General features: G+C 40.7%; 1 long non-coding RNA gene across 1 annotated transcript; it reads left to right on the forward strand.

Moving 5' to 3' along the window:
- The first annotated feature begins 12,231 nt into the window (after positions 1-12,231).
- LOC121162460 lies at positions 12,232-30,064 on the forward strand. Its single transcript, XR_005884792.1, has 3 exons — positions 12,232-12,259; positions 19,734-19,737; positions 29,986-30,064. It is a non-coding gene; the product is annotated as an uncharacterized LOC121162460 (long non-coding RNA).
- The last annotated feature ends 42,025 nt before the right edge of the window (positions 30,065-72,089 follow it).

The raw sequence follows: 72,089 nt of genomic DNA on the forward strand, positions 1-72,089 counted from the left end.
CAATTGATCCAAGAAAGATGTGGTTGGCGTAAGTTTCTTGCAGGGAGAGGTTTATTTCCTCTCTCTCTGATTTTTCCATTTGCAGCTACTTCTGCTAGAAACTTAGATCCATTTAGTACAGTTTGGAGATTTTTATACCCTAGGCTGGCAAGTTTTTTCACGAATCAGCCTTAATGAAGAGTACAACTTGCATAGAACAATCAGAATACATGCTTCACTCCCTCCCTGTTTTTTACTTGTTTTCAAAATAATAAATGAATGAACATCCTCCAGCTGCGATCAATGAATGTATTCATTGACAGAGATCATTTTGAGCTCATAGATTACACGTGTTCTGACGCATACACACGTACATAAACAAACACATCCTTACACATATCCCACTCAGTTGCTGTCATTCTCTTTATTGATGTCCAAATATCTCCTGTTTGAACAGTGGGAACTTGCTAGGTAGGCACCCGAGTGCTTTCCTGTGATCTTGGAGTCCTTTTCCTGCTAGGGCTTATGATGTCCCTAGTCTCCTCAAGGTTTTCTGCCCTATATCTTTCAACAACCATTTCCGCAAGAAGCTTCACTTCTTTTCATTGGGGAAAAAAGAAGATTTGGGGCATCACAGTGCTTTAAGATGTTGGTTGCCTCTGTGACGGCCTTCTCAGTGAGAAATATATCTCCTTTCGTCTGTAGGGTACTCAAAACAACACGGAAGCAGCAACACTGTCTCTACCACTTGCGATGAGATTATAAAAAAAGGGAATGGAACTGACTTTATCAGTTGTCGTTGACCCCAGCGTGTTAAAGTACTAGAATACGGAATGACCTTTCAGAGTACGTAGGCATACCACTGTGTTTTGGAACGACGTAGGCATTTTCGTTTCTCTGTGTAAGACTGTGCCAGCAACCCTATAGCTATGTCTGCTTCATACACTCATTTACTTTTTAATTATCTTTGGCACCGAATCAAAAGAGAACTAGACTTTATACTCATGTAAAACATTGATATGATCTCAAAGGCAATTATTCAGAAAGAGCTAGATTCAAACAAAGTCACACTCTTCCAGTCTCCGCCTACTTCCTTTTCTATCTTACATGTAGATTCTTTTCCATGTAAAGTTTGTTATTGTGTAAACTACAAGAAGATAATTTAATATATTCATAGATCTACTTGTCTTAGCTGAATGATAGGAAGTAAGTATGTCACAACATTTCTTCAACTTGCTCTATTTTTGCTTAACAATATGTCCTCAAAATTACCTACCATAGTAATATATGTAGACGCGTACCCTTGTCCCTTTGTAGAATCATGCAGTTCATAATTATGCGTTTGTTTTGTAGGTTATGCGCTCAGACTCCAAATGAGCAACTGGGTTGTTTCTTGAGCTTTCCTGCTACAAAAATCTTGCCATGCACAACCTGTTACATTTTTCCTTTTTGTTGGCTAATTGTAGCTTTTTTCCCCCTAAGATCAATATTTTTGGGTGAAATTTTTCTCCATTTTCACTCCGTCCCAGCAACAGACTGCCTGCTTCCTCACAATTTGCTAAGAGAATATGTCTGCAAACTTTTGTCTTTTGACAGAAAAAGTATGCAGGGGAGCTTTGGGTTGTATTTCTTGGTTAGGGACCATCTGCACTGCTCTCTGAGGACTTTCTGCTAACTTTGCCCATTTTATTTTCTAACAAGTTATTAATTTTCGCTTGTGTTTAGGAGGTCCTTGTGAGTTAGGAATTTGACAACTATGTCACTGGCCATTTTACTTCACTTTACTTCTGTCAACTTATGCTGTGTGCCTATTTTTCACATTATGAAATTTATTTCCTTGCTACTTTGGGACTTCAGTACTGCTTAGAGAAGTTTCTCTTGCTTTCAGTGTGAAAAGGAACCCATTCCTTCTAATAAAGGGTTACAGTTATACATTTAAATATCATAACCATTTGGTTTTATCATGAAGCATAGTGCGAGAGAAGGATTTGATTTCATTTTGTCCCAATGCCTTTCCAGTTAGCCAAAGCAGCCTCATAAACAGTATATCTTTGAAGATACTCTTTTTCTAACTCTGTCCAACTCACCACCTCATGCCCTTCCTTTCCACAGTATTATTTACTATTCTTCTTTACCTGTTGTTCCAAATGACCAACTGACCAAAATATAATCAATTAGGTACAATTAGATTAAAGTGCAATGGGTTTTCTGCAGGCATTGTTGCATAGAGAGTGAAGCTACTTCTTGGCATCCTTGTGTTACATATTGAAGTGCTTGCATTGAGAACTTGTGTACCTGCCACTCAGTGGAAGATCCGAATTGAGTTATGGAACTCCTGGTGCTTAAAGATCTCATTTTGTCTCTCTCTTCCTCCCTGCACCTCTTTATAGATATATATATCTTCATGTTTTAGAAGCATAAAGAACTTCAATGACCTTAGAGACATGGTATGAGAGACATGGTGCAGTACAAACTGAATTGGAGTAAGAGCTAACTAGGAAGAGGGGAAAGAGAAACTGAATTTATTACAGAGCTTTGGCAATGAAAGAGAGAAGAGAAGCTGATAGCCAGGGGACAGTAAAGAGATTAAGTAGAGAGTTTTATTTTCTTTAATAAAACAGGGTTTATAACTTAGTTTTAGCAGAGAAAAATAAAATAAGAAGGATAATTATTGGTGGAAATACGTGTAAAAGATTTAATTTTCTACAGAAAGGAGATCATATTGAATAAACAAAAGTGGAATGTTATTTATTTATTATTTCATCATGATAATGCTACAATCAGCATGCTACTCAGTATACTAGCAGCTCTAGGAAGGATGTAGTGTTTTCCAGTTTTCCATTTGGGGAACCTTTTCAGACACGTAGTCGTTGTCCAAGCTGAGGTTCCAGCGTCTGGGCTCCTTCTCTACTCTGTCTCTAGAGATGCACAGGCATTCACCAGATGGAGAGAGCATGGAGGTATGTGTTCCAAAAAGACGAACCAACGGGTCAAGCCATCTCCACCAGGGCCCAAGCAAGCTGCCTGCTGTGGATCAAACAGGAGACTGTCGTAAAAGGGGCTAGAAAGGTAATGGGTATCAGGAATCCTAAGTAAGCTGTCCAGTGTTACCTTTTAGGTATTAAGTTGATAAATAGAGTGATAAGACCTATACTTAGGAAGATGGAACCCGTTATCTGTGATTACTTGATAATTTACTGTCTAGTAAGGGAAATGGCCATGTTTCTTGTCAATTACTGTTTATAGCTGTTTCTTGTATTCCCACTTATATATTTTTACTTTCTACTTGTTAAACCTACTTGGTGAAGCGGTAAGCCTTTACTTTGGTATATGTCTGGAGTATGTTATCTCAAAAGCAAAACAAACAAACAAACAAAAGGTGAGAGGATGGGGAGATGCAAGGGCGAAAGCGAGGGAGGAGAATGTAATTATTTAGTTGTTAAAATTGTATCTAATCTGTTGAATTTCCATTAAAATTAAAATCCAAAAATGTGAAAAGGAAAGATAAAAGTGTTGGAAAAGAGTACTCAGGAGGCAGGAGGACAGACGAGGCTACCACAGCAGTATAGAGGAGAGAATGGAAATGCCTTTTTTAGAAGAATCACTCCTGGTGTCTGATGAAACTAAGTGGCCAGTGCCTGGAAAAACAGGTCAAAAATGGCTTATATTTTGCAGTCATGCTAGTAGCTAGGACAGTATGGAATAGTGCTTTGCAATCTCGCCTAGATTTCTTTTTTTTTTTTTTTTTTTTATTTGTAGTTGGTATACTGCAGCCAAACAACTCATGAACTGAGTATGAAGGAAAACTTTCAAACCTCAAAAAAAAAGTCACCGATCCAGTCATTGGACCTGTTGTGGGTAAGTGATGCTGTGATACGGAAAAGGCTCAAAGCGAGACGACCATGTTTGATACAAAAGAAGAATTTCCATGAGGAATGTGAAGTGAGCAAAGCAAGATTTATTGTCAGAGACTGTCAACAACAGCAGTCAGTTTAAGTGGTGTGTCTTTTCTTGTCTTAAATATCTATCTATTGATTTATATATTTGTTTTTGGTAGGCAGAGAGAGAGAGAGACATATTCTGTTGGCTAGTTCCCAATGGCTGCAATGATTGGAGCTGGGCCAGTGGTAAGCCAGTAACCAGGACCTTCTTGTCTCCCAGATGGGTGTGGGGTCCCAAGGAGTTGGGCCATCTTCTGCTGTGTTTCCAGGTGCATTAGCAGGGGGTTGGATGAGAAGTGGAACAGCTGGGACTCAAACTGGTCCCCATAGGGGATGCTAGCACTGCAGACTGAATTGTAGTCTGTGGATCCACAGTTTTGGATCATGACGTTGTGTCTTTATCATAATTCATCTGAGCAGAAAAAGAGCTAACAGTTAACCAGAGGGTGGGAGCAAAACTCAACAGAAGGTCAGAATTGTATTCCTGTCAAGCTTGTTCAGGATAAAACATAAAACTATCAGAATGGTGTGATCTGCAACTTTCTATCCTCATGACAAAACTAGAGACTTAAATGTGTGGGCCGGAACCATTGCTTAACAGCACCTTTTGGGTAGAAGCAAGCATCTTTTAGAGACAGTTTTATGAAAACTCTGCCTTTTCTTATTCCTAAAGAGTTGTGACCTTTGCTACCATCTAGGTAACCCATAACAGTTCTACTCCAGATCTCTTCCAAAATTGCTTCTATCAATAATGAAAAGCATTGGCTTTAAAGGAAGGAGGATAAAGTGTATTAAAGAAGAAGAGGGCTGTTTCCAAATGGATTTCTGTGGATCCATTTGGTTTTTGTTTTTGTTTTATCTAACATTGACTAGTTATATTCCCAGGAGAGAAGCTAGGACTTCTCCTGCCTGGTGTGGGGAAGGTTACATGTGACAGTCATAGAAAGTATGAATATTGACAGTATTATTGAGCGATTTCAGAAGAGGTCTAGGATAGAATGGTTGTGTGACAGATGGGCTATAATAGGTCATCGGGGTCATGTGCCTTTTAGAACGAGTGAAGGGCTTGCATCTGCCCAGAAGGTGCTGTTGGCAGGACAACCGTGCCATCTCTTCTCTGAGTTTCTAACTTTGTCGGTGAGAAAAGACAATTCCAGATCACACCCTTCTAGTGGTTGTTTCCTTTTCCCTGCTAGCCTGAGCCAATGAGAGAAGATCATAGTTTTCCCCCCACACTCTCGTTGAGTGTTAGCTGCAGTCCTGCTCGGGCGACTAGTGCTTCAAAGACAACGTTTCCACCAGCTTTCCGGGTTTTCCTGTCTTGGAGCCTTCTTCCCGCTTGCTGCAATGGAAGGTTCTGTCTTTACTAAATCTCGCTTTGCTCTCTGACTTACTAGCCTGGAGCTTCTTCGATCACGTGGGACAAGAATCAACGTGGCTTTCTTCCTTTGCCTGAGTGTCTGGTAACAGTGAAGATCCTATTGAAATCTAGATTAAACTTGTAAGTCACGCTGTTTCAGTTGAGCTAATATTGAGGAGTGGTTAAATCCAGAAAATGCAAAATCTTTTCCAAGTGGAATTGCCATGCAAGTGAAATGACCTTGATACTTGAAATGCTAATTAAGTTAGAACTCCAGGGAGAGAAAGACAAGGTGTTCACTGTGAGTACATCTTAAAAGTCAAGAGATTGTGTGTTTGGTTAATACATTAACAGCTTCAGTTAACCAGAGAATGAATAATAACGATCCACTCACTACTTGTTGAGAAATCATATGACTACTGAAGTGTGCAAAGAGTGCGTCTGGCATTACAAATTCCACTGTTTTCTTTGGATGAAGAAGGGAAATGATTAGCTAAAGTTGGCAATTATCTTCAAATACTCCCCTGCCCCCTCTTGGAATAGGCCGCACCAATATTATCTTTGGGAATTTCCTTCTTGGGGGAGATGGGGTGAGGGTAATGGGAAGTGAAGAGACACGAGCCAACATAAACCTCATTCAAACCACTAACTTTGAAGCATTTTATAATATCTACATTTTTACGACTTGGATAAATTCAACTCTTCTATATTTCCTCTTTCACTTATTGAAAATTATAAAACTGAAAATAGGCTGGACATGGAAAATCTGTATATGCATTAAAAAGTTTCCAGGTTTTTGAACGTGTAGGTCAAATTTCTGTATAGCCAGTGTTGTAGGTACTGGCTGCATTCCCCAGAATCGTTGGGCCTCCTGGCATCCAAGATGGAGGGAGCTGAGTGCTGCGTCCCATCCTATCCATGATGACACTCGCGGTTCCCTTTCCTCCTCCATGCTTTCTTACATCTTTCCTCTGCATCCTTTGGTTTGCACTTTCCATTCCGTTTCTTTTCCATTGTAATTTCAATGGGATATCAATTCAAATATCCTGCATATGCATGTTTATTTTCAGGTTTGAAGAATGCTAAGAAAAAAAAAAAACCTCATAAGTGGTGAAATGTTCAGATTTGTTGCTAGGTGGTGCAAAATATTTAATTGATGCATTGATCAAACTTTGGTTACCTTAAGATTCATTGTTAAATTCCAATGAAAGAACCTCAACTGAATTTGAACTGTGGTAACGCAGCAAGGTGGAAAAATCCACCATGGGGAGAGGGTTCAGGGAGGGGTGGGGGGAATCCCAGTGCCCATAACACTGTGTCACATAATGCAATGCAATTAATAATAATAATAAAAAAGATTAATTGTTAGAGACGGACCCTTGATATTCCTTAGAAACACATTTTAGAAATTAGATAAACCAGGGGTGATAAATGCCACCAGCTCTTTGCACTGGAGTTGCTTTCAGAAACAAGTCGAGTCAATGCATTTGTTGTGAATGGAATTTGCTAGATGTCGAGCACCTTGGAAATTATTCAAAATAATATTAGCCCGATTTTCACATTCTAAGAAAGATGCAAATGGGGAAGACTACCTTTCTATATGATACTTTTCCTCTAGTTTCAACCTCAGTGTAGCCCACTTGTCAAATGTTTGGTATGTTATAATTTGAGACACTGTAAATTCTAGAATTCTGTGTAACTCAATTATGCTGGAAGTGTCTTATTGACATCATGTTTATTTATACTGAAAACAGCATGAGTACTTTATACTAACTTGAGAAGTTATCCTGAGGCTTATGTGAAAGGACGCTAAAGATGTGGCACAGTATATATATATATCAGTGATATATATATATCACTTCACCTTTGTTCTAACTAACTTCCTGCAAAATATACTGGCTTACAGCAATAATTAATTTGTCTGTTCTCAGGAATCTCTGGTTGGCCGAGTGGCTCTTTTCATTGAGTTGGCTTCTGATCTAGGTTGGGCTCACTCACGGGTCTGGTGTCTTATTCGATTTCAGCTGGTGGTAATGGGAGGATTTGGCTGCTGGTTTCTCCTCAACCAGCATTATTTCCAATGGAAAGAGAATGTTATTACCCAATGTCCAGGAACTTTTCAGATCTTCTGTACCCTATCTGCCATTGTTATCATCCTATTGGCTACAATAGGTGTATTATCAAGCTCAGAGCAGTGGTAAGAAGCAACTCCCTGGCTGCATGGATAAGTCTGTCATTACATAGGGGAAAAAGAGATATGTTTGGTAGGAATCAAAGAGATTCTGAGATAACATTGGAGATTTATAGGTTTCACTCTCTCCTTTATGAATAAACATGCACATCTCCTCTATATATAGATACACTGGTTTCTAAGTATACTTACACTGATCCCTAAGCATATATATATATATTCAGAGAAATTGTATTTCTACGCTAAGCTGATTTTCTCCCATTTATTGGAAACACTACTCAACATAGATTAGTGATACAGACTCCAGAGTTGAACCTCATTTCTAGTCTCATGACACTGGGACAGGTACTTAACTCCTGATGCCTCAGCACCTTTATCTGGAAAGCCAGGGATATTAATAGAATTCATTTGGTTTGTCTGGAAATGGATGCATGTCTGTGTATCTAGCATTTGCATCAGAACAGTGTCTGGCATGGAGCGAGCATCCGTGATTAGCCCTTCTCATAATTATTTACTAATGATTCTGAGTCATCTCATTGTAAATTGGGTTATTCATGGACTACCAAATGTGCACCAGCTATGCCTCTGTGTCTCTGTTTCATCTGCTTTCATAGAATTCAAATTCAAGCTTTAGTATTGGCTAATATCTTCGTGTCACTAATACTTTTAGAACTGGAAGGGACATCTTTTTTTCCTGAAAGATCAGCTGTGGGGTGACTCTCATTTAAGGTGTTCCTGAGTGATTCTGTGATTTTCTGAGAACACAGTGGTACTGAATCGACTGTCATGAACTAGAAAGTTGATTTGGAACTTGTAGCTGGGAGATCTTCCTAATGCATTCAGTGTTGATGTTGTGGGTGAGGTAGGGAAAGAACACATTTATTTAGTAACCCATTGAGTAAAGGCAGGAACTTTGTAACTATAAAAGGTCCTTTCCTTCTTAGGATATTGGTTCTGGGCTGTTTGAGAGACACAAAGTTGTTGAGAAACTGTTTTCAAGTTTGCTAGGATTTAATCCATCCCCTTATCTTGGTTAGGATCCTAAAATTCAGGACCTTTCTGGGTTGATCTATCTAATCCTTAAAAAAAAATACAGCATCGGTGTGCAGGTGATTTGGTACCCTCCTGTCCTGAAAATAGGAAGAAACTAAAGTTGTGCGATGAATGACCCTTGTTGTCAGTTTGTCTTTAATTTAAGGCCAATTCCGAAACAAATGAGTTCACAATGATGACAGCAGTGCACTGAGCGCTAGTAATGTGAGCAAATTTCAAGCTTCTGAGTAACATTTCAAAACGGTAAGTACGACACTAAAATAAAATAAGAGGAAATAATGACTGGTGAGTGCACACGGCCTCAATTCCGCATGTCACATTTAGGATTTTAAGGTGACCCCGTATGGCTGAAATGAAAGGAAAGAATTCAGCATCCGAGCAGTATCGTAAAACCACAAGCAGAAGCTCACCCGAAGAGATCAGCTCTTTTGAAAGAGAGCTTTCTGTTTGGTTTGAAATGTCGGAGTCCATGAAACCAAGGTGGGGAATTTGGATTCTTTCCCCTGCACCCTCCTCTTCACCCCGTCAGACTCCAGTGTTTCTCTAGGATTGATTTCATAGAGAGGTAAACTCCAGGGCAGAGGGGCTGCTTCAAAGCAAATGAGGCCCTTAATTTATCATAAAAGAGAAGACTGGTTGTTAAGGTTTTATTGGATTACAATAAAGGCTCCTAGCACTAGGAGTCTGTGGTTTGATTCCCGGCATCACAGGGGGAGCCTGAAACCATAACCACAGATTATAGCAATGAGCTTCCAAATTTCCATATCCTAAGCAAAGATGCTGCTTTCCTGGAGCTAATGTGGAATTACATGCTCTGTGATTTTAGGATATGTATTGGAAAATTTTCTGTTTGGATATCACTTCAGGAGGGCTGTGATTCTCCAATCACCTCTGTGGTTACAGCTTCAGCGTTCTCCAAAAAGACAAGAAAGGAAACCAACAAAAGAGCTTTGTTGTGACTCTTTCCTTTCTGTCCTCTTGAAAGTTAAATGCTTGGCTTAAGGTTTTTTGTTTTGATTAAGGTCAACGAAAGTTCTTATGAGGTCATTCTAGGTTGGAGCAGCGGCTTCGGAAGATCTTCTGGTTCTAACTCTGTTGCCATACTCCTTATTATGAAGTCGTGTTTTACTGACTCCAAAGGCTTTGAAATCTACCAGCATGCATAAATCTACTGTCATGCATAAATTCTCATACATATTCATATACGTCAGTGCAATTGTACATTCGCAAAAAGTTCGTGGACATTAGTTTAATGATGAGTTTGGTTGCCAAAGAAGTTTTAAAAGTCATGTATATAAGGGATCTTCAAACAGTTCATGGAAACTATATCATGAAAAAGCTATGCACGGATTTAAAAAAAATGTTTATTTTTATTGGAAAGGAAGATGACATTTATTGAGAGAAGGAGAGAAAGACTTTGCATCTGTCGGTTCACTCCCCAGATGGCTGCAATGGCTGGAGCTGAACCAATTCAAAGCCAGGAGTCAAGAGACAGAAGCTTCTTTTAGGTCTCCCATGCGGGTGCAGGGTTCCAAGGTTTTGGGTTAACCTCTGTGGCCGTCCCAAGCCATAAGCCAGAAGCTGGACGGGGAGTAGACAAGTGGGATATGAACTGGCACCCAAATAGGATCCCAAAAAATGCAAGGTGTGGATTTAGCCATTGAGCCATTTCACCAGGCCTTATGTATTAATTTCAAAAGGTTATGCACCAATGTAAGCTGATCTGCTAATTCTATTGTCCATGACCTTTAAAAAATATCTTTGAATTTATGAAACTAATTAAAAATGTGTGTGTGTATTTAGGATGAGAGGACAGACCATCTTGGGCCAAATGAAGCTATAAATAGATACATTTTATTTAACTTCTTGCAGAGTATATCCAGTTGAATGTATAAAGAAATGTAGTATCAATTTGAGTTTAATAGAACGGGAACAAAATCTATGGACGCTCCTGCATAAGTTCTTTATATAGCTTAAAGCCCTTTGCTATATTTGTCATTCGCAGCCTGATCCTATAGCTATCTCACCCTAAGAGGAAGGCAAGGCTTATTTTTCATAGGAGCAGAAAAGAGCGTTCATTTACTTGGGAGTGAGGAGCTTCTGGAGGGAGGAGCTTGTTTTCTTCTGGGTCTATCCACAGTTTCCTTTTGCTTCCTGTGCTTGTAAGTTGAGCAAAACATTTGGAGTTTCCTCTGTGTGGTTAGGATGCCTTTGCTTAGAAACACGTAAGTCATGGAAAATTCAGCCTTTATGGACAGCTCACTGAGCTGGAAATCCAGAGACAGGAGCTGGGAGTGGCACAGTCATGTCACCAGGAGTCTTGGCTGGGTAGATTTGTTGTTGTTGTTGTTGTTACCCAGTATGCGTTCTTTCCCTGTAACAGAGTTGGATGTCCTTACCCATGTTCACATGATTTGTCCTGTATCTGTGGACAGAGACTGTTCTACTTCCCCTACCTTCATCCCTCAACTGCAACCGTAACAGTGGGGAGATGTAGGCATGACACACTCACACAGAGCCGAGGGGCTGGTGGGAGCTGAGGCTGCCTTGGCATGTCTCTGGCGCCTGTCAGGAGCACAGCAGTTCTCAGTAGTGGCTGCTGCTTTGCCCACATGGGAACTGAGGAGCTGAGGATCCTTGTGCAGATGGCTGGGGGCCAGAAGTCCCACAACCCTTGTATGACAAAGGGAAATAAATATGTGTTGCTCTAAGCCACTAACACATTGGAGCTGTTTATTGCCACAGGAAAAGCTGACTAATTTTAGAACCCAGTGTCCTTCCATCTCTCCACTCCAGTCATTGCCAGTGAAGCTGCTTGCCCCAGCTCATTTTCCCTGTGGTCGGAGAATGGCAGCAGCAGGTGTGAGCATCTCCTCCAGATGTGACTGTAGCCGGAGGCAGAAAAGGAGGCCCTCTCTTTCCGTGTTTCTTTAAGAGTAGAGACGTAGTCTACAAAGACCCATGGCAGACATCTGCTGTGCCTTACTCATCACAAATGGGTCACATGCCTGGTGGGAAACTTCAGCGTTGGCAGAGAAGAGGGTACCACTGCCCTGGATCTGTGTCGGTCAGGTTTCGTCCCTTAGCCAGAATTTTGGAATCCCAGATGAGGGTGAGAAGAAGTGGCAACAGTTGGATAGCTAAGTCAAATCAGGCCTCCGTAAAGCAGGGCAAGGAGAGAAAGTGGAGATGCAGCTGTAAGTGCCTTGTTCTCCCTCCTGATTGGGTGACATTTTCTGCACATCCCCTTCCACTTTCTAGACCCCTTGCTTTCTCAGTATGTATTATCCCTGCCATATTATTTACTTCGTTTGTTTGTTGTCCTCCTGTTTTTGTCCTGTTTCCCTAAACGTGTGGGGTATGCAGTGAATAAAGACTTGGATTAGGTTCTTGGAATACATTTATTCAAAATTTTAAAAATATTTTTCAGTTGGCCAGAGAATCCATTCTCTTGTATGCCAAAGAAAACCGTGTTCTTAATTTTTAGGCAATTCTGAAGTCACACACACTCAATGGAGGATCTCTATCCAGTCTTATAGACTTCACAGGTACCAGGCTTTTAAAAAGAATAGATGTATTGTTATTATTATTTTATTGAAAAGGGAGATGTAATTTAGAGAGAAGGAGAGACAGAGAGAAAGTTCTTCCATCTCTTGGTTTACTCCCCAGGTGAACACAACAGCCACAGCTGAGCTGATTTGAGGCTGAGACAGGAGCTTCCTCTGGGTCTCCCATGTGGGTGCAGGATCTCAGGACTTTGGGCCATCCTCCACTGCTTTCCCGGGCCATATGTAGAGAGCTGAATGGAAAGTGGAGCAGCTGCGGTACATACCCAGCACTTACAAGATGAGCCCTTAAGTCACTGTACCAGGCCCAGGTGCCAAATGTTGAGATTTAGACAGAAGAAAGAACTATTTCTTGTTTTCCATACTTAAGGTATAGAATTGAGACTCTGAGGGGGAGGGAATACTTCCCAGTGAGAATGCTGTGAACTTCTGGATGGGACCAGCATTCTAAGTAACACAGCTCCTGGGGTTTCCTAAAATGCTGTACATGTCTCCCAACTTTCAGACTTAGTATGAAACCCAAAGCAGGAGTCTTTAAGATTTGTTTATTTTTTTTATTAGAAAAGCAGAGTTACAGACAGAACAAGCCACAGAAAAAAGATTTTCCATCTGCTAGTTCACTCTCCATATGGCTACAATGGCTGGAGCTGAATCAGTCTGAAGCCAGGAGCCAGGAGCTTCCTCCAGGTGTCTTTTGTGGCAGCAGGATCCTGAATCTTTGGGCTATCCTCTACTGCTCTCCTAAGCCACAAGAAGGGAGCTAGAAGGGAAGTGGAGCAGCCGGAACATGAGCTAGTGCCTAGAAGGGATCCTGATGTTTGCAAGGTAAGGATTTAGCTATTGAGCCATTACACTGGGCCCAGGGACAGGAGTTTTGAATAATGCCTTTTTCAGCCAACTTCATGAAATAAGGAAGAGCAAGGGCTTGAATTGAAATCACGTATTCCCTTCACGACACAGAAATCTTCCAGAATAGCAATTACAAGTCCATGTTCCGCTGAAGAGTTTTATTCCTGAAGAACAACAAACACAAGCTGTATGTCTTGAAAGTGCTTTGCAAAATACAGTTAATTCCCTTTATTCGCAGTTGTACTTGCTCAGATTAAACCCAATATTTGGAAAAAAGAACTTCACCTAGTGAGCATGTGCATTCACTTTTCTTGTCACTGTTCTCTAAAACCACACACCCTTACAACTATTTGCACAGCATTTACATTATGTTAGGCATCATGAGTAATTTAGAAATGACTTACTGTAAAAGATGATGTGCATAGAGCATAGGGAAGTGCTGGAACACTTTGAACAAAAAAAAAATGTATATCCATTGATCTGGGGATCAACAGAGGGTCCTAGAAACAAGTCAAAGCAGACCCCAAAGGATAGACAAACTAAGAATTGCATTGCACAGTCATGGAGGCTCAGGCATCCCGCAATCTGTTGTCTGCACTGTGGAGACTGATGAAAACCAATGGAGTCATCCAGTGTGTGAGTCCAAAGTCCCAAGGAACAGGAGAGCTAAAGCGATTCAACTCAGTCTAAGCACCAGGCAAGACGAGGTGAAGTACACCCAGCTCCAACCCTAATCTTCTGTCTGCCCCTTTCCATACCATTCTGTGTCTCTGCGCACTCACATGGTGGACAGCCACCTCCTTCACTGATTCCAACGATTCCAAAGTTCCCACATCTGAAATACCAGCAGGGACACACCCAGCAAGGATGCCTCCTTGGGGCCCCTGTGGCTAGCCAACTGGACTTAGGGAATTAGCCATGGCAGCAGGGGTAGACAGGAAGGGTATGCTCACTTTCAGTAATGTTGTACTAAAAGCAATAGGGATGCATCATTACGTTTTCCGTCATATTCATGTAAAAAGGATTTAGTTGTCATTATATCTTCATTTTTGTCTTATTTATTTGACCTCAAAAATTTAAAGAGATCTTTACTGAATCATTCGTCACTTCTAAAATAATTCTATACTGAGTAAATTGGAAGGAACTGTGAATAAAGCTTAAACGAAAGATCATGTAGTAGGTTATGCTGTGGTTCGCAACGGCACTCATGCCATGGTCATTGAGTATGCAATGTGACCCCTCAAATTGGGCTGGTTCTTTCGCTCCCATGACCTGCTCTTAGGGTATTCCCTCTGGTAGCAATGACCAACATGTCACAATGTTAAAAGATGCCTGAGCTTCCTGGGTAGAGCTCTTTCCCTTAAGGAATGGAAACATCAATGACCAGAACTTTTGAAATCTCAATCTTGCCTCTTGATACATTTTTAACTTGGGTGTATTTTAAATCATTTTTCTCTCAGAAGCTGTGGCTTTTTGTAATCTGTCTTACCATTTTTTTTAAACAATGTGAATATAGTACGTGACAATGATTATGTCCTGTCTGGAAAGAGTGACTTCTGAACGAAGGTCTGCCACACTTCAACACCAGAAATCTCACAAATGCATGCGTTGTTCTTAGATTCAGGCTAATGTGGAAATTGGAAGTCCACTTCCCCAGACCAAAGCCTGAGCTACTGTGTCAGGGCTTTAAGATCCTGACCATGTTCACATGTCTATCATCCTACTCCCTGTCGTCCATGTTCCAACTACAAAATGATATTTCTGTGACTTTCTCCCTTAAGCCCTGATGACGACCTATTGCTAACTCTTTACAAAATCTTTTTCTGCTATCCTATTCATCTATCAGCTTGGAAAACAAGTCTAATGCTTCAAGATACAACTTAACATTTGTTCCTTCTGACCTCTTCAGGCAGGGTTGAATGCTTGCTACTTACAGGTTAAATGAAGTCCTATTGTTCACATAACTTTTTATACTTTATGTCTGTTTACCTAATGATGTGCTTGCAGCTTATTTCCTAGCTTTTGTACTTGAAAGGTACAAATGGTTCATTTAAAAAATAAGGGCATATGGGCCTGGCACAATGGCCTTGAATGCTCTGGGATCCCTTATGGGTGCTGGATCTAATCCTGGTGGACCCGCTTCCCATCCAGCTCCCTGCTCGTGGTGTGGGAGAGCAGTCCAGGATGGCCCAAAGTCTTAGGATCCTGCACCCACATGGGAGAGCTGGAAGACACTTCTGGCTCCTGGCTTCGGATCGGCTCAGCTCCGGCCACTGCTGAGCTCTGGTCACTTGGGGAGTAAATCATTGGACAGAAGGTCTTCCTCTCTGTCTCTCCTTCTCCTCTTTGTATATCTGACTTTGCAATTAAAAATAAATTTTAAGAAACATAGACTGTACAATGTGCTCAAGAGACGCGTAGTTAGGGAGTGGCATTTTGGTACAGTGGGTAAAGCTTGTGCCTGTAATACTGGCATCCCATATGAGTGTCAGTTTGTGTCCTGGCTGCACTGCTTCTTACCTAGTTCCCTGATAATGGTCTGGGAAGAGTTGTAGATGTTCCCACGTTTAAGCCCCTGCCACCCTTGTGGAAAGATCCTGTTTCTTCCCTGGCCGTTGCAGTCATGTGGGGAGGGAACCAGCAGATTAAGATATAACCTTCCCCCACACCCCGTAACTCTGACTTCCAAATAAATAAATGCTTAGAAAACCACACAGATGTGTAAATAATCCAATGACTATCACCAGGAAAGCGATTACAATATGCTTTATTCAGAAACTGATTACAAGGGCAAATAAAAAAACTGATAAATGACATCTTCAATAGAAGACACAGATCTTTCATTGGAATGCGTGTTAGGTTCCAAGTTACATCAGCCAGAATTCTAATTGACACCTTTGACCTCTCCCGATGTTTTCAGTGAGTTGTCTAGAAATCAGCTTTATGGCTCTTTCTACGATTATTGGTCGCATCCACAAGTATAGTATGTAGGAAATATGAGACCAAGAAGAAGGTCCTTAACATTTCTTAGTGTGTGTGACTTTAGCCCCATTTATTTTAGTTTAACCATACTTATTTTTTTCTGTGATTAGGAGGATATTGTGCTGTCAGGCGAAGAGATTACATATTTGGGGATTAACCAAAGATTTTGTGACAATCTTGTCATTTCCTGGATATGGCAGGAAGTCTGTAGGAAAGAGGAATTGGGGCTGGTTTTTTAAACCGCCGACTGCAATGTTGATGTGCCGTTAGAGTGTTCGTTTCAGTACTGGCTTCAAGTCTAGTTCTCCACTGACACACTTGGGAAGGTAACGGACGATGGCCCATGTTACCTGCCACACAAGTGAGACTTCATGGTTTTCTTGGCTCCTGGCCTTTTTTTTTTTTTTTTAATAACACTTTTACTGATTTCTATTTGATTTACTCTCTCTTGTAATTCACTCCCATAAACTATGGCTCTAAAATTACCTTTATAAATCACATCTAGCATGCCTTTTAAGTCATTGATCTTTCTTAATGAAGAGAAGCAAGTAAAATGGTAATACGGTAGTAATTGTCGCTCTTTCAAATTTATTCAACACACTTATTACACATCAAGTATACAAAATACCGAGCAAGAGACTCATGTAAAAGCTTATATTTCTATTAACGTTTAGGTATGGATTAAGGGTTAAATGTATTAAGAAAGACAGTCTCATTGGGTGTCTTCTTAACTCTGTGTTAAGAAGGAATGAGCAGCTGTCTTCAGTTGTAAATGGAAGTCACTCTAGGTAGTAGAGCTTTACCTCGAGTCTTTGTTCTGATGTACAATACGTCAAAATTACTTCTATTGTCATTTTTATTTCATCATTTTCTCTGTATTATCATTATTAGAAAGGGATAAAGAGAGAGAAAAAGTGTCACCATCCGTTGATTCATGCTCAAATGTCTGCAGATACTGAGGCTGGACTGTGCACAAAGCCGGAATCCAGGAATGCAACTGTGTTTCCCACTTAGGTGGAAATAATCCGATTAGTTGAGACATTACTGCTACTTTCCAGGATCTGAACTGGCAGGAATTAGGGGTCAGGAACTGGAGCAAAAACTGAGCCCCGGTGTCTGATGTGGGAAGTGATTGCATTAACTTCAAGGTAAATGCCTGCTCTATTGATGCGTGATTGAGCGATAAATCAGTTTATTAATTAGGAGAAAGAATGAACAGTTAATCACAAATGCTTAAAAGAAGAATGAAGTATTTTTTGAAGTTCTAAGTATTTGTAAGGCAGGATTACAGAGAGAATGAGAGCAAGTGAGAGAGAGAGAGGCAATGGAGAGAGATCTTTGATTGCTGATTCATTCTCCAAATGATGACTGCCAAAGCTGGACTGGTTTTGAAACCAGGAACCAGGAATTTCATCTGGGTTTCCCATGTGGCTGCAGGGTCCAATCACTTGGAAAGTCATCTGCTGCCTTCCTAGGCAAAGTAATAGGAGCTAGATCAAAAGTGGAACAGCCTTGACTTAAACCAGTACTCAAATGGAATAATGGTGCTGTAGGCAGTGGCCTTATTCGTTATGTCATTGCAAAGTCCCAAGAATGAAACACTTAACTGCTATTCTGTCTTTGTTTGGTTCTCTTTGGACACTATTGGACAGTTTCAATAATCTTACACAGGTCTTGAACAGAAAGAAGCTTAGCATTATTTACTTAATAATTGTCACTCCTTGGCCCAGTACTAAAGCCTCGTGGCTAAATTCCTTGCCTTGCATGCAATTGGGATCTCATATGGGCTCTGGTTCATATTTCAACTGCTCCACTTTCCATCCAGCTTCCTGCTTGTTGTCTGGGAAAGCAGTCAAGGACAGCCCAAAGAAAGAGACATAGTCTCTGCGTGGGAGACCTAGAAGAAGCTCCTGGTTCCCAAATTCAGATCAACTCAGCTCTAGCTGTTGTGGCCACTTGGGGAATGAACCAGTGGATGGAAGATCTTTCTCTCTGTTTGTTCTTTTCTCTGTATAACTGCCTTTCAAAATGTATATAATTAATCCTGAAAAAATTGTCATTCCTGTATGTTTTCAAACAACTTTGACATCTGTGTTCTGTGTTATATTTCGTAGCATTGGATGATTTGTAGGGGCTCTTTGATGGGCCCCTCCATCCCAGCTGCACAGTCCCTGAGGTAGGTTGAGAAGATTGGCTGCCTAGTCTGAACGTTTGAGAGGTTGATTCCCAAGATCGTTGAGGACAGCACGGAACGCAGCGATGACCTGAGCCACGTGGCTGATAATCATAGTGCTGAACGTCTCCTCTTTGCCTTTCCGGTACAGAATCACTGCCAGGGGGATAGTCTCTTCTTGTTATTTGTTTCGTTTCAATAGGAAAAGTGACTCTCAAAATGTGATCTGTGGATCCTTGGAGGCCTCTAAGCTGCTTTCAGGTAATCTATGAGGTCAAAGCTATTTTTATAATGACACCAAGGCATTGTTTTCCCTTTTATACTGTGTTGACATTAGCGCTGATATGCACAAGCCGTGGTGGAGAACTGTGGAAGCCGTAGCATGGATTAATGTCTTCTTCATATCGTCTGAGGGAATGGAAAGTACACACAAAGCCCCTGCTGGCTTCAAGGACAATGGCTGTCTTGAGGAGACGCTCTTGCACAGTCGTTTGAGTTTAAGCTGAACTGTTTCTTTTTTCTCACGGGACTATTCTTTAAGAAGACAACTAAATGGGGTAGATGTTGTAGTGCTGTGGGTGAAGCCACTGCCTGGTGCACCAATACCCCCATGACATGCTGCTGTGAGCCTGCCTCTTCCGAAAACATCTTGGCATGCTGTAGATGATAACCCAGATTTTTTTGGGCCCTTGCTGCTCATGTGAAGTGTTCCTAGCTCCAGGTTTTGGTCTGGCCCAGTGATCAGTGGATGGAGGATCTTCCTCTCTGTAAATCTGATTTTCCAATAAAAATAAATAAATCTTTTTTTTTTAAAGGAAGAAACTACCATATTGGACAGTGTCCTGCAAATATCTGAGAAAATATATTTCTGTACTCTGATCTTTCCCCAGCTGTGTATGTATGCGAGGCTGTTTACATGTCAGTGAGAACAATGTGTCACAGCCTCGTAAGTGCAAAGTGGCTATATGAAACTGAGTGTTTCCAGTTCAGCTGACCATGAATGAGATTTATAAAACATGAAGCAATTGCATTCTTTGGACTTATTCTTGAGGGAAAATGCAGTTATTATTAATAAATATTTATATACAAAAATATTATTTATGATGCGGTATTATAGGCTTATATCAAGAAATAACAATGTATACATTTTTCAGTTAAAATTCCTAAGATGGTCGACAGGAGCTTTGGCTCTAAAAACATGTGTTGTGGTTCCTGGGGAGATCAGACATATACGATGGCTATCTGATGAATGTATAGATCTCTCTCTTGAAGGACTGGGCTAAATACTTAAGAGTATCAATCCCAAGCTGATGCTAACACCATAGAGCACAATGACTCGCCAAAGTATAGGAATACATACAGTGTAATGCCGTATAAAGTTATTGCTGCGGAACTACAAACAGGGACGATGTTGGTGGTAGACACACAAAGAAGGATGTGTGGTTGGCACAGTGTTTGGACGTTTCGACGCGAGTTCCTGGGTTCTAGCCCCAGCTGGGCTTCCGAGTCTAGCTTCCTGTTGAGGCCTGCACTGGGGTGCAGCAGCTGGTAACTCCAGTGCTTGAGGTCCCATCATGCACCTGGGAGTTCAGGGCTTTGTTCCATGCTCCTGGCAAGAGCGCAGCCCCGAGAGCTGCAGACAGGTGCAAAGTGAACCAGCAGATATTCTCTCTGATTCCGTGCCCATCTTTCTCACTCAAATAAAATAAATAACAATTCTATTTTAAAAAAATCACTAATTCACCAGGATAAACACTGAATTCAGGACAATGCTTAACTTACAGGAGTCAGAGAGGATATATAATTGGAACTTGAATTGCAAGCCTAAGATTTTTCAACTGTGTCGGTATTGCTTTATTTCTTAAGCTGGGAATGTTAAGCTTATTAGAATTCAACACACAGTTATACATTTTTGGCATTTTTTAATTGTTGAAAAACTTTTAAAACTTTTAAAATTCTTAAAAAACTACTTAAAGTGTAGAAATTGATGCGAATCAGAGAAGAGGAATTGATACAAATAAGAGCCTGTTAATTCCACCTGTTTTTATGCCTTTTTATAATCTGGTAAGACAAATGTGTGTGTGTGTGTGTGTTTTCACATACACACATAGATGTATAAAATCACATAAGCCAGCAGGGAAAAATTTCTCATGTGTAGCACTTTTCTTGCTGTCTATGCTGAAATCTTGAAAAATACCATTTTAATTAGCTGGTGAACTGCAATTTCCACTTGCAAGAGATGATTAATAGAAGGTGTAAACACTGAGTCTGGAGGGGCCAGGGGTAAAGTGAGGTAATTATTGTGAAGTATCTTCAAGAATAGCACTACACTTTAAAATGGATTTTTCTCAAAGGAGCTTGAGTTGCAATTAAATCCTGTGACTAGGTTTTTATCACTTCCAGGGGGAGCTGTGGTAATTCCTTAGCGAAGAGGATTTCCAGGAACGATAGCACAGTCTGTCTGGTTCTTGCACAGTAGGGCTAAAGCCATTATTTACGCAACAGTGCAGAAGGCAGACACCACCACCGAATGGCAAGGACACAAGAAGTCGCATTTTCCTCCTGTTGCTTTTTCTTGTGACCAGATCCTGTCATTATTCTCCCCGACTGTGAGTGACGTCAAAGCAAAATGCCCCTTCTAAGGGAAAAGTGGGAAAGAGCTCAGAGATCATACTGGAATTCTTCACTTGCAATTAAAGCATTCGGCTTAATGATAAGTACCAAAACTCCCCAAGAAAGAAAGATACTCAAATCAACCAGAAGATGCTGATGTTTTCTTCGGACAATTGTGAAATCATTCTGATGACAAGAATACAATTTCACAAGGAGAAACCCCTGTCTGTGGCTGTGTGTGTGTGTTTTTTTTAAAGTAAAATTAAAATCAATCCTTTGTTCCCTCCAATGTATTCTACTAGCTCCCAAGCGTAGCGCTGTATCTTTGGATGCTGGACTTTGGATGCTAAGTCTTATTGTAATTTTTATAAGTGGAGAGACTGTACTTCATCTTGATGTTTTATTCAGCAGCCCAATAAAATGGAATCTGTGGATGTTTGCTGGAAAGGTATGTCCTGAGTTTCTGGCTAGCTAGTCACAAGGGAAGAAAGAGCCAGAGATTTTCAGTACAATTTGAAAGGTCAGACCTTTGTTTCTTTTTTCTTTTAGTTTTGACATTTCCTTGTTCTCACAGACCGGGAAAGCAATGATGATAATCTGGTTCTGGTTTCCCCAGTGACACAGAAGAGACAGGATTTCAGGAGCCATCGACCCTTCATGAAATGTGTCTCAAGCTGCTGACTCTGTCTCGCGTGTGTTTATGTGTGTTTGGGCGGGTTGGTGAAGGGAATATTGGGAGGGTCCTATGGGTGGAGCCGCTTATTCTCCTTTATGTACAATTGCCTCTAAAAAGCTGGTCCATTAGTCATTGAGATTTCACTGTGAATTACACTAATTAGATCATTTCATTGCTTTTTATGTTTTGGAATGGCAAGGATAAAAACACTTGATATTCCTTAATTCAGGAAATTTTTCATTCAACTATTTGGCTTTAGACATTTTGCCAGAATTGAGATTTTGCCAGCATCGAGAAGGGGTGGGGGAGGGTGTGAATAAAGGAGGAAAAATCTGGGACAGTGAAGCTCTTTGGGTGGGTAGTTCAGGCAGTTACTCAGCAGCAGAAAGAGTAGGATGTTTAGGAATTTGGAAATTCAGGGTGTGACCCTGTGTGTGTGTGTGTGTGTGTGTGTGTGTATACACATGTGTGTAGGGGGGCTGTATTTGGGAGAGGGAGTGTTGTCGTCTTTTAGAGCCTGAACCACAAGTGGTAAAAACATCTTGAATTTGCAGTGGGCAGTGTTATGCAGAGAAGTGACAAGCTCTGAGATCTAAGTTCTTCTATTGAAGAACGCTTCAATGAGAAAAGGGATGAAGAAATAAACTGAACCAAGGAATCCAAACTTTGGTACTTTGTAGCTTTGCTCAGCACCCTGGTGACTACAAAAGGAAATCACTGGGTAATTTAGCTACTGCTACTAACCTTGATGTTCTCATCGTCTGTGCTGAGATCTAGAAATCAGTGAAGCAGTTGAGAGCCAAGTTGAAGCAACAGCCAACAGCAAAAGTAGGCTATTAACTTGTCTGAAGTATCATAAATTATGCCCAAAGCAGAAGATGTGTTTATTATAAAGCTTTACAGAAAAAAAGAAAACGTGTTATTTGTCAGCAAGTTAGAATACCTGCTGATCTTATACTTCCTTTGCTTCTCCACTAATCAGTTACATGTCATTTTTCTCTTCCTTACATCATTGAAAAGCAATGTTTCAAGTTTTTAGAAAAATGTTAGCAATGCTGTCAATATCTTGAGGTGGTAATACATCTCTGGTACTCTACGGAGTAAGCACTTGCCCAGTCGAATCAAGACTTTGAACTAAACCACACAAGGGTGAACATGCACATAGAGTCTTCAGCTCCTCCAGTTTGTTGGGTGGCTTTGAGCATTCATTTGGAGCTATGAACACGTTGGGACCATGGCAGCCAGCAGATGTTTTCAATTCCACTTTTTCCCTCTTTTTTTTGCCGTGGCACAGGCGCCTTTCCTGAGCTTGGCTGTTGAATGGTCCTCGCTGAACTTGTCAGCCTTCACACACTGGTTGCTGATTCGTGTTGAACTATGAAGCATGAAAGAAAAGTAATATGGTCTTTTTTTTTTCAGGGAAAGGATAAAATGTCCATGAATGAGTACTAGCAAGGTGTTATGACTTTTTAAAGTTGGCTCAGACAAGTCTTACTTGCTGAGAGGACCCTTGGAATGGAATAAATCATGAGTAATGATAAAAATAATTTCTTTAAAATATAGTGTGGAAAAGCAACGTCTATTTTCAAATATCATATCTAGAGTCCAGGAAAAAAGTATCTCTACTTTTCTGAGATGGGCCTATGTACTTAAACTGCAAAGAAGTTTTAATGGCCCTTGCTAAAACAAACGCTTTGACAAAGTAACTAGAAAACAACCAAGGCAAGTGAGTAGAGAAGTTTTTGCTGGTTATTTAAGGATTCATTACAATAGAAGGAATTGATGTTCAAATAGTCCATGCAGCTTCTCAATATTTGGTTCAAATTTTTTTTTTTTTTTTTTTTTTTGCGCCCAGTTAACTTAGCTTTTGGTTCTGTTTTCCCAGAAACATCACAAGGGCCCCTGGTTCTCTTTTGCACTGCGATTTACTTTCCATGACTTTACCCATATGAACAGGAAGAATCACAATTCAGGCTAACGCCCATTCTTGTACAACACTGGGATTTCCAAATAAGCAGGGATTATCTCAAGGTAAGTTTTGAGATCACCTAAAGCTAGAAAACAAATGCAATGATTCTGTTTCTATGCTGATTCAGATTCTTCCCTTGGGCACAAGCTCAGTGGAAAAGACTATAAAGGTGTGAAAAGAATTTCTCTTGAGCAAGCAGGGCCTGAAGAGTGTCTTGAAGGGTTGCCAGGAGCTCAGGTTTTTCTTTACCCAGCAGGGTGAGGACCAAGCTTATCAACTCGAGCTTTCTGTTGCTGGGGAATTCATCAAGCCTGCAGATTATAATGATCTCTCAAGAGAATTACAATGTGAACCTCTTTGATAGATGTCCAATTACTTTGGATTACACGAAGTTTATGAGTTTCTCAGGAAATTATGTGTGACCCTTACTTTGCCAAAGTTAATTGCCCTTGAAGCGTTGGTATTGCACAGTCCGCATCCAGTAGGGGTTTGATTGAAATGGCTAGGCCTGCCTGAGCTATTGTACCAATTGCGATTTGGGGTTAAGAGATTAAAGTGGCAGAAAGGTTAGAGAGAAAAAGAATTAGAAATGTGATATACGGCTTTGCAGATTTAATTCTAGGCCCGAGCAGAGAGACGCCAACTACAGACTCATTCAGTTTAAAAGGGGATTTAGATGATCTGAAATTCCTTCTAACTCTAGGGATTTATGATTTTTGTTTTAGTGATGACTAATACAAAAAGGAAAAGAGAAGTGATATAGGCCCTGTTGGTGAGGTTGGCCTGGTAACGGTGCAATGGTCAGTGTGAGTTTTATTAGAACAAAGCTTCATGTCTCAATCTCTGTCTCTCTCCCTCCAACCTCTCCCTGCCATTGGTCCCTCCCTCGGTCCCTCTAGCAGTCCACATACAGGTGCATCCCGTGCAGTACAGCTCTCTGCTTTTACTGCCTTGTGGGGTCCACTCTGCAAAATAGAAGTCCAGAAGCCATCACTGTTCTGATCGAAAGTGAGAGCTCCTAGGAGAGAACGCCTGACTACAAAGACAAGCTTTCCCTGTTGCTAGAATATTAAGGAACTTCCTGAGCCTCAATTTTCTTCCTTGCAATGGGGAATTATAAGGTGTCCACCTCCTAGAGCTCTTTTAGCAAATACCTTCATGTTACATTGCTTATGATCTGTTGATGCATGTGAGTAAGGATTTCTATGTATTTTATCCGCTGGCCTGCCCAGGCCGGAACATTGTGTAACACGAAGTAGATGCTTGATATTTGCTAAGTGAGGTGATACATGCAGTATTTTAAGCAGTGGCTGGAATCCAGTAAGCCCTTGCAAAGTGTTGGCTCTTGGCATGGTTTTCCTCTACCGTGAATTTTGTGTTTGTGTGCTTTCACCATTTAATACAGAGCTAGCGTGCAGAAGGAAGATGTCCCGGTAGGAAAAATAATACTCCCATCGTCAACCATGAAGTTAGGGTGAAAGACTAGAAAACACCATTTCTCTCTAAACAATGTTGGAATAGAGTTCCATTTGTAATGCTAACAACTCTGTCGCAAGAACATGGGATTTGCTTAGGAGCTTGCCTCTCTTAGGAAGCTCAGCACGTACAAGGCCTACTATGTAAATGATGTCAGCTCCTTGTTTGGTTTGTTTGTACTTTACATTTGGAGTGAGTCACTTCTGTATTTTGAAGGAAAACATTAAACATGTTTAGAAACCTAGCAGTATCAAAATATTAATGGATTATCTCTGATTTTGTTTTGCTAGCACCCTTGCTGAGTTGGCTTGTCAAGGGAACTCTTGCTGATGGTATTTTTAATAAAATCATTCAGTGATGTGTTTTCGGGATCTGAATCAAAAGAACATTTTTTCTGCAATCTGTACAAACCTGCTTGGCGTGCGCTCTTGTTTATGGAAAATCAAAATGTATATTTGTATTCTTTTAAAAGTGGTAGGAGTTGGAAGGGAGGTCACATAGGAGATGAAGACTCTAGGTTTCCACTCAGCAAGTTGAATTCTTCAAGTCTTATCTGATTTCATAATGTAAGCAGAAGTTTGAGCTCAGTCTAGACTCCAGCCCACAAGCCGACCAAAGAAAGGAATTTGCTCGATTGAGAGGTGGCAGCAGATTGCTCCTGGAGGATGATCTGAATGGAAGAAGTGATGAAGGTGTCCTACTGTTTTCAGGTCATGATCTCATTCGTTTCTCACAGCAGCTTTCAGAGGCAGCTAGTACCATGAAAACGAACAGAGAAAACAGGCTCACGGAGACATCCTATGTACGCAGTGCAGAAGTGGTGGGGGGAGACCCACAGTACAGATAAAATACATAAGATATTCTCATATGTCCCGAAGAGTGAGAGCATGTTATTAACCATCCTGAATCCATCCATATATTTCAAAAATCATCAATTTCTTGACAGTCCTACCCATCTCTGTCACCCTGACTCCAGCCCTTGCTTCGGCTATTGTGACGCAGATCCAACATAGAACATTTCAGCATGTGTTTCCAAAAGAGAAACATTTATTATTAAGTCGCTAGTGAAAAACACCCCTTTTCACATTTCAGTGATAATAACTATTAATACCATTCAGTGTGCAATCAATGTGTGAATTTCCTTGATTTGGGAGCTAGGTTTTCAATTTAAAATCTTCACAAAAGCTTGGGCTACAGATGTGTGACCATGTGGGTGAGCATATTTAGCCCGTTCTGAAAAACCAGCCCTGCAACAACAGCCTTCTGTCACAAATTCTTTTTTGTTGTTGTTTCAATGCAGAGACAGAGATCGGCTAATAGATAAGGATAGCTGTTAGATACATAGATACACTTGCATTTGTTGGTTCACTGTCTAAATGTTGTCAGGGACTAGTGCTGAGTTAGGCTGGAGTCTCTAGGAGCTAGCAACTCAACCTGAATCTCCCACATGAGTTCCAAGAACTTGAAGGACCATTCGCTCCCTCATCGATTGTACATTAGCAGCAGGTGGGAGTAAAGAACAGAGCTGACCCTCAAATTCGGATCTCTACCATGAGATGTGGCCATGTCAGTTTCTTTCCCACGTGCCAATATCTACCTCCCATAAATCCTTTGAATTGAAGCTTGCTTAGAAATGAGCCTGAGTTCCTTTGGAATCCCCACAAGTAAGGAACTATTATAATTCCATTCTAACACACTTCATAGATAGAATAAATAAAGGAAAATATGAAAACAAACATAACTCAATCCCACGCCCAAATCTCCAACAAATACTGAGTGGGGAGAGGGAAGAACAGCAAAGCAGATGGGAAAATGGAGGAGAAGGACCATTATTTTCCCAGAAGGCACAGAAAAGCATTGTTTTTTTTCTTCCAGTCCTAAAGTAGTGTTTTAACTCACGGTCATTCTGTTCTTGTCAATGTGAAGAAATGATTACCTAAGAGAAGACAGCATGCTCTGTGCTCAAGTTGATTAACTGAGTCTCATTGCCATTTCCAACAAAGGGTTTCAGCTGTATTAGATCAGTAGCCTTTGATTTTTAAAATCAGGTATAAATCCAATTGTGCTTTTTTTTTTCCCCATGGATTCTGGGAATTCATTAGTTTTGTCCTGAATTTTGTAGGAGCAAGGAACACAATTTGGACCCAACTTCTCACTCAATGCAAGCGTGGTCACGGGCTCACTTTCCAGAGGTTAGCTTGTGATATGACTAAAGGCCTCACTCTGCTGCGTGCAGCCACCGAGCAAATGAACACACACTCCTGAATTTCTGCAAAGTGTGAGCAGAGTATGTGGCTAGAGCTGCAGCTGGCTTTTTAATCTGGGTGTTCTCTCAATGGGCACTGTGTTTGAGCACATCACACAGGCTTATGGGTCATATCAGAGAATGCAAATGTACTTTTGGCTTGCAGGGGTAGATAAACAGGCAGGGGCAGCTATATCATCAGTGTTTGAAAAATAGAAACGCGATGCCCCCTTGCTCAAAATCCATTAAGAATTTCAAGCTGACAAGAACAGATCTCTAAACTTGCCCAGGCAGCACTTACCGAAAGCTGCACCCGGTCATGAAAAGCAAAGCGGGCAGTTGGGAAGGGACAGGTTAACTCTTCATGGTGCTATTACAGTGGAGAAAAAGAAGACTGAGAGCTGAGAGTCTGACTCAGTTGGGTTCAGAATTGTAGCAGGCGTGCAAAATCCCTTCTAGCCGCAGATGCTCAAGGGCTGGAAAGGCTTCACCTTGCTGATGTTACTTCAACAATTGAGTGTCACTGTCCCCTGATCCGGGTGGATTGGAAAGAAATGGAGCTCCCCAAAGAGAACCAGCCTAAAGGCAAGAGAAAATGGTTATTCTCCTGCTTCCAGACTTCCTAACCAGTCCCCCCTCCAACCCCCCAAAAAAACCTGCTCACAGCCCAACAACTAAAGACCCAGAGCAGATTTTTTCATAGTCTGTGAGCTGATCTTGAACTTTCCGGAGGCTTGTACTTCACAGAAAAAAAAAAATCTAGGCACTTTCTCCATGTTCCTGCATCTGGAAAGGGAGGCCTCTCTTTTCAAGTGTTGAGTGACATCTTAGAGCTTATTTCTTTCCAGTAAAAGTGGAAAATATCAACCAAGGTTTCAAAGGAAAGGAAATGTAATGTATTTTCTCATCAATTTTGGCATTATCTATCTAGCAGGCAGCCCTTTAATCTTCAGCGCAGTATTTTTCCATTGTATAATTCCGAGTTTGCCTTAAATCTGTTTTGCTCTTTCAACTTCTCTTTTCTAAAACACGAATGGGGTTTGCACAACTTATCTCCCTTTCTCATTTGCTTCCTTAATATTTTTGATTATCACTTGCCAGGGCTTCTCCAGAGAAATTCACAAGTTTGCTTCTGCAAATAGTGATTTTGTGAAAACTCTTGTTAGCTTTTTACAGTCACTTCTGTCCAGGACTCAGACTATAATGAAAGAATACCCGCTCTTGCCACCATTCTTCCCTCCAACAACCTGAAACCAGAGACATAGAATTCATCTGTAGGAATTAAACTTGAAGCCAATGCATTATTACATAGATCAAAAGAGAGAGATGTGAAGACAAGCCAGGAAGGAAACATTGAACTTTAGCCTGATGAAACGGGTTAGAAAAGCATATGTCAGTCAGATGGGTGAACAACGCAAACAGAATATTGGCGAGAAGAATGTTGGCAGGGGCCTGTCCAAGGCTTTCTAAGGGAACCTTAAGTAGTTGCCCTTTAGGCACTTCTGGCCTGTCAGCAAGGCCACCTAGTTGTTCAGAAGGCTATATTATGTCTCCTTAGATTTGTCTAACGAGACAGATTGCATCTTTTCTGTCTTTGTTAGTCTTCTGTATTTAGCACCCATCCAGATGAATATTGAGACACCAGTTAACAACTCAGATTCTGGGGCTGTTTGTAAGTTAGTAAGTCAAAATTCTGCTCCTTTCCAGGTAGCTTCATGAAGACAGTCAATTTTGAGAGGAAAACTGAGCCAGCGTCACAGGCTTAGCCTGGGGAAGGATGGGTGCACTGAGCCAGGGTCACAGGCTTAGCCTGGAGAAGGATGGGTGCCCTGAGCCAGGGTCACAGGCTTAGCCTGGGGAAGGATGGGTGCCCCGAGCCAGGGTCACAGGCTTAGCCTGGGGAAGGATGGGTGCCCTGAGCCAGGGTCACAGGCTTAGCTTGGGGAAGGATGGGTGCACAGATAAATTTTTTTTGTTATTGTGAAGGCACATACTCATTGTGTGCCTTTAAAAAAAATTATTGGAAAGGCAGATTTTACAGAAAGGAGAATGAGAGGGAGAGAGAGAGAGAAAGATCTTTCATCTACTGTTTTACTTGCCAAGTAGCCACAATAGCCAGAGCTGAGCTAATCTGAAGATGGGAGCCAGGAGTCTCTTCTCAGACTCCCATGTGGGTGCAGGGTCCCAAGGCTTTGGGCCATCCTCTATTGCATTCACAGTCCACAATCAGGGAGCTGAATGGGAAATGGAGCAGCTGGGGTATGAACCAGTGCCCATTATGGGATCCTGACACGTGCAAGGCGAGGAATTTAGCCACTAGGCTATTATTGCTCCTGGCCTGTTGTGTGTCTTTTTGAAAGCTACTAGTCAAGAGTTTTGTGTGCTCATTTAGCTCCTTAGGAAATTATCTCCTTGGGTGTTCCACCAAGCTTGACTTCTATTTTCTTCCTGACTGATCTTAAGACACTGGACTTTCAGGAACAGTAATGGATTGCACTCTTCCTTCTTTTTGGACTTGAATCCCTCTGTTTCCTTTTCATTTATGATTCCTAATTTAGGAATCATCTGGCCTCAAACAGGCCCCTCAGGATACAAATGGGAGATTGACACAAACAAGTGTCAGGTTTTTATGTTGGATGCAATCAAACAATCAACTCATTGTGCATATAAAATTTGCTTGAAAAAATGAGCACTCATCATGACTTTTGAGGTGAGTTTTTAGTGCTTTTTTTTTTAATCTTCTAGCCATTTTTAAAAAGATTTATTTTATTTTTATTGGAAAGTCAGATATACAGAGAGGAGGAAAGGCAGAGAGTAAGAGCTTCTGTCTGCTCGTTCACTCCGGCAGTAACTGGAAGGACCAGAGCTGAGCCAATCCGAAGCCAGGGCCCTTTTCCAGGTCTTCCTCCCAGGTACAGGGTATCAAAGCATTGCGCCATCCTCAACTGCTTTCACAGGCCACAAGCAGGGAGCTGGATGGGAAGTGCAGCTTCCAGGATTAGAACTGGCACCCTTTTGGGATCCTGGGGCGTGCAAAGGGAAGGGTTTTAGCCAATAGGCTACAACATTGAGCCCAGCACTTCTCTTTTTTAAAAACACTTTCTTAAAGCTACTTCAGCTTGCCCAGGTGAGTATATATATATTTTTTGTATTGATTGTATGCTGCAAACTGCTTTTGCTTTATATACTAGGGTTTGGCATATGTCATTTCCCTTTGTTTTTGGATAGCTTGTCTCAGTTTTGTGTGTATTCAATGATTTTGCTTTTGTTAAATTTGTTTCCATAGTAGCTACTTCCAGTAACCCCAAGGATTTTGCCTGAGATCTCCCTCCTTGCCTCCTTAGTATGGCTTTTTTTCCTGGCATCTATTTCTTCAATGTCTGCTATGCTTAAGTAATGTCCTAGGAAGTTATATGACTTTTTTCAATTACCCTGCTTTTTATTTTGAGATCGATTCAGTAACAGCAAGTGGGACTTGGAGAAAGCAATGAAATGAAGGCATCTGATCACCACTGCTGATAAAATGCCACAACAAACTCGGACAAGGAATTTTCTTCCTCTCTAGGTTGCAGCTGGGCAGCTCAGGTAGGTCTTGCAGTTGGTACCGTGATAAAATGGAAAGGAACCTGGAAGTGTCACGGCCTCAGGGAGAAAAGCTGTTATGTAATAACCCCCCTGTTTCAACCGTCATCATGAACACCCTGGGGTCCTCGGTGGAAAATCACCATGAACCAGGTTTGGATCAACTGTGTCTGGAACAGAGCAGAGATAAGCCATGTGGGGATTGATTATGGAGTTACCATATTCAGGAAGCCTCGCCCATGCACCTGTTTTCCATCCACAGCATGTGGCGACTTTGTGGAAACATGATCCCTGCTTTGGAAAATATACATTGATATCAGGTTGGAATCCCAGGAGGCAATTTCAATTCATATTAATTCTCTGGGGTTACAAGGTTAACAGTAAGTCTTTCCATTCTTAGGTAACTTTGTGGTTTCCGCAATTAGAAAACGGACTCATGAAAATGTAGGACTTTGGTTTTGTAAAAAAATAAATAAATAAATAAAAAGACTTCTAAAATATTTGTTTTTCATTCTTGTTCCCTACCTCACCACCCCCATCTCTTGTCCCCTTATTTTTACTACTCAGCTTTTATTTTAGTTGAATTTAGTCTTTCCATTATTACATATCTGTTCTTCAGAATCTCCTGGTAGGAATGTATAAAATATTTTTTTAAATAAATGACACAAATTTAAAGAAAAAAAATCACCATCAAGAAGGTAAACCAAACTGACACATGTTTCTTTAAGTGAAGCTAATTGCATGGAATATTTTATGACATTTCCATGGAAAATATTACAGGACATCCCTAGAGGATTTCAGGGAAACGTTTATGGCTATTTCCTGCTCCATCAGCATTTTACAGACTCTTGTGGAAAGCAGTGGTGGTTGTCGCTGCGTTGGGTTAGTCATGGGTATTGGTCTGTTGGTTAATGGCCGAGGCCAACACACCAATATAATTGTGCACTTTGCTGAGATGATATTATGAACTGCTGTGACCTGCAGTAACCAGAAGCTTCTAAGACTGGTTTGTAACCGGGGCTGTTGGATCAAATGCAGAGAGATATCCTAAACTTTACATTTTTTCAACTGAATGTGGCTCATTGAGCTGCCATCTGCTTCCTTACTAAAACCCTAAGATTAAAAAAAAGTTTTTAAAAATCCTGCAGGAGATAGTATTTGGCACAATGGAATCACTTGGAATTAGAATGCACTTGAGGCATCTCATAGCAAAGTGGTTGGGTTTGAGTTCTGGCTGCATTCCTAATTCCAGCTTCCTACCAACGTGCACCGTGATCGGTAGCAGGTGCTGGGTTGTAGTATCCCTGATATCCAGGTGGGAGACCTGAACAGTGTTTCTGACTCCTGGCTTCAGCCTGGACTAGGTCTGGACACTGCAGGATTTGGATAGTGAACCAGTGGAAGGTCTCTCTTTCCAATCTGTGAAATGATTAAATATAAGTTTAAACAAATAAAATTCTCATATATTGTAGAGATGGGCTACTTTGGCTCTTGCAGTTTATTGAGATGTTTTGAATGTTTTGTAAGTGATGACAATTAGTGCTCATCTCAGCATAGACATGTCTATGAGCACGTGAAAAAAACAAGGTCTCTACTTCAGAAAGGGGAGCTCTGCAGATTATGCTCTTAATGTACAAGACATCTTACAAAACTCGTGTACTCAAGCCCTCTGCTACTTCCTCTTGAAACAGACATTAACACAAAGTTACAAAGACTCTCATGCTATCATTTCATGAAAATTTGAAACAAAATGCTAAAATATCTAGTCAGTTGTCGATAATTAAAATTATATATCCTTTATATTACCTCTGCATAGATAGATGGTAATTTTTTCCTTATATCTACTTATTTATTTAATGAGTAAAAAGAATCCTGTGGAAAGCATATAACAAAGATTTTACATCTAGTGGTTCGCTCACAAAGTGCCTACTTATCAGAGGCTTAGCTAGACAGGGCCTCAATTTGGGTTCCAAATTAGCAGAGACCCAACAAATACTTGAATTGCCATCTACTGCCTCTCAGAATGGGTATTGGCAGGAACCTGGACTCAGCAGTGGAAGTAAGAGTTGAACCCAGGTGGTTGGTACAGAACCAAGCGTTCCAAACAACGTTTTAACTGTACTCCAAAGTCTGCACTATACTGCAGAGTCATTACGTGGTACCTGCACTGGAGACTAATTGGCAGAATTAAGGGTAGCCATCTGATAGGAAATTTACATCTGCCTATCCATGTTGTTCTAGACTTCACAGTCAAGTGAGGTGATCCAGTTGAGAAGTCAGACAACTTGGGTGCTGACACTGACTGGTTGTGGGACCATAACAACTCAGGGTTTTCTGGTTGGAAATCCTTAAAATACCACCTGTTACTAATTCCCACCTACAAAAATATGGAAGATATACGAGGCAGAAGCCATTATCCCGTATCTACGTAAGAGGTTCACAACTTTAATTCTTGAAAGGATGATAATAGAACCCAGGAATTCAGATTTCCACTGCTGAGAACTTATGGACTCTCAGAAGACTTTTCTTGAAAGGTGCTTATTTCTCAGGCTGTGAAGAGACCACTGTGCCCTGAGACTGAGCTGCCTGGTCATTTGACATGGCCCATGGCCCTCCCTCGTTGGTCCATGTTATTTTCCTTGTTCACATAGTGTGAGTCTCCATGATGCCAAAATAACTAATCAGTTCAAGATACTCTTTGGAAAAAAGTAAAACCAGTCGTGTTTAGTGTCATGGAGACAAAACAACCGGTTGATTTGACTTTTCTCCATTTTCAATCAGTGGTTTTAGAGTCATGGAGAAATAGCCTGCCTATTTTCATTTCATGAGGTGTTTTTCCATTCTCTCTCTCTCTCCCTCTCCCATTCCCTTCATACTTTCTCTTAGTATATTTTATGCTCTCTCCATCCCAGGTAACAGATCATTATTGTAAGAAATTTGAAATACAAATTATAGAGACAAAAAATTAACATGGCCACTGTAGTGGTAATATATAAAAAGGCTGTTTGATGTGGAACTATTTATTGTTTCTTTCCTATCTCTTTTACCAGATTGCTGAATTTCAATACATATTGCAAATGTCCTCTTTATTTCTGATCTGTTTATTGTACACTGCCTGATCTCTGACTTTAGTCAAATACTCTTGACATGTCAGTGAGCAATGCTTGTAACCTATTTCAGCTCATCGAGAATGGTGTGATTTGGGCAAATTTGCCTTGCGTTTTGAGATAAGGATCAAATGTGGGAGTGGTAGAATGCATTTGGTGTGCAACATCCTGCTGTGATACTTACTCATTCATTCAAAAAAAAAAGCATTCATTAATTATTTACTGTGTTCCAGGCCATATTCTAGATAATGGAGATTGGTTTTTAGAACATCAAACAGTTTGGTCTTCATGGAATTTATTAGCTACTAAGTACTGTATGCATCAAATGAGTTATTATAGAACAGGAAGAAGAAATGCAAGTACTAGGGTGAAATCTTGTTTTAACAACTGCTGTTTTTGTGGAGTATTTTGTCCCTAAATCCCATGGATCTTGACATCTTATGTGCTGGGCCACAAAACACCAACAAAAGACAAAAACCTTTAGCTGTCTGGTTGTCATGGTATCATCACTTAACAAATGTTCTCCTGCAGATAGGAAATAGTGTGAGAAGACAGTAGCATCAGGGCTACCTGAACTAGGAAGATCATTACACACACATACACTCTCTCACATATACTTTTGTTTATGCATCTATCAATCAATCATGAATTTATCTATAGCCAATCTATTTGCTAAGGTAGACTTTTTTCAGGGATCCTATTGGGTAGAGAATAATAAGTGGCAAAGAATCATTTGGTTTCTGTCTGTCTTTGTCTCTCTTTCCCACAGTCACTCGTTTTTGGGTTTCGTGTTTGTCAGGTGCAAGAGGTACAGGATACAGCGATGGCTGTGTAGGTTTCTCATGGATAGTATTGTATTGATCTGGGCAGCAACATGCCATGGGACTTCTCTGCAGATATTGATTCCTCTTAGTAACTTTTTGTTAATATCAGAGTCCAAACTTTGTTAGCAAGCATCTGTTTGGCAATCTCATTGAAGGTTGCTTTAGAATTTGAGGCCATTTAGGTTGTTTCAGATGGAATGAAAATCCAGTGACAGAGTCATACAGTTTAACATCATGACACTTGGTTTATTTCAGGAGGCCCTAAGCTAGCTTCCTGCTAGGAGAGATAACGTGTAGCATAGAAACTTAAAATGAAGGATTTATATGGCCATATTTAAATTGTTGATATATTTTTAACATTCAAAGAATTGTTTAGCAAAACACTACAGCAGCAAGAGAAATGCTGAAACAGGCATAATAGATCTGTGGTCTGTTCTTGTCTGTATCTGCAACCATGTGGAAACACACTGACAATTTGAGTCTATTTTTTTATTTGAAATATGAGAATAAGAAGTGGAGGGCTTCTGTTAACGCTCAGAGCTCTGAAATATTGTGATGTGAGACATAACAAAGTTACTTTACAGGGAGTAGATCTGACCAAGGCATTTCTCTGGACTTCCTGTTAAATGTTTAGCCATAATCATGGGATCAGAACCTTAGAGACACCTGCAGGGTAATTTCAAATAACAAAAACAAACTCTGAATCTGGAGTTAGTAGTCTCAGAAAATTGTGTGGCCCTAGGAATATTTTACAAGGGTAACTCAAAAAATCAGAATTCAAAGTTGAGTAGGTATATTCAAAGTTGGCCACAAACAGCTTGAGTTAAGCCAATGTTAGTCTATTCTGGTTCTCCCACATGGGTGTAGGGAGTCAAGGACTTGAGCCATCCTCTGCCATTTCCCCAGGCTGCAAGCAGGGACGTGAACTGGTACCTACATGGGATACTGGTGTTATAGGTGGATGCCCAGCCTGTTATATTCCAGCACCAGACCGTGGTGCAACAACAGACTTTAAACTACATGTATACACCAGGGAATTTCAAAAAAATTCATGAATATGCATATTCTGAAAAAAATGTGCGCAGATTTTGAAAACTTTTGCCCTCAGATAAATTTGATTTGCTTTTATTCCATTTTCCACAATCATCTTGAAGTATCAGAGTACCCCATTTCTTTGAGTCTCACCTTCCTCTTCTGCTTAACAGGGCCTCAAGGATCTTTCATGAGAATCCCTCAGATGTTCCATGAGCAAATCTATCACATGTGAACAAACAGCAAAGCTCAACTGACCAGTCTTCCTGCATTGTCCTTCATCCTTCTGTACATGGTTTTCCTCACTTTTTAGCATGTTCTCCAGTCAAGCCTGACCCTTCCAGTCTAATTGTTCATAACCTCCAATGCACATTAGGCTTTTCTCCAAGGATTATCTGTTCTGAAATTCTTTTGATGAAAGCTTGTGTTTCAGACTGAGTTTGTGTCCTGTACAACTTTACTGTTGTGAAGTTATGCTGGGACCACTAGCCTTGGCGTCCCACGGGTTAGCACTTTGAATGATACCCTGACTTTGATCTGAATGCGATCATGAGATAGATAGGTGGGAAAATGCAGCTACTGCAGATCTCAGTTTCACAAAATCTCCCAAGGAAGACGGATCTCGGTACCCCTCAGTAGGCTTTTTTCTTATGGCAGGAATGTGGGGCAGAAGTCAGCTCTATGGGCAACCCCATCAGGAAACTCTACAAGGCTCCCTGGCTGAAGTGTGGAGCATGTTTAGAAGTTTTACAAAATGTTGGAAAGGCAGAAGAGTAGGAGAAGGGGGAACGAGGTCAAAAGGAGAGGGAATGTAAGGTAAATGGGAAATAGAAATAGGAAGGAAGGATAGTATGCCAACAAGTTTTATAAGATCCATAGTTTGGTTTTCGCAAACTTACTAGAATCAGGATATAATGCACAGGGGGTCTCTCCAAAACCGCAAACTTTCAGAAGTCCAGAATATTGTATTTCTCTAAGAATTCAACAGTCTGGGAGTGGGTCCAAATGCTAAATCCATCACATGGGCCCATGGACTGGCTGCCTCAAAATCATTTGAGTATATGCAGTTGTGTGCTGGGTTATGGGCTGAAGTTATGGGCTGCAGACTCAGAGAGAATGGATGGGACGCCTCTGAGATGGGATAAGGAATTTGCATTTTTAGCAAGCACCCAAATGATACTAATCTGGTGTTGATTCCACTATTCCAGAATTATATGGTGATATTTCATTTTTTTTTCTCCCAGAATCAGTGACTAAAATGTTCTGTATAATGGCAGTTCTTCAAGAATAAAAACACAAAAAAACAAAAGCCAGAATAAACCCTGGGATTCAACCAAACATTAGAGACATAAATGTTCAAGATCATGTGTATAAGTGTATCATGTCATCATGTACTTAATTATATGTTATGTAAGAATATCTTCAGTTCTGAGGTCCTCAGACTATTAGAGACCACTCACAGCAGGAAAGAAAGAGCAAACACAGCTGTCTTCCATCTCAAGCCTGCCAGCAGTTATTAAGTAGTAGTTGTAAGAGGTTTGTTTTGTGTTGTCATATGCAGATCCAATGAGACTCCTGGTGGGAAGTTAGGGAAGCCAAGCCACTGGAGCAGAGGAGATGGGCAGCAGTGAGTATTGCATGCCTCTATAGAAGGATACATGCCTGAATCTATCTCCTTACCTCGTACAAGAACTCTCCTATCTGTCATGCCTTGTTTTTGTGGATTTCCTTGATGTGCCATATTTCTAATTGGCTGAAATTTGGCATATCATAGCTGCAGAAAAGCTTCAAACTCGAATCTGTTGCCCTACCTGTCTTTCTGTTTCTATAAACCAAATGACCTCAACTGACAGTGACTTGGGTGACTGAGACTCAATGCAAATGGGCTCTGGGATTAACGGCATGTCCCAGTGGGACTGTTTCTTTCCATTGGCTGCGTTGCACTAGATGTGCATGAAAGATGGAGCTGAGGCCAACCCGCAGCTGCTTAGAGGGTGTGGACTGTCATTTTGGTCAAATTCTGTCATCTACCATCTATCACAAGCGTCTTTCTTCAAAGGGAGAATAGAAAAATAAACTTTGACTTTTGCAAACAAAAAGAACAGGGAATTGGTTCAAAATGATATGAATTTTACTAATTATGCAGCTCTTTTTTGGGACGAGAGATAGAAGTCTGCCCTGTGTTTGGAAATGCCAAAGAATTTAGCAGTTTATATCCTGATTTAAGCAATATACTCATATATTAGTGTATTCAGCCTACTTCTATGGAGCCGTGTAGAAGACATTTAGGAAGCCCAAAGTTTCCCATGGCTGCAATTCTGTCTTTTCGTTGGTTATATTTCCAGAATCTTTATGAGTAAAGAGAATGTTTCCCCTTTATTTAAATGATATACTTCCTTTAAAAATATTTTGTACAATGACCCCCAAACACTTGCAAAAAATTGACAGTGTGAAGAATTATTGCATTTATTTTTGTATTTGTGTTCAGAGAAAAAAATTGGGTAAAGCTTAAAAAATATCCAAACAGCAGATGAACTTACTGTATGAACAGTATTTTACCATTTAATAATTAGAGAAAACAAGCTTAACTTGGGTGCTAATTCAACTTCAGCCACCTGTGAAGTCCTTGAAAGTATCAGAAACTTTGGGTTATAGCCACAAAATCTTTGTTTATATTTTTTCCACAGAGTTGTTCATTTGCAAAGATTACATAACATGGATATTAGTACTATTTCTTCTGTGTGAGAACTCCGAGCTTTAAGTAAAAACTTAATAAGAATCTGAACTTCAACATTATTTCTAAATAAAGAAAGGAAAAGGAGAGGAATTGGACAGATATACTGCATTCAAGGCATGGGGTCATGACCCCCTGCTCATATTCCCTTTAAAATTGCTTATCTTCAATCACACTTCTGATGACTAGTGCGAGGCAAATTTGTTAGCAGCAGGAACCCATCTGCCAGCCTAAACTGAGTTGATTATTCTCTAACTCCCTGGGTTAGTTGCATGCTCCCAGACAGAGAAACCTGAGATCCAGAGATAAGTTACTTTGCTTGGGAGGAGCAATACTGGAGCTGGAGCCAATGTTGGGACCATCTGCAAGGCCTAGATAAATAAAATTGTATGTATGCATAAAAACAGAAATCAATGTGGAGAGGGCTGACATATAATAATAGAATACATATTGATATGAGGATGTAATGTTGCTTTAAGTTAATGTGAATTTACTGGCTTACATTTATCTCTTTTTTTGTTAGAATCCAGGATCTGGGCAGGATTTACTTGGATTCTCTGCTTCAGGGTTCTCAGTTATACATGGCCATAATTAAGGTATCAATTTGTACTAAGATCGCATCTGAATACTTGTCTGGCAAAACGAAACGAAACAAAACAAAAACAAAAACAAAAACAAAACACACACACACAAAACACCACGTGCAAGCTTACAAAGTTGTTGGCAGGATTCATTTCCTATTCTGTTGTCTGAGGGTGTTGGTTCTTTGGCATAGGGGTCACTCTGGTGCGGATAGGAGGTATGTAGAAAAAAGGAGGCAAGGATTGTCAGTACCTGATCTGTAGTTCCCTGTGCTCTGGCGGAAAACCACCCTCCTTTCTTGCCAACAGCAACTCTGTCTCCTCACTTCACTGCCAGCATCAGCCAGAAATTCAATTCCAACAAAGTTATCATGACTGACCACTTGTATCATGCACCTGATGCCATTGCATTTCCTAGATTTCCATAAAAGGGCATGGAAATTGGTGACACTCGGTCTGTCCTGCAGCTCATCTCCTTTGAATATACGATTAGCCCCTGCACCAGATTGACCACCTACGTTTGACAATGCGGATGGGTAGTTCCAAAGCTTATAAAAGACTTACACTGTCTCTCGAGGTTGCTTGTTCTTCCTGAGTGTGTTCCTTCTCTTGGCTTGTAAATAAATCTTGTTTTCCTGGCAACTTTTATTTGTATATCTTGTGTGGAGGAGACAGAACCTGGAACCACACCTAGCCAGGCTACTCCCATAGCAATGTGAGTCTGCTTCATCCGTGCTGGTGATGGAGAGCTTATGCTCGGCAGGCAGCTGATAACAATATAATGCAGTGTAATCACACACCCTCCCCTTGACAATAGTTTATTGGTTAGAAGCGAGTCACAGGGGCTGCTTTAACAGGGGCAGAATCCTTACGTAAGTATGCAAATAGTCCAAGGCAGGAGTAACACTGGGGGCACTACTAAGTGTATCTGCAGAAACAAGTTGTCAATCAGAGGAAAGAAGAGTGGGTGAATGGAGGCGAGTGGAATCAGGGAGAGAAAAAGGAGGAGGAAATCACTACAAGATTGTTTTTTTTTCTCTGCTTTTCAGCAAGGGTCTGATTCTACTTCCCAGGAACTAGGTCATATTATAAGCAGTTAGGCAAGCTCGTAAGCAAGTTAGCTCAGGTCCCAGTCAAGAGTGGCCAAAGTACTTATCTCCTCCTGGCGACTCCCCTGAGCAATGCTTAGCTTTATCTTGAGAACCACATAGACAGGATCACAAACGTGAGTCCTCTGATAGATTTTTATTGCTGTGTCTGATGAGTTGTAATCTCAGACCTCTGATTGGTTGGTACCACAGCCTTCTTGTTGGCTGTTATCCTGTTCCTGTTCTGATTGGTTAAACCCAGATAGCCATTTTTACGCATAAAAAGCCTGTACTTCAGGCTTTCCTTCCAGCTTCTCTCTTAGAGCCCCTCTTCTGATGGCTGGGGCAAAAAGCGTCTCATTTCAGTAAATCTAGCTCTGTGCAATGCGTCTGAATGCATGGAAATTCTTCCTTGTTAGAAAACAACTAAAATCACCTTTGTTGTCCCATCATAAAATGAACATTTCCCAGCAGCATTATGGTGATGGCCTCTTGCAAACATTATTTTTTAGAAAATTGTAATTGTGATAATGTACATATAGCAATATTTTCCCTCTTAATCCTTTTACAGATACACCTCAATAATATAAAGTTCATCCTTGTTACTGTGTAACCAATCTTCAGAATTTTTTTCAACTCGTCAAACTCCAAGTGTATACTCACTGATGATGCTGCGAATCTTTTCATATCATTATTTCCATTTCTACATTTTTACAGAAATGTTTACCAAAGTCCTCTGCCTACTTTTAAACTTCTTTACCAATTTAATTTTAATATTGTTTACACTGTTGAGAAGAGTGGAGGGATGAATGCCCTTGTGGGCCTCTGATTAGGGTGAGGAGGGTCAGGTGTGGAGGAAGGTGGGCGAGACACATATTTCAGCTATTTGTGTGTGTGTGTTTTGTTTTTGCTTTTTATTTTCCCTGCATCCTCAGGGGAGAAAAAGGAGAGTGCCTTTCTTTGCTGTCAAACTCATCAGCACCCAGGGATGGAAGACAGTCCTTTGATGACCACTTAGAAACCCTGTTGTAGGGAAGAGTGTTCTGAAAGTGCTCACTTGAACGTGTCTTAATAGCCCTGAGACATTGCTAATTTTCTTGCTACCGGATTGGGAAAATATTCCCAAGATCTATTGGCTTGCAAAGTCTGCCTTAGCACATCCACAGACCCAGGAACATGCTGTAAAGTTTGGCCAGAAAAATGGCCTAGCTTGGGTGGCTTTCCATTTTCTGATGAGGCTGAGGCAGTTGATGTCCCCTGCTGACCCAGTGGAGCGGGTTGTCATGTCCCCTGTGTGCAACTGGACATGTTGTCCAATCCCAATACATTCATTCCAAGGCAGGACTACGTATCCTGTGATTTTCCCGGTGGCCAGGATTCCACTCAGTGAATTCTCTTATGTGCACCACCCAGTGCAGGGTCTGGTTTGGTCTGTCACCTGTATCAACCAACACAAAAGCTGGTGGATGTACCTTGGTCAGTTCCACTCCAGCCCAAATCTCACGTGTACTGATGAGTGCTGTGGCCACAGTCTCACACATCATAATGGGTGCCATGGTTTAATCGGGGATAATCTCCAATAACTCCCATAAGGCTTACTCCCAGACTTGGCTTTTGAGCCTGTCAGCCTCTGTTGTGGCCTTGTCCAGCACAGCCCACATCTCATCCAGCTCTTATGCATGCAAGTGGGTGTTGTGGTTTAGCTCAGCCCCACCTGCCTTTTGAACTGACCCTCACGTATGCCAACAGGTAATGCTGCCTTGTACAGCCTGGCCCAAACCCAACCCTGGTTCCTGTGCTTACCACTGACAGGTACATTCTAGCAGGGGAGTGCCCATGATTCCCTGGCAGGCATTTTTCCAGCCCTGGATCTTGTGCCTGTCAGGGAGTACTATGATCCAGCCTTGGGGTTGTACCCAGTCCCGGCGCTTACCAGCTGTGCAGCAGCCTAACTCAGCTGGCCCACATTAACTGTTTTTCTTTTTAATATTTATTTATTTGTATTGGAAAGTCATACAGAGAGTAGAGACAGAGAGAAAGATCTTCTGTCCGCTAATACTGATTTGCTCCCCAAGTGGCTGCAACTGGAGCTGAGTAGATCTGAAGCCGGGAGCCAGAGCCTCTTCCTGGTTTCCCATGCAGGTGCAGGGTCCTAAGGCTTTGGGCCATCCTTGACTACTCCCCCAGGCCACAACCAGAGAGCTGGATGGGAAGCAGGCCACTGGGATTAGAACCGGCGCCCATATGGGATCCCGGGACATGCAAGGTGAGAATTTTAGCCACTAGGCTATCGTGCAAGCCCAACAGGGTTGTTTTTTAAATTAAAATTTTGTGTAAGAGTATGTATCCAGATCATGATATATTTTTTTGCTTAAAATAATAAAAATGAACCAAATACTGTCTTTTATACAAATAAACTCTCTGTAAGAGTTGCAAGAGTTATTTGAACATAAAACTAAGGATTATAGTCAATGTTGTAGAACAGCATTCCCTATTGGAGTGCCTGATTTGAGTCTTTGCCATTCTGCTTCTGATCCAGTGAGCGGACTTGGGAGGCAGTGGGTGATGCACAAGCACTTGGGTTGCAGCCACACACCTTGGAGACCCAGCTGCAGTTCCTGCTGCTGGAGTCAGCCTCCATAGCCCTGGGTGTTGGGGGTTTTTGAGCAGTGGAATGATTGCAAAATCGCTCTCCCTCTCCCTTCTCTCTCTCCCTCTCTCCGTGTTCCCTGTTATGTGCATGTGTCACTGAACCCTTCAAGAAATAAATAAAGCTTAAAAACATAGTAAAGAGGATCAACTATGTTTGAGGACAGACTTTTGCCTACAGAGGAGTGAGGTGGATGTGGAGTTGTAAAGACTCTGGATGGACTAGCTTCTGCAGTTTCACCTTTTCTCAATCTCTTTGATCTATTGTTTGACAGATATTTTGTGTTCTAAGATTGTTGAAGTTGGCCTTGGCAAAGTCCATGTTGCTTGCAGGAAAGGCTATCTGTATATATTATATACTCAACAGGTGATTTCCAAAGCCATATCTACCTACGTTTCTTTGCTAAACCAGGGGTGTGAGATCCTAGGATACAAGTTATCTTAACTCTACCCTCACCTCACCTCTTTACCCGTTTCTGGGCTGTACAAAGGCTCGGACTGAGTGATTGGGTTTGAATGTTGCTGTGAACAGGAATCAGAAAACTTCTCTTTCCTTCTTCTCCTCCCCCTTCTACTTTTTTCCACCCTGCTAATGAAATTTGCAGACATGGAAAGGAAACTGAGTTATTTATAGGAGTGGGAGGAATGAGAGCACTAATTGTGCTTAGTCTATTCCTAAGTGCATAACCTGTTTGCTATTAAATTTTACAATCTTTCAGCAATATACACATTTCTTAAAGGAGGGAACTTCATAAATCTGACATAGAGAAAATTGAAGTTAAGTATTCTAAGGGTTCAAATCTCCTAATCAAAGTCAGCTTTACGTTTTAAAAAAGATATATTTGTGGGATTAACCTCTATTGCAGCGCCAATCTTTTCCATTCCTGCTTCACTGTATTGATTCATTTCCCTTCTATATGAGTCTGAGATGGGATGCAGCTTTGCATGGGTGAAAGAAATTGAAGCGGTGTTTGCACACTCATGTGCAGGGCCAATCGGGTCAAATGGGAACTACTTGGACTGAATTCTTTGAAGCAAGTCCTGGAACGGTGAAGCTCCAGTCTGATAGTTTGACAGTCTAATCCTGAGAGTAGTGCAAATTATTCTGTTTTGCATAAAAATCATTCTGGGAAGAATTGTCTGGGGGATTAAGTATTTCCTGGAGTTTTCCCCATCTCTGATTGCCTGGGAGCCTGCTTATTAAAAATGAAATACTTGTTAAAAGGAACTAATATAAAAAACCCATAATTATTCCTGGGTGAATTTTCTGTGGTAGGACTTATTTTGTGTTTGAAATTTGTTATAGTTTGGCTGTCAAAGCTTCAGGGAATAGAGAATTACTCAAATTACTTTAAGAAAATATCACTTTATTAAAAAGTGGTAATGTATTCAATTCACAACTGAAAAGCTACCAGGATGCCAGGCAGCTTCTGGGGAGTGTGCAGGGTCTCTGGCACCCAGCTCTTTTTCCTTTTTAATTGCTGCCTAATTCCTTCTTTTTCGTGGTATTAGTAAATTATATTCACTTGTATTCTTTTTAAAAGATTTATTTGTTCTTACTTGAAAGTTGGGATTGCAAAAAGAGACAGAGAGAGAGAGAGGAGAGTGAATCTTCTACCCATTGGTTCACTCTCTAAATGTTTGCAATGGCTGGAGCTGGGCTGGTCTGAAGCTGGAAGCCAGGAGCTTCTTTCCAGAGCTTCTGCATGAGTGTAGGGACTCAAGGACTTGAGCCATCCTCTGCTGAATTTCCACGTCATTAACAAGTAGATGGCTCAGAAGTGGAGCAGCCAGGGCTTAAACTGCCACCTCAATGGGATACTGGTACCACAGGTGGAGTCAGCCTGTCGTGTCCCAACGCCGGCCCCAGTATGACATAGTTCTGCCTCGCACATGCCATCATATTGGATTCAGTTAGCTGCTGTGATCATTCAGTACTTTCATTTGAAATTATTCTTTAAAAAGATTTATTTATTTTTATTGGAAAGGCAGAGGTACAGAGATAAGAGATAGAGAGGAAGATCTTCCGTCCAATGGTTCACTCCCCAAGTGTCTGCAACTGCCGGTGCTGCGCTAATTCGAAGCCAGGGGCCAGGAACTTCCTTCTAGGTCTGCCACGTGGGTGCAGGGTCCCAATGCTCTGGGCCATCCTCGACTGCTTTCCCAGGCCACAAGCAGGGAGCTGGATGGGAAGTGGAGCTGCCGGGATTAGAACCAGTGCCCATATGGGATTCCCAGCACATTCCAGGCAAGAACCTTAACCGCTATGCTATTGTGCCGGGCCTTCATTTCAAATTCTTGAGCAAGAGAATTAATTTGATCGGTTTAGTTTAACTTTTTTACATCACTCCAAATCATGCTTTGGGTTACTGCTCATACTTAGGCCACTTTGACCTACTTGTTGGGTGCTTTCATCACCCGTGGCTTGGGTTGGAGGAAGTATGATAATATGATCCACACTGGGACTCTTAATCAGTTGGTGCTATAAACAATTGGCTGTTTTGACTTATGGTTCTCTTGTCTACGGTCATACCACCCTGAACACGCCCGATCTCTGAAGCTAAGCAGGGTCGGGCCTGGTTAGTACTGGGATGGGAGACTACAGTCCTCTAAAGGAGGAACCAGTACAATGAATGGCGTGAACTTGATCATTTGAGTTTCTGAAACTTCGTTTTTCACCTGTATAAATAAGAACTCTATTGAGACGGTTTAGGTAGATAACTGCTTCAAATTTTAGCAATTTAGTAAAAGGCAAAAGATTTATACAATCTGAAGAGAAACCAGAGTATAAATTTTAGCAATTTAGAACAACATATTATTTTTTTTTTCTTATGATTTTATGGAAGTTCTGCCTCGTGGATTGTCATTCTTCAGAGTCTGGTAGGATCACCATGTTTTTACTTACAGGGGTGGAAAATATTCTTGGCCTTTTTATGGTGTTATTTGGGTTTCATGGGAGTACAGGAGTTAGGATCCGTGGGAAATAGTTCATGAATATAAACCTCAGAGTACAAGCATGTATCAAACCTCCACTCCATTATTCTTGCTAATATGGTGTTGATCAAACAGACCCCATGGCTAACGGCATCCCCAGTGTGACTGGATATTTACCAGGTATGGATCTGAGAGAAACAGTTCACTGGACTCTCCTAAATAGCCATCTACAATGCAAGTTTTGTTGTCACATAAAATGACATAGTAGATTGCAAATGGTTTTCAGTGCACATTATTGGCAATAAACATTTAAAGAGTATTTGTGTTGAATAATGTGTTGAAACTTTTTTGGTCAAAATAACATGGCTATAGTGCATCGTACAGTTTTGTGTTTAAAAAAAACTATTGAATTTAATGTGAGTATTACTACTATGTCACGCTTTTTATAACCATGTTTAGGAATTTGCTCAATAGGGACCCGGTACAATGTCTCAGTGGATAAATCCTTACTTTTCACATGCCAGGATGCCATATGAGCACTAGTTTGTGTCCCACATGCTTCTCTTCCCCATCTAGCTCCCGGTTTACGGCATGGGAAAGCAATAGAAGATGACCCAAAAGCTTTGGAACCCTGCAAACGCAAGGAGACCTGGAAGAAACTTGTGGCTCTTGGCTGCAGATTGGCCCAGCTCCAGCCATTGCAGCCAAGTGAGGAGTGAAACAACTGCTGGAAGATCTTTTTATCTGCATCTCCTTATTTCTCCAAATATGCCTTTCCAAGAAAATAAATGAATCAAAAAAGAAAAGATTTTGTTCAATGCTTGAAAGATATTCCAGGCTTCTGAGAAAACTACAATGATCCAAGGTATGTAGGCAAGGTGTTGGCTGGCAGTTAGGGGTTGAGGTCCTCATCTACCAGCAGTCTACTTGTGTTGCCCAAACCTAGCAACCTTCTCTCAGAATCAGCACAGGTGGCAAATAACCAATGTGACTGCTAGCTGCTTCTCAGCGAAGACCTTTAGTTCATCCTCATGTCATTATAACAATGACTGATATTCCTATTCTTCTCATATACCCAGTGTCATAACACTTGAGATTTCCAAAAAGATCAATGAAATGAGTGTCATTTGAATTCTACCTAAACCTCATCCTTGATGAAAATTCAACTAAGTCCCATCCCTCTATTCCTCCACATGCTATAGCAATATGGTTTGGGACCTTGGTGAGTGCATCTCACTCCGGTATAGACCTGCACTCCCACTTGATTGTGTAATTTCACTGTGCGTAGAAGTTAACCTTATTTCTTTGCTGTACTTTATGTATATTTCATCTCCAGAGAAAAAAAACTTGACACAACCGCCCCATAACACAACATTTTTCCCCCCAAGAGCCACTGTCTCCTATGTGCAAGAATTTCACAGTGACTAAGAAACAAGCACACAGTACTATTTCAGTAGACTCCATGAAATCAGATGAGCTGGTTAAAGGAGAACCTCTCAGCAAGGGGATCTTGGGAAGTGAATGTCTCAGAAAGGGGCATCTTGAGAAGCTCCCAGGAAAAAGCCATGTTAGTCCTGGATCTCCTGATTTTGCAAAAGAAGGAATTAAAGCTTACAAAAAGAAAATAATCTCAAATCTTTGCTTGCATGTGAGTCACAAGTTGAATCACACTCTTAAGTATTCATGTACCAACAAGCATTACCTAAGCACTAAACCCTAAACTAGGCTTCATGTATATGAGACCAAAGAGCAAACCAAGTCCCTGACTTTATGAGGCTTACTGCCTAACATGGGATCAAGACAATAGGTAAGGAAGCAGATGGACTGTTCAAAACGATGATATACACAACGAACAAACCCAGCTCAAAAGAACGATAAATAATATTGTTGGAAAGAGAAGGTAGAAAAATTCTTTCAGATGAAATAAAAATGATACTCAAGGAGGAATTAGAACCTGTAATGCAGTGACTGAGAGAAACACATTCCAGAAAGAAGTGGCATTTGTCAAGGTGTTGGGCCTAGAAAGATTTAGAAATATTGGAGGAAGTTAAAAATTAACAAAAAAGCAACCTGTGGCTGGAGCACCAAGAAGAATGAAGAAGTTTAAGATATGAGATGAACCAGGTGATACAAAGGTTCTGTATTATGCAGGATAGTTTAGGTCATGGAAAGAAATTTGGATTCAGATACCATAAGAAACCAGTGAAATATTAAAGTAAGAGAATGACAAAATTCGATTTACAATTTAAAAGGCTTATCCAACAAACATTGATCAAAAGTCTGTTTATTTGCCTAGAACACAACCAAATGATAAAGCAGCAGCAGATTAAGATGTGGCCATGGAGTAGTGTAACAGGTTGCAGTTGTGTGTAGGGAGGCAGATACATGTATTAGTGAAAACAAACATGTGATAAATTATGTAACAGATACTTTGTGTGTTGCCCACAAAAAAAATTCTGCCATAAACCTCTCCACGGCGTTACTTAATTGATAAACTTGGAAGGTGGACACCCCAGCACTTAGTCATCCAAGGTAGAACAAGAAATCCAAGGAAAAATACCATGGTCTATTAAGAATATTAAACTCTCCCTAAGTATTAAGCTAAGCAACACAGAGAATGCCATCACTGATGGTGAGCACTGGGTCTTGGAGGTGATAGTGCTGTGAGGCTACTGTTTGTGTTGGATGCTATACAATCAGAGGAAACTATCCATCTAAAAAAAAAAAAGAAAAAAAAAACGAGGCAGAAAAGAGACAAGGAGAAACAGAGGACAGGAAATAGATTACGGCATTTGAAAACATGGAAAATTTTATGTTCCCATGGGGACGTGGGGGTTCCCAGTTCCAATCTTTTCAACTCTGTGCTCATTTTTGGATATTTGAATGTAACAGTACCTATTGGGTCTCGATTGGTCCCCTATACTTGAACTGGATCTTAAAAGATTTGTAGAATTTTCAGTCAAAGAAGCAAAAGTAGGGTGTTTCAGAAAAACACAGTAGATCTCTAACACCATGAAAGTATAAAGCTGCTGAAAATGAACCACTTCAGAGGATGCTTTCAATGAACGCTGTGTGAAATCTTGATTAGGAATGAGAAGACAACCAACCCTGATGTCTGGAGCATAGTGAACACACACATCCAAATCACTACCTAGAGGACAAAGAGTTGGTGGTGCAGGTTTAGCCTAATATTTAAGATGCTTGCAATCTCATATGAGTGAAACTTGGTTCCATTCCTGGGTCTGGCTCCTGACTTGAGCTTCTTCCAGTGCTGACCCTGGGAATAAATGATGACAGCTCAAGTAGTTCAGTTGTTGCCAGCAATGTGGGAGACTGGAATTAAGTTTCTAGTTTCTGTCTTTGGTCTAAGTTCCACTTGTTGTGAGCTTTTGGTAAGTGCACCAGTTTATGGAAGTGTTCCTTCTCCACCCTATGGTTTGTAGATTAATTAATTAATTAGTAAAAATAGTTGGTGGTGATGTGAATAGCATAATTTACATTATTTCTAAGAACTGCCATAACAATATAATATGCTCATGGACAGCTGTCAGTACCAAATATACTCCCTTACATTAACAAGATACTTAATAAATATTTGAGGTGTCGCTATGATCTTTCCTTTGCTTCTCCAGTTATAGGGCACAATGTGCAGCATAGACAGTTTATTACAAATCGAGTTTCAAGTTGTATACTTGAAAGATAATCACTGAGGCATGGAGGGGGCATTTCCAATAAAAGGTCAGTTTCTCTTCCATCATGAAGAACTAACTGGCTTCCATTTGGATGATCATCAATCCTTTCCAAACTGGCAACAGATTCCTCTTGGAATTTGCAGATGCACAGGAGACAACGTAGGAAAGCGTTGTTTTACAGCAGCAATTAGTTTATTCCTGGGGTAAATAGTAGAACCTTAAGGATAATTGCATCAAGAAATTTGTTTCCTGCTGCGGTGTCAATAACCAAGCATACAGTCAATTGGCTGGTTGCCCTACAAATCCCAAAAGAAATGATAGGCAAATTTCTGCTTTTGTTTCTAGTGGGGATTTTTGGAGGAATATTGCGGAGGGACGGAAAGAGGAAGGGTAGCGTTCTTACGTATGTTTCCAAGGTTCACGGTGATTTTGTAAAAGGGGTTAAACCAGGGGAGGAAATGTATGCTGTGTGCAGGGGAGCTGCTTTCTCTTTAAGATGCAAGCTGCAGCCTGTGTGCCAGTTGGCATCCACGGACTGTGTTATAGGGCCAACGTACACGCAGACAGCAGTCACTTCATACCTCTGATGTCGCTGTTTGCTGCCTGTGACTGTGCTAAGCCTGCTGGAGCTTGAAGCAACATACGACGAGGAGGCTGCAAGCGGCCAGGAGCCAGCCTTCCATGGCCTGGGGTGAACTGACTGTATCAATCGCTACACTTTGCTTCTTCAGCCAAAGTTGGCTGTTTCCCTGAATTTCTCTTTCACATACGTCATTACAGAGGCTATTGTTACTGCTGTTGTTTCTGCATTTTATGAGAACATAGATACAATAATTTCCAGCCTGCTTTTGTGCACAATTTTCCTAAATACGCTTCTATCCCCAGTGTAAGCTTCAGTTGGAAATGACAACACAGGCAGGCAGTGGCAGTATTACATACTTGATAGTTTTTCCTTTATGATTATTGTAAATTATGCGTTAATACTTAGGTATGGCTCTTTAAAGGAAGAATTCTTTCTGCTGTACAAACATGAAAAATCACTGGAAAAGTAAATGAAATCCAGTTGTAGCTTATGTTAGAAATATTGATTCTGGCCACAATGGGTCATTTAATCTTTTCCTGTGAAGCTGAGAAGTGTAGGTTCTTGTTAGTAAACTGAACTCTCACTTGAACTCTGATTGCAAATAATTTATAATTCCTTATGCATCCCTTGTCTCCTAACTGGCTCTCTGGAATTTGTCATTGCATAGCCACCCTAATCAGTTCTACATATGTAGTATTCTGGTAGGGACAAAGCCTAAAATATTCTTATTGGCACGAAGAGAGCATGATTCGCATGGCCTGGTATGTGTTCATTGGGTTCCCGTATCCTCTCTTAGAAATCCTAAATGCTTTCTTTCTAATCCAGTCACGTGATATTTCCTCTGATTGTCAAATGAGTCATGATTCTTATTGCCACATAACTATTGTGCTTGATTCTTGCTTCTTGGAATGTTCTTCCTATGGGTCTCCATAATAGTTAAGTTCTCTCTCTCTCACACACACACACACACTCTCTCTCTTTGTGTCTTAATGCCCTTTCTTCAAATCTCAGATCACACTGCCCTATCTAATGCTATCTAAATCTGCATATATGTAAGTATAACTCTGCCATTTCCTCACATAATCTCTTCATAACCCATTATAGTACATAGATTTCTGATTTTTATTTTTCATTGATAGTTATTTTCCCTTTTCAGTAAGAATAAGGACTCCAGATGTTTCAGGTGCCCTAATATAAGTCATGGATGATTGGAAGGATGTAATGCTTGAAGGTTCTTGACACCCCTTGTCACCACTCCAGCGATTTTTGTTGCTTGTTTGTTAACTTCATGTTGATGAAAGATCACTATTTTTCTTCCCATTGAGGACGGTGTACACTTGGCTCTGTATTTAAGGAGATGAAGAATGGAAGTGTAGTGGAAATTGATATGTTCAGAGTTGGAGACAGAGAGCCGTATGTCTCTATGCATACAGAACAAGGATGGACTCCCAGTGAAATGACTGAAAATATCCTAAGAGATGGGTGTTGAACTCTCCAACATTGCCCATGTCCACATTGTTGGGAGGCACTCCAGTGGCAGCACGATGGATTTATGAATGTTCATGAAAGACACCCATTGTTAAACTGGAGGGGTTATCCTTGGGCGGGGAGGAGGATCTGGGGCGGGGCAGGCAAATCCCAGTGCCTATTAAACAATCTCATTAAACAAAATAATGAAAAAAAAAGTCACAAGAAAAGAAGAGCTATGGGAAAAGGACATGAGTGAAGTAATATGTGAAGGAACAAAATTTAAAATTGAGAAGAGGTAGAATTAAAGAGGGACTTTAAGGAAATAAATCAAGGTCAGTCTTGATTTTAGTTTAAAGAAGCAAAAGCGGAACAGGCTCTATAACCTGGAAGAAGGACCAATGTATTCAAATAAAGTTTATTTTCTCTGTCAGAAATTTATTTGGTCCTTACTATGGAAAGAGTAGGTTCAGTGGCCTTGGTATCAAAAGCAGAGAGGGTTCCAGCTGTGGCAAGGACTCCATTTGGTTGAAGACAAGAACTTCTTTAGGGGGCTCTAATTGGTCTATGATAGAAGCGATAGCTAACAGTATGCATGGAAAGAAGAAAAAAAAAAAGAAAAACGTGAAAGCATAAGGCCAAATGGAAGAAAGGAAGGGAAAGAGGAAAGTCTGGCAGGAAGGTGCTGAGACAGCACAGTTCACATATTGCAGGGTAGGGATTGTTAGGAAGGAGGGTGAAGTAGGAGGAGAACAGAGAAACCACCTGAGATTTATTTACAATGAGGTTGTTGAGGACCATGGAGAAAACAGAGTATAAGGGGTGTTGAGGGATGGAAAGCAGAGAGCAGGATGCTGTGAAAGGCTTTCTGAGAATGTGTGAACGTTTGAACGGTACGCTTAGGTTGAAAGATCTTTAAATCTTTCAGCCATCTAAGAATGTTGCCAAAAGCAAAAACCTTTTCTTGCCATGGAATTTGGACAGATTGTTCCCCACCCTATTTTTTTTTTTTTCTTCCTGATAACTGTTCCGAGAAAGTACAGGGCAGTGCGATTCTGCCAGATGTGTTGATGGTCAGAAGTGAGACAGACGTCTTAGAAGATGGGGTTGAAGGATCCGGGGTGCTGTCCACTCACACTTTTGGTAATGTGAGTGGGCGGGAATCCATCCTTAGGGATGTTCCTCCTTAGCCTGACCAGCTATTAGTATAGTGTTATTGTTTCTCATTTCCATGAAGACAAAATGTATCACAAAATATTAAACTGGTGTTTGGAGTGTGAGTATGATCTAATTAATGCATTCCACTCTCTCTGTACTCCATGGCAGAAGTGCTGGCTTTGAACTTTCATCTCTTGAATGGCGTGGTGGCACCAGGACAGTGATTTGAGATTTAGAAGGCATGATCATACTGACAACACAAAATGCAGGCAAGGAAGGCAGGCATTAGGTGAGTTAGCTTTACTGGTAGGATTTGAACCAGATACTGTCAACGTAGGTAAAAAGTACAGGTGCATGCGAAATACTCTCAACAGCAAGGCTCAGGGTAAGATGGCTACTGGAGAAAGTTTCTCATTAGGAAGTAGCATAGACAGTAGTTAAGGACCGCTTAGCTTGTTGAGCCTTGATGCAGTCTGTTTCCAAGGTGAATTCCATTTTCGGGTCAGAGGTTGTTCTGTTTGATGGCTGTAATCATCTTACAGCCGTGGGTTACTGACAGTGCCAGCTCCCCCCAGCAGATTCACAGACCCTGGTGTTGAGAATTCCTTCTTTTGGGAACCACACGTTTGAGGAAGTCATCATGTTTAAACAGAGATCCCCAATTTGAAATTATCTTTCTCTGGTGCTTGTTAGAGTGGCGGTGAGGGAATCCCCATGAATACCGTCCTGGGACTTCCTGACCTTGTCTTTGGACCCTGTATCCTGTAGTACATAGTAACTACTGCCATCCTCTTGCACCTGGAGTGAGACAAGCATCATATATTTGTACTTTGCTGATGTAGTTCAACTCTCATCCTAAGTGTGACTCTAAACTTGAAACAGAATTATAGTTAATGGATGAGGCTTCTCTGGACCTGAAATTTTAAATTATGGGAATCAAGAGATTGACTCATATCATCATGGAAGGCTCATGTCAGCAGAAATTTCTTTTTTTTTTAAGTTTTATTAATTTTTATTGCAAAGTCAGATATACAGAGGGGAGCAGAGACAGAGAGGAAGATCTTCTATCCGATGATTCACTCCCCAAGAGGTTGCAATGGCCAGAGCTGAGCCAATCCAAAAGCAGGACCCAGGAGCCTCTTCCTGGTCTCCCACACAGATGCAGTATTCCAAGGCTTTGTGCCATCCTCGACTGCTTTCTGAGGCCACAAGCATGGAGCTGGATGGGAAGTGTGGGTGCCTGGATTAGAACCGGCATCCATATGGGATCCTGGTGTGTGTAAGGTGAGGACTTTAGCAGCTAGCCTATTGTGCCAGGCCCATAAGCAGAAATTTCTAAGCTGTGTCACTCCTTTGTGTAAGAAAGGAGACTTACCATGTGGAAGACAGAACTCTCTCTTTAGATGTTAAGTGGGAGGAGCTTGCCTATTGGTGAATGTCTTATAGAGGTCGGTAATAAGATTCAAAGGTAATAGGATTTTATATCCTCTTATAAATGAAGAAGGTGAGGTCTTGCAGATTGGTGTTCAGGTGGTCTGCGGTCTCCAGCAACTGGGAAGAAATGACTCTTAAAAATTCTTTTCTTATTGCAGTGGTGATGGGAGAGAGAGAGAGAGATGCCAATTAACTCTCTCCAAATACCTGCATGAACTAGTGCTGAGGCTAGACCAAGCCAAAGATCGGAGCTGGGAATTGAGTCCAGGTTCCATGTGGGCAGTAGACCACAATTACTTGACCCATCACTTGCATAGTGCACGCATTAGCAGGAAGCTAACACTGAAGTCATATATCAGATCCAGACACTTCATTATGGGGCTTGATGTTTTAAAATGGCACCTTAATCAAAGAACCTCATTCGAAGTAGCAACTTCAAACTCAGCTTGGAACAGTTGCTATGGCTTCCATCTTGAAAAACAACTCCAAAACCAGCTAAATAAATGACGGGGCTGGGTTAAGGAAGAAGGAAGAAGCAACGGAAGGCATTGTAGAATGAAGGCTCTGTGGAAGTGTAGGGGCCTTGCAGCTCTGAAGAGTAAGATACATTAGGGGAATATACTGGAAAGTCTGACTGAATAGATGAGCTGGTAAAACACAAAAATGGTCTCAAGTGTTAATATAAACGATTTGAATTTTCAGCCTAGGAAGAAAACATTTTCTGTAGGAGTTGTTTGGTGATGATTGAAAAAAAAAATGTATTTTTGTCAAAATTGCTCTTGAAAATTATGTGAAAATGGGCATATTTTGGGGAAGGAATAGAGAAGATGATGAACTGAAAAGATGAGACACACTGAGCTTCTGAATAACACTTTGTAGAAAGGAGGAGGCTGTGTTTTGGAAGCACTGGCTGTTAGTCGTGGTATGTGAGGAGAAAGGAGAAATCTAAGATGAATTCCAAGAGTCTGCCTTTGTGGAAAATGGTCGTGGGAGGTAGTGGCACTATGGCATAGCAAGCTAAGCCTTCTCTAGCATCCCGAATTGATGCTGGTTCAAGTCCTATATGTTGCGCTTGTGACCCAGCTCCCTGCTAATGAACCTGGGAAAGCAATGAAAGATGACCCAAGTACATGGGTCCCTACACCCATGAAGAAGACCAGGAAGAAGCACCTGACTCCTGGTTTCAGCCTGGCCAGGCCTTGGCTGTTGTAACCATTTGGAGACTGAAGATTCTGTCTCTTCTTCCTGTAAACTTGCCTTCTAAACAAATAAAAACTAAACAAATTTTAAAGAGTATGGAAGAAGAAATAAATATCCAAAATCTAAAATAGCGAGAAATATGGAGAGTGTGATGACTTGGATAAACTGGGACAAGTCAAATTGGTTATGTTGGGCTTTGCAATTGGAAATGGTAAGGAAACAGACACACAGTTTTAATGCATGCATAAAAGAATTGCATCAATGATACAACTTGGGACTCTACATTCAATGGAGACCCAGGAGACCCAGGAGAGGCTCCTGGATCCTGGCTTCAGATTGGCTCAGCTCTGGCTGTTGCAGCTACTTGGGGAGTGAATCATCGGATGGAAAATCTTTCTGTCTCTGCTCCTCTCTGTATATCTGACTTTGCAGTAACAATTAATAAACCTTTAAAAATGTGTTAGAAATTCCTGAGAACTCATAACTAATGTTAAGGCTCATTACCATAAATAATCAATTTATTTCTTTTATCCCAAACATATTCATTCTTAATGACACAGAAAAAAAACAATGGTTGAGAAATAGAATGATTAATATTTTTCAAACTGCTATGCATCTTCCCAATATGAAGTTTTGGCTACTTTGGCATTCCAAATGGAAGGATTAAGAGGTGAGCAAGCTACTGTTTGCTATCAATGTAAACAAGAATTGTAAAAACATGGTTGCATAATGCCATTGTTAGAATTAACGACAGGATTCACTAACCGTTATATTAACTGTTTGTTTCAGTGCTCACGATTTTAAGGAGCCCAGGTGCTGCATTTATAGCATTTCAAGTATTATGATCTTCACTACATAAGGTGTTGAGATGTAGAGACAGAAAACAGCACCCTGACATTGTCTACATACTCAGCTCAGGAAAAATCTAGGCACCGAATCCTAGTTGCTTGACATTAAAGAACACGTGTGTGACCCCTTCACTCTGTGTCACTTCACGTATTCCACAGTAAAACACTTAAGGGCAGAATCATTAGAACCGGTTTCAGATGATGATCCAACATTCAGATAAGGACTGTGCCAGGATCACACAGCTCATAAATAGTGGAAGGAGCTTTCCAGTTCAGAGAGTTGCTTTTCTTACCACTATGTTTTCCTGGATCCTAGTTTTATAACCACATGAACTGTCACAGACTTAACCGATATGAGGAAAATCAGAGAACTGAAAAGCTGGCTGAGACCCAGAAGCTCATCTTATTCTCCTGATGCCTGGCAAGTCTGTAATGCTACCTGCCTGGAAACAGGCTGAGTAACAGCATCAATAATATGATGAAACCTACCATGTTTTTGGAAGAAAACCTAGGATTCTAGAAAAAGGAAGATATTTACATTTATTAGTATTATCCATAAAAAAGCAAATACACCTACCCATACCTCTAGCATGTCTTTTAAAAAATATTTTCCATATCTTCAAATATTTTCTATAAAATGATTAATAGAGCAGCTTTAGAGTGCTATTGCATGGCAAAATCCAGTTCGTCTAAATGATTTATGTGGTTGCCATTGAAGTGAGCATCTTTGATTAACATCTAGGGTGGCTTTTTTATGTACAGCTTCATTGAATTGAATTTCTAAAGGAAAATGAAACTTAGAAATTGTTGATACATGGTGCAATGTTGCTGTTAAGGAAATGTATGCTATTTGGTGTTCTTACCAACTGACTTTGAGTCAGCCTATTTTCTATACTCTTGCCAATCCAACCAGTGAAAAATAAAAGAGGACTACAGCAACAACAAAAGTCTTTGCTGTTTTAAATAAACATTTTGTTTATTGCTGATATAAATTGAGTCCTATTTCCTTCACATATCTAACATGCCCTAATTGCCAGAACTTGTGAATGTGTAACTTAGTTCAATAAAATACATTGCTGACGGGATTAAACACAGAGTTTTGAGTTGAGGAGGTTATCCTGGCTCTCCTGGTGGGTTCCTGTAAGAGAAAAGAAAGGGGTATCAGTTGTAGACAAGTTGTAAAGAAAGAAGCAGAAGTCCAAGAAGGAAGAAGTGATGGTACTGTAGGGGGTAGAGGAAAGAGACGTGAGCCAAACACTATGAGCATCTTCTAGAAGCTGGGAAAAGCAAGAAACAGATCCCCAAAGGACTTCGACAAACACACACCTGAGCACTCCCTTTCAATTTCCAAGCTGCAGAACCATGAGCTAGCAGCTTTGTGCATTTTTTTTTAATCCTGGTTTCTTCTTACTATTGCATTTGTTTTTTCTTGGCCCTTCGCTTGTGCTTTACAATATCAATATTATGCTTCCCTTATGGATTTATGAAGGGTTTTTCAATGTTAAGAATATTAATCATTCCTCATCCATGGGTTGTCAATATTTTCTGTTGCCTTAAAATTTTGTGTTTAATTTTTGTGTGTGGATATTTTTTGAATCAGATTTCGTCACATAAATTGTGGACTGTAGAATCAGAAAGTCCTGGATTTGATTTTTAGTTCTAATGTTTGACAAATTGCTTTACTTTCCAAAGCTTTCACGCCCTTTTTACAAATTTGCAGAAATGATTAAATGAGATAATGATTGCAGAGAGCTATCATGTTTCACACGTGATAAGAAATACATGCTATGTGTTCATTTCATTGCTACTACATTCTCTCTTATGGCTTCCATTTCACCTTGGGTCTATTCAGTGTTGACACATTTCATAGAGTTAAGAATTTGTCACTTTTTAAAAATCTTTAATATCTCCATCATTAAGTACTATCTTGTAAGTACTACTTGTCATGACAGTCAACTGGGAATCCTAGTGGCTAATGTAGACTTTATTCTTTTGCTCTCCAAGTGGTGGCTCTAGAAAATGGAAGCCAAAATAAGGCTGCTCCCTGCTTCTCTGTCACGTCTGCAGAAGTTCTATTTGATATGAGTAAAGGAAGTTGATGAGACCTCCCAAAGTTCCAGGCTTACCTAACAGCTGACCCAAGGATGATACATATAGAACAGTCAGCTCTAGTCCAAGCTCCTGGAAAAATAAAACAACTGGGAGGTCGAACACCTGTGAGAAGAATGCATCATTTTAGACTGCATCTATCCAGGAGCAATTGGTGTAAGCCTCCAGTGCTGTATGTTCTCATGATTTTTTTTTTTTTTGTAATGCATTTGCTTTTTAGAAGTGGTGGGAGTGGGTAGAAATGAATAGAAATGTCGTTAAAGCACCTCAAGTACATTGAGTTTTCTTTCCTTTGATCTTGGGTCAACATCAATTTAACAGAATTTGGGGCTGATTTTGTTTCCTTCTGAGAAGGAAAGAGCTTCAGTCCAACGTGTTGTGTTGTCTTTATCAGGGTTCTGAGGTTATCATCACAGAAAATGATGAGGTGTTCCTGAAGCTGGCAGATCATTTTGTGCAGAGATTAACTCTCCGATTACCTGCTGTGTGACCCAAGGGTGGCTGCCCAACCCCTCTCCCAGTGTCAACCTTCTCATAAGTCATTCAGGCCAGAGAATAACGAATGGGTTCTTGCACATTTTGCTCTCTCTGATATACCAAATTTTCTATTTAGGAATATTTGTTAAATGTTTAATTCATCAGAAATTCTGGGTAAGAGAGAGAAAAGAAAGCAAGATAACTTTTGCACAGCATAGTGCATACAAGGGCTCTTCAGCAAATTCATAGAAAGTACATATTATAAAAATAGAAATGGATTTCAATTTTTTTAAAAAAAATATAAACATTTAAAAAATTTTGTTTTTCCCTGAACTGTTTGAGATACCCTCATCCTGGACATTTACATTTGGAATATCTTCTCTATTCATTTTCCTGGAATGTGTGATATTCTGTCCCTTAAAAACCATCATTCTGGCTGGAGGTTTAATGGATCATCTATAAAATAGAGAGCTACTGGTTCCAAACCTCCTACCTGCTTCAGAAACATGCTACAAGGTTTAATGAAAAGTACTTTGACCTTTCGGGTGGGGGTGACGGATAAAAGAAGCTCTCCGTAAATGGGACTTGTTAAACTTTTTTTTTTCCATTAAGTCTTGGGATCCCCTTATGCAAACTCAGGCTACCTAATGGATGAGGATTTATAAATAGCCAGTTATAAAAGCACACCCAGGCACACTCAGACACAAAACAAACACAGATGTACAAATGAGATCATGAAATTGCTTGACAACAGTACAGCTTGTACCTGGGAATTGATAAGACAGACTGATTTTATTTTTATAACCATGATTATTCTATCTACCATATATCGAAGACTTAGAGTGAGCTGGCCAACATTGAAATGACAATTTTTTTTTCATAAAATTCTTAATATTGATCAAAGGGAAATGCAAAATTAGGAGCAGATTGCCCCAAAGTGGGTCCATACCACCCTTCAAACTTTTGGGAGATTTAAAAACTCATCTAGGTTGCCAGAGATCATGGGTGGCAATCCTGAAGGACTTTTCCTGAAGGCTTTTTCTTCGTGAGTCAAATGTATGAACTCTTGATGGTGTATTGTCGATTTCAGGACTTGGTATAGAAACAGCCAAATTGAGGAAACATCCGGGTCTGCCTAAGGCTCTGTTTACATTTGTATCCATCTGTTCTAAAGGGTAACTCTGCAGTGCAGTTCAGGGGACGCTGATCCAAGGTCCTGATTTTTAGACTTTTAAGACTTCCTCCTTCAATAAACCCTTGAATGACACAAACGAGAGGCGATTCTAATGATGACAATGAAACATTGTGATTCGAATTATCTACACTGGTGGCCTCCTCTCCCAGATTCACTAAAGCGTTGCTCAACCTTTTGCTTGACTCTCACTGGCCATCTTCTGTTACCATCTGGCAGAAGCTTCCTACCCTAAATGTTCCTGTCTTGCACAATAGAAATGGCGCTCATAAGGTCTCAATCAAATTGTCATGTGAATTATTTTACATTTCATAAGGAAGATAAAAATAAACTGAATGAGGATTGGAAAAACCATTTCATATCATCAACCTCAAGCAATCTCCATCTGTAGTCATTCTAGCATGGTTTCATCCACTTTCTAACCTATCACTGAATTCTTTTCTTGATGGTGTGACTCACACCACTTCTATTGCCCAATTCTTGCTACAACTTGGGAGGTTGTTGTGGCTGGTTTGTTTTTAATATCTTGCCCAATTTTTCCATTTTTAGTTCCAGGCTATTGCTTTTAACCACTTTCAAGTATCTCATTCTTTAAAGAATGATACAAGACTGTATACAGTCTAGTTCAAGTATTTTGTTTTTCTATCTAATTCCAGAATAGCTGCATTGTACGCACGTAAGTGCAAGTGAGAGGTTGTTGTATAATTTATTTTTAGCCTCTTAGGAATCCAGATCTAAGAAATTCACAATTGCTATCATATGGATTATTATAACCATCCTGTGATGCAGACATCATTTGATGAACGAAGAAGTTGAGGACGAGACAATTTAGTCAGCCCTCCAAAATCATCCCTTTTGTAACTGATGGAGCCAGTGACTTGAATTCAGGCCTATCGACTCCAAATTTCATTCCTGTTTGTTTCCCATTCATCTGTTCTAATGCAGTGTTTTACATATTTTTCTTACTGGACCCAATGTCAGCGCATAGTAAGCTACTCCTCTGCCTGCATTGCTAGCAACCCAGATCAGCACCTGCTCATGTCAAAGCTGCTCCACTTCCCATCCAGTTCCCTGCTTATAGCCCGGTAAAGCAGCAGAGAGGAACCTAAGTCCTTGGGCCCTTGCACCCTTTTGGGAAAACCAGAAGAAACTTATGGCTCCTGATTTTGGACTGGCAAAGCTCCAGCTGTTGCAGCCATTTGGGGCGCAAACAGGTAGATAGAAGATCCCTCTCTGTCTCTCCTTCTCTATGTGTAATTGCCTTTAAAATAAAAATTTAGAAAAAGCCATATTATTCTCTGTCAAAAAGTCATTCTGCTGATATCGACACCAATGTTAGACTCCAAAACGGTTGTGTAACAATTTTGCCAGTGTTTTACCTATGATGTGGTTCCATGTTGCTTGAGAGAAATAAGCACGTGTGGTGTATACCAGACACATTGTCTCTATCCTGCTTCAGGCGAAGGGCACACCCTGGGAAGGCTGCAGAGGCATCCATCAAACCATCTTGTGATGAAATGCAGCTAAAGCATCGTTCAATGGTGCAGCGTCCACAGCAGCTTTAGGAAGTTCATCAAAATAAACAAGCATGTTTAATTCTGAGGTCCAAGAAACAAGGTTTGGATCTATCTGTTCAAATAAACAGTGTTCATCTCATCGAACTGTCAAAATTTAAAGATTTGGAATGTGGTTGGAAAATTATCCTCGATGCGTCTTTCTCAATCATATAGTTTAAGCATCTGATTTGGTTAAGAACTGTTGTTTGTTTAGAGAGAACTGCTGTTTATTGCCAATGTGAACTGAGAGTGGACCTATAAAATATTGTCTGTCATTCAAAATGTGCTAAAAGCCTCCGATAGCCGACTGTTTATGTGGGTGGTAATGGGACCAAGCATAAATAGCTGTCACATTTTATGAGTGAAATTTCACGATCAGTTTAGATCATGCAGAATAACCGTGGGCCAATAACTATTACTTTCTTAGAATTATTTATTTTCTGCAGCATGTTTAATTTAGTAAAAGTCAGGCTATCATTTTGGATTTTTCCTCCATCCGCATGAGCCTGGTCTTTATCTAGGTAGCTTCAGATGCCATGAAACAACTTCACTGTGAGTAAGCAGGTACCGTCACTGAATTAAACATCAAAATCAACAGATCAATAAAGTTTAAAAAGTAACCAAGATCTCAAAACCAAGATCTCTGCCACTACCTGTTCCTTAATTCATGAATTTCACTTTCTCAGATATATTTGCCTCATTTTGTGAGCAGCAGCAAAGTCATTAGAAAATGATTGAAATAAAAAAAATCACTCAAATGCATTTCTGAATGTAGTCTGAATTTTATTTTAGTGAACTAGAACTGACACAACCTGTGTTTTCATAGAGTTCTGTCTCATTAATTTTTTTTGTCAAATTGACCTCCGATTCCAGTCCAAGTGCAATGGAGCTGTAAGTTTTCAGTTCCTTTAAATTGTTGAACTGATTTCTTCCTAAGTGGAATTTTTAATATTCTTGGGTTTATATTATTGTTCTTTGTTAGCAGGCCTAGACTTTAGTTAATACTTGTAACAGAGGGAGTTGGATCGTGTGGTGAAAGAGCATTGGTGAATCAGTATTAAAAGTTTAATTATATGCATGCCCAAGGTAATCAATGCTCAAAGTTGTCATTTTCCAGATATTTTTCTGTGCCTGACTATTAAAACTGTGCTTTTTGAGGCTATTGATGTCTATTGTGTCAATGTTGTAGAAAAATTATCTGATGATGGACTGCTATGTGTTTGGTGACTTCATATTGGTAGTTAGACATCTGTGACGGTTAGAATACTGACATTTTGGGAATTGTGAGACACTAACTCTGATCATTGTGAAGTTCCTACCAGTCCACTGCAATAAATAAAGGAATAAAGAGGAATAGACCCAGGGCAGACACAGAATCTAAGCCTTTGCACAGTTTGGGGCAGATGACCGGATGGGACAGTAGAAACTTGGCAGAGAATCTCCTCACAGATTTTGAGGATTAAATAGATGAGAAGATTCTTGCGGAATACCTGACCCAACAATCTCATTTGGACAAATAAGAAAATGGAAGCTCCATGGGATGCTAATCTTCCTAAAACTATATGCCAACAAACAGCAGCTAAGGCTTGACTTCCGAACCCAGGACCCGTTCAAACGTACCACCATTCATTTCTTACGAAACGCCCAATAGCAATAGTCAGCCCCATTCTGTGCTTCGTCTGTGATAGCTCCAGAACATACACTTCTTATGTGACCCACAAAGAATGTCATCAGGATGATCGAGAAAGGGCCTATGTATTGACGATCTACTGTGGCACTGGCTGGATAGCATTTCTGTTCCTTAAAGCACATTGCCCTATTCCAGTCAATGACTGATGCTTGCACATCGGCCGTGGATGGGTAAACTTGGCTGAGTCCAGGAATTCCAAAGGACCACAGGAGTGTCTCTGATGATGCAGTGCTTGGGGGTGACAGGGTCTGTTAGGAGGAGGAGAAGTAGGTAAACTCTCTGATCCATTCAACCCCTCTTTAAAAGACTGGAGGTAATTTTTCTTTTTTTTAATTTTCTCCCCAAGCTGGATATCTATGTAGCCTTAATTTAAAAGTATTTGTTTAAAGAATGTCATTTTGGAAAGAATTATTTTTGTGGAAACACTATCTTTGAAATCAAGCTGCCCTGAAATAAAATGACCGGCATGGCCTTGGGTAAGCTTTTAAAATTGTTTTTATTTATTTATTCGAAAGGCCGAAACAGAAACAGGCATAACTACAGGATCTCTCCCGTGCTGATTTACCCACCAAATGCCCTTTACTACTGGGGCTGGGCCAGGCCACAGCCAGAAGCTAGAAACTCAATCTGGTTCTCCCATGTGGGAGCAAGGAAACGACGAGACTTGCGCAGTTGCCTGCTAACTTCCAGGGTGTGGTTGACAACAAGTTAAAATGGAAGGTTGAGCCGACTCAGGCATGCCAATGTGGCACATGGCTACCCTAGCTGGCATCGTAACTGCTCTCTAATGCCCACCCCGGCCTTGGGTGAGATGATTAGCTCTTCCGTTTTTTGAACAGTGTATAAATGCAAATGTATTTGTGAGAATCAAGAGAAGCCAAGAGACAAAAGAGAAGCCTAGCCCCTGCATAAATGTAAGAACAGAAATGAAATGCCCTGTTAACTGATCTCATTACCGCTTTCACTTTGCTTTCTTTTGAGTCTCCTACTTCCAGTGCTGGAGTTACTGAGGTTTGTTATACACAGGCCAGTCTGACTCCAATTGATACTCAAGAAGTATTTAACAAACTGTTGCAATCCCATCGTCCCCAGGATCACCTATGAAGTTTCCTTCAAGTTTCTCTTTGGGTTGACTTGGAATTTCCCCTAAGTTTTACTTCTGTCTGTTACAGTCCCTCTAGTCCATGAATAGGGTTTTTATGCTTTGTACAACACCAGGACTTTATACATGTCAACATCTGGTACAAACAACTTGGCTAAAACAAAGCTGGGAATTCAAATGGTTTTTGACTTTTCCCACTACACCACTTCTGTCCTGTCCTTCTGCCGTCTGTCCTTCTGTGTCTCTCCCTCCCCATGTCTGATAGGATTCAGATCTTCTTCTGGGCTTCTGAAAAGCCACAACTTACCATAAGCTGCTGAATGTGCTCACCATACACTGATGGCGGCAGCGTGTCCATGCTGGGAAACACAAGCTGAGTTCTCATCATTCTCCACCCAAACAAAAGATAACTGTTCATAAAAATTGGCTGCAACAAGAACAAATCTGATTTATTCACATATTGAGTCAAGAATTACGGGAAATCAGTCCATCACGTGGAGTATGGTAGGTACTAAGAAAATAACGGCAAATCATGTGCAAATTATAATATTTGAGGGCAATAGCATTCCTTTAGGATTGATTCTAGGTGAAATTTAGAGAGATTTATACAGCCTGGAGACCAAATACTGATGGGGAAAAGAACGAGACAGTTTAGAAAAAATATTATTTTAGGCAAGAAGAGAGAAAGGGCACAGATAAATTAGCTGAGGCAGTAATGTGCAAGCGAAATAATAGAGGATATGATATGAGCAGAGAAGAAGGAAGGGTTCGAAAGAATTTTGAAAGAACGGAAACTTGGACTTCTCATGATGGGGAGGGATTGGTGCAGAGATGTGGTTAGAGTTGAAGTCCGGAATCAGCACTGGCAAAGAACCTGCTCGTGGAATGTGGGGAAAGATGGATGAAAGAATATGTGAGATGAAAGGGAGGGAAATTGAGTCATAATTCCCCATTCCAAACAGTCACTGCCGAGGGGAATTGAGCAAACTGCACAGCTTAAAATGGACTCATGGCTGGATACACTCAATGAGAGTGAAACTTCTTTCTTCCAGTTCCTGTTTGAAAGTATAAACAACATGCAAATTCAAATAAAAAAATTCTTCCTGTGTCATGTTGGAAAACTCTGTTTTCTTTGTTGTTGTGACTCACTTTGGGACTATTCTTACAAGAATGCTATTCGTAGGGATGGGCAGACCTGTTGGGAAGAAAACAAGAAGCTCTGAGATATTAACCCATTCTCGGGACCATGGCTGTTTTTTCTCATGCAAAAATATCCTTTTCCTGGGTCTCTCTCTCTCTCCCCTTTCAAGAGGAACACCACCTCCTGGTTTTCTCTCTGGATGTGCTTTCTCTCTCCCTTCCCTGCTCACCTGGTCCCTTCGCAAATAAATTTTTCTGTCTGCAACAGATTTCTGGCTTTTTATTTCCATACTATGCTGAGGAAAGAACCCATCAGGCATTTCTGCTAACATGTTTTCCCTGGCGCCCAACGTGGGGCGTTAAAAAAGAGACTTAGATGGGAGCCATGTGACCCGACTCAACCAAGAGAAGACTTCACAAGGGGTCTTCAGACGCCACGTGGCCTTGAACATGCAAACTTGTATCACAACCAGACCAACTTCTGCCATGGCAACTTGGATGACCCCACCCTTACCCAAACGATGCCCCGTTTCAGCAGGGAGCACCCAGAAGACACTGTGGCCCTTTACCCCTACAGAAGTAGGATGTGGGATTTCAAGAGGGGGGTGTGGTCTGAGACCATCCAGGCCTGCTGAAGTCTTGGGAACATCTTCAGGTGGGCGGCAACAGGATTGCCCACCCATTTCCTAACTGATTAAGAGACCATCAATGGGGAACATCTTACCTGTAGGTTCCCGCCCAAACCTTCCTCAAAGACCCTTCCTCAAAGACCCTTCCTCAAACCTTTGGTGTCTCTCTTCCTCCCCTTTCAAGATTCTCCCCACCTCCTGGTTTTCTCTCCCGAGGTGCTTTCCCCTCCCTCTCCCTGCCTTGCTCACCCGGCCCCTTTGCAAATAAACTTTTTTGTCTAAAAAAAAAAAATCCTTTTTCTTTAAAAGAATGGATTTGTTTGGGTTTGCAGAGAACAAAAGTCTCAGATATCACAGCATAACAGGAAAAGCAGACAAGACATTGCAGAATAGCCTGAAAGTAATTAATGATGACTTAAAAAAAAAAAAAAAAACTCAACTCAAGTTTTACCCAAGTGGGTGTAGAGATGAAGATAGACTCGTAGGAGTAGGATGATGAATGGTCAGACTTGGGAAGTTCTGGCCCAGGAATAAAGAGTGAACAGTTTATAGTTTTCTTGGAGCTGGATGGTAGACAAAGAGATGGGGAAAGTAAAGGTTGCTCATGGCTCAATAGAATCATAACATCAAAACCTAGTGAATAAAATAGTTTTATAGTAAAAAGTTTCTGCGTCAGGGGTATCAGTGTGGCAGTTTGGGGGTACTGCCTCAAAAATGAGCTTTTGGGCCTGGTGGCATGGCCTAGCAGCTAAAGTCCTCGCCTAGAAAGTGCCAGGCTCCCATATGGGCGCCGGTTCTAATCCTGGCTGCTCCACTTCCCATCCAGCTCCCTGCTTGTGCCCTGGGGAAGCAGTCGGGGACAGCCCAAAGCCTTGGGATCCTGCACCCGTGTGGGAGACCCAGAAGAAGTTCCTGCCTCCTGGCTTCGGATTGGCATAGCACCGGCGGTTGCAGACACTTGGGGAGTGAATCATCGGATGGAAGATCTTCCTCTCTGTCTCTTCTCTCTGTACCTCTGCCTTTCCAATAAAAATGAATAAATCTTAAAAAAATGAGCTTTCCTCCATGGACAGATGGAACAGACAAATGGGACAACCACGAGGCAAGTTCCCTGTAAGTTTACAGATGCTGTTGAAAGATCTGTGAACCTTCCTCTTTGTCTTTTTGTTCCTCCCCCCAACTTTTTTTCTTTAAGGGAGAAATATCTTCATGTACTGTATAAGGAAAAAAAAAAAGGAACAAGTGCAGCAAATTCCCTAGAGAGAAGAATCTGAGGTTATAACACTTCTTTGAGAACAAAATAATAATAATATTTCAATGATGGGAGATGCAGAGAGAGAGAGAGAGAGAGGGAGAGAGAGAGAGAGAGAGAGAGGCATTATTCACACACAGAGAGGCCACTGTGACAGTCTATCAAATTAATCCTCTGCCAGCAGTATTGGCATCCTTCGTGGGTACTGGTGTGTGTACCAGTTCTACTTCACGTCCAGTTGCCTGCTTAGGAGCTGAGGAGGTAGTGTAGGATGGCTCGAGGCCATGGACCCCTGCACTCACATGGGAAACCCAGACGAGGCTCAGTTCAACTCAGCTCCAGCTGCTGAGGCCATTTGGGAAACGAATCAGTGGACTCTGCCGTTCCATGAGAAACTACATATGAAGAACATGAGCCCAGAGACTAAAGATCAAGATGCTATTTTAAAGGACCGCCAGTCAATACTAATTTTCTGTTTTATTTTATCTCCCTCTTTCATATTTTTTTTTCCTGAAGCACTTTCTTAAGAAAGGAAAGTTTTATTTGAGGAGATAATACACAGTCTTTTCAATTCTTTTGGGAAGCAAAATGCAACTCAGATACACTTGGAGTATCCTAATTTCTTTATATATCTTTTAGTCATATAGCTTAGTTGAAATAATAAGCAAACCTGCATTTGCCAAGGCTTTATATGAGTGCAGTTATGGAGGGTTTTATCATGCATATTTAGAATGAGGTAACTTAAAAATACAGTTACAAAGTATACACAGTTACAAAGTATACAAACTTTGGAAACGCTCTGGCAAACATGTCCATTAGACATTGCGTTACTGATTCACTGTGCGTGGCCCCAATGCCTGTTTACTGAAGACATGGAACTCATGTTGAGGACCATGGACAGAGAATGGAAGAGGCCCAGACAAGAGCCTCAAATCCAAAGTCTCCAAGAAAAATAAAAGAAGTTTACAGGTCTGTATTGACTGTTTTTCAAACGGAGAACTTTCAAAGGAACAGCACAGAGACCTTTATTTGGTAGGAGGTGAAGATCTTTCTAAGCCTAGCAGAGGAGGTACCCTAGTACCCAGTTGGAACACTATGAAAATTCCTAGTGGTATTCACTGAGTTCAAAGATTGCCAAATATATAACTGCTTTCTTCTTCCATGTATACATGAGTTAATTCCATGAGGAAGGTAACTCTTTGTGTTTATAGTTTTATTTTTCCAACTAGACAAGAAGCTCCTTGTGTATAAGCTTTTCTTTATAAATATTTTATATTCATTCACGGCACTTAAAATAATGATGGGCATGCAGCGGTTGTTAAATGCTCTGGTTAATTGTGGCAACTAATATGTAGTGCACAAAATAAAATTAATTGAAAATTCATGTGTTGAATCAAAACCCGATTTAATTCCTGATTCTAGAAGATTAGGCTTGCAAATCTGTAAGTCTTTCAAATTACTTTGACCACACAATGAAAGTAAAATGTATTCTTTTTTCATCAGAATTTGTTTTGCAATCTAAATTTTTTTGGACTTCGCTATGAAAAAGGTTGAAATGAAAGGCATGGCAATGAATCAGCAAGTTAAGAAGGTTAACAATTAGTCATAGCTTTAATAGATGAGACAATTACACCATCTCTACCTTTTAAAAATAACCACATTTTAATTAGATTTTAATCATAAAGGTCAGAGGTAGTGTAAGTTTAGAAAATGAGAAACGAAGTCTGTGTTGGTACAACTGCTTCATATCAGATGTGTGAAGTTGGCCACATTTGCTAAACCAGATGGCAAGAGGTTTTTGCTCCATGAATGATCAATTACTGATTGCGTGATTTAAATGCTCTTTAATATTTTACAACTGGGATTCGGGACTAAAGTTTGTGGGTGCCCTTTCATTTGTTCATTCCTTAAAATATCCTGTAAGAAGCCAGTTACTTGCTACTGCTTTACGAAAGGACAGTAGAGTCATTTAAAAAGCTTAGTGCCTCTGTTTTGACTTTGCTTCTGTGGAACAGATGAACAGCGTGCTTGCTTCCTCACGAAAATTTTAGATCTTAGTGAATTACCCATCTTGACAGTACAAAACACAATAACTTCAGATGACAGGTGCATCTCTAGCTACCTTTGCATAAGTAACAACTCTATACCAGCAGATAGACAACGAATAAAATAAATCGCTTTGATCATGCTTGTGTTTTTGCAGGTTATAAATTGAAACAGGACAGATCTTGATTTGTTGGTCTGCGCTCTGTTGTGATGGAGGTCTCAGGTGCTCTTATCACTGAAAGTGGATGAATAGCCTGGGATGTTAGGATGGGCTGTTAGCTGCCTTCCTTAGTGCTTGTTTATAACACACATGTTGGGATGGAATGTCCAAGATCTGAGACACTTGGGCTGAAGTGGTCAGAACAGGTGCTGCTGAACAAGCCCGGATTGGTCTCTTCCTCTCCTCTCTCCTTTCCTCCCCTCTGCTGCCCTCCCCTTCCTTTCCCTTCCTCTGCCTCCTTCTCCTCCTCCTGTTCCAGCCCCACATCTGCCTTCTCCTCCTCCTTCCCCTGACCCCCGCCCACATCACGTGATGCAGTGTTTATTCTTCTTATTTGTTGTCTGGCTTCCCCTGGCAGGCACTTCCTCAAAGGCTCAGGTGGATTCTACAAGACTTTGATATGGCCTTAGATAACCTCCCTTGTAACTTCGGCCTTGTTGTATTGATCAGAGAAGTTACCAAGGCTAGATTTGATTGAAGAGGCTAAAAGAAATAGATTTAATGGGGAAAGGGAGGGAAAGGCTGATTGTCATTACTTAGAAAACAAATACATCAATTATCTTTTGCTGTATTTACTCTGTGAACCAGAATTTTGTAGCAGGGCACGTGTTCTTAGTCTAATCACCTTCTCCCCTGCCTAAGTTTCTTCTCTTACTTTTTTCTTCTTTTCTCTGTATTCTAGTTGCCGATAACTCCATGTGTATTTCAATTCAAAGCACCAGGCATCAAGACACTAACATTTTGTTATTAATTTTCTATTTAGATCCCAAGGTTTTATTTCATGTTGCTTACTTCAGTTTCCAATTCACAAATAAATAAATGTATGTGTTTTTCCTCAGATATTCTGATCACAAAATTCAATTATGCTTTAATCTTCATTGATCATCTAGTGCTTGGTACTATTTCAGTTAGTGTTCAAAAGTTACTATATCAGTGGTACAATATTTGAGAAGCTTTAATTGTTCATGTCAGTAGTTTTCTGACTTTAAACAGACACAAGTGGACCTCCTAAGATGACAAAAGCCCAGGTTATTATTAATGGCATTAGAAGAAGCTTCAAAAACTGTGAAAAAGGAACTGAAAGATAATGTGCATTTTCTATGAAGTTTCCTCTTCTTTTAAAAGCCCATTTTTATGAGCCCGGCATGATAGCTTAGTGGCTAAAGTCCTCGCCTTGCACACGCCGGGATCCCATATGGGTGCTGGTTCTAATCTCAGTAGCCCTGCTTCCCATCCAGCTCCCTGCTAATAGCCTGAGAAAGCAGAAGAGGACGGCCCAAAGCCTTGGGACCCTGCACCCACGTGGGAGACCTGGAAGAAGTTCCTGACTCCTAGCTTCAGGGGGCGCAACTCTGGCTGTTGTGGCCACTTGGGGAGTGAATCATCAGGTGGAAGACCTTCCTCTCTGTCTCCCCACCTCTCTATATATCTGACTTTGCAATAAAAAGATAAATCTTTCTTTAAAAAGCAAACCCTTTCTTATTCACGTGAAGGGAACACATTTTATAATACAGTTTTTAAAGCATAACAATATTTCCCACTGACCCTCCCACTTTCCCTGCCTCCCACTCCTGTCCTCCTTCCTGCTTTTCTCTGATTTTTTACGAAGACATCCTTTTAATTTGCTTATCATTACAAGCTTAAGCTTTCACTAAAAGAATTTAGTAAGGAAGAAGCAGAAAAACCACTGTTCTTCAAGAGTGTAGAGAAGGGTTTAAAACAATAGCTAGGTCTCAAAATGTCTGTTTTTCATATATATATATATGTATAATTTTTGTACTCTGCATAATGGGTAACAAGAAATCAGAGTCAACACATGGTATTTCTTGTGGGGACTGGCTTATCTCACTAAGCGATGCGTTCTGCAGTGATTTCTGTCATGTTGTGAAAGACCGAGTTTTATTCTTTCTCATAGCTGAGTAGTATACTACAATTTTCTTTATCCGGCCACCAGTTGGTACACATCTGAATTGATTTCCTACCTTAAACCTTTGGGAACTGAGTATGGGGCTACAGATCACTTTTTCATAAGTTGGTTTCATTTCCTCTGGGTACATTCCCAACGGTGGAATGGCTGGGTCATAGGCAAGACCTTGTTCAGACTTCCGAGGAATCTCTCGGCGTGTTCCACAGTGCTTATACCACCAGCAATGTGTTCGCGTACTCTTTCCCCACATCTTCACAACATTCCGTTTAAACTTTGTTTTCTTTGTTATGCAGAAGGGATTGTAGCCCGAGGTCATCCCATTCATCTATTTTTGTCTATTGCCTGTGCTTCTGCGTTCTTATTCAGGAAATCTTTGGACAGGCAAATGTCTTGCAATGTTTCTTCTATGTTCTCTCGCAATCCTGTAGTTTCAGGCTTCGGTTTAGATGCTTTTTCCATTATGAGTTGATTTTTGTAAAGGCATGAGATTGGTCTCATTTCAAACTTTTGCATGTGGAGATTCAGTTTTCCCGTCAGCACTTACTGAACAGACTGCAGTTAATCCAAGGATTGATTTTAGATTGTCAAAGATTGCTTGGTTGTAAATGCATGGATTAATTTCTTGTGGGTCTCCTAGTTTGCCTTTGAGCTTGCCTTGAAAATCCCTTACACTTATGAAAAGAATTCACATTCGGCAGCTGTGGGATGAAATGTCCTGCAGATATCAATTAGGTTCATTGGGTCAATTATCTAACTTAGTTCT

This window comes from Ochotona curzoniae, unplaced genomic scaffold (assembly GCF_017591425.1).
Source record: "Ochotona curzoniae isolate NIBS_2020 unplaced genomic scaffold, NIBS_Ocur_1.0 contig_523, whole genome shotgun sequence".
Lineage (NCBI taxonomy): Eukaryota > Metazoa > Chordata > Mammalia > Lagomorpha > Ochotonidae > Ochotona > Ochotona curzoniae.